The 72,089-nt window shown below is 41.9% G+C and overlaps 1 protein-coding gene across 2 annotated transcripts; it reads right to left on the minus strand.

Moving 5' to 3' along the window:
• Positions 1–2,126: 2,126 nt before the first annotated feature.
• Positions 2,127–51,506, minus strand: LOC140731788 (eosinophil peroxidase-like). Of its 2 annotated transcripts, none has more exons than XM_073053590.1 (15): positions 51,435–51,506; positions 48,699–48,766; positions 44,545–44,638; positions 34,323–34,498; positions 33,082–33,214; positions 32,532–32,661; positions 31,528–31,734; positions 28,862–29,216; positions 26,759–26,919; positions 25,701–25,959; positions 21,777–21,947; positions 16,632–16,869; positions 13,833–14,035; positions 5,616–5,777; positions 2,127–4,898 (listed from the first exon to the last, which is right to left on the minus strand). In XM_073053590.1, the coding sequence occupies exons 2-15, from the start codon at positions 48,763–48,765 to the stop codon at positions 4,804–4,806; spliced, it is 2,451 nt and encodes an 816-aa protein (XP_072909691.1). In that variant the 5' UTR covers position 48,766; positions 51,435–51,506; the 3' UTR covers positions 2,127–4,803. The 2 variants fall into 2 exon arrangements, with proteins under 2 accessions (XP_072909691.1, XP_072909692.1); XM_073053591.1 differs by lacking the exon at positions 51,435–51,506 and adding an exon at positions 51,366–51,417.
• Between the last annotated feature and the right edge of the window lie 20,583 nt (positions 51,507–72,089).

Consider the following 72,089-nt stretch of genomic DNA (forward strand, 5'->3'; position numbering starts at 1 on the left):
TAAGGCAGTCTTGCATTGAGTTCAATGCTGACAGACAACTCCTGCAATGCTGCTGGTACCAAACTGTATTGGGCTCTGCTGTTCCTTTGGTTTCATCAGCAACATGGAGAGGGGGCACTTGCTACATGGGCAACTGCATGCTCTCCATATTGTACTGTCCATGCTTGCATACCAAGACAGCTAGGATGCAATAACCATGGTTCACTTTGACCATCTGAAGCCTTCACCATGCAGGTGTCATCTAAAATTGACCATGAAAGTGAAAATGATTTATCTACAACCAATGGTAGTCCATTGGTAAAATCTGCTAATGGCGTTAATATGCTACCAGGACTCTTCCTAATGGTGGATCAATTAGGCGATTATGCATTCAAGTGAAAGTGGGAAAGTGTCAGTCTCAGAGTCAAGTAGAAGAGGTAGGGTGGTGGTGACTTAAAGAGATGCTTTAGATGTTGTGGCCTTCAAAGCATTTGAGCTTGCAGATTTAGGAGGTAATGTTGTGATTTGTATATTTTATTGTAGGTACACATTATAGCTAGCACACAATGACAGAGGTGGATGTGAGTGTCTAGGTGGAGAGCAGAACGCTGATGAAACAGGCCGCTTTGTCTGGGATGACAGACATTCTTGCTTGTCTTTAGCACAGTTCTGATCTAGACATTTAATGACTTTGACCTTGTTCCTCATCAAACCATTCACGAGGCAGATTATTGCCATGTGTTATGTGATATCTGACCTGTTCCTGCAGCACAGCACACTCAGTGGCCACTTTATTAGGAACCTCCTGTACCTAATAAAGTGGCCATTGAATAGAAGTTCGTTGTTTTCGGCTACTGCAGCCGAAACACCTCGGGCTCGATGTGATGTGCGTTCAAAGATTCTTCTCTGCATACCACTGTTTTTACATGTTATTTGAGTTACTGTAAACCATCCCGTCAACTTGAACCATTCTGACCATTCTTCTGTGACCTCTCATTAACATGGCATTTTCTTCCACAGAATTGCTGCTCACTGGATGTTTTTTTTATATAAAATAGTGTGGAAAAACAAACTCTGGGGACTGTTGAGCATGAAAATCCCAGGAGAACAGTTTCTGAGATACTCAAAACACATTTTCTGACACCAACAATTATTTCATGATCAAAGTCACTTAGATAATATTTCATCCACATTCTGGTGTTTGGTCTGAAGAAGGGTTTTGGCCTAAACCATCAACTGTTCTTTCTTTCCATAGATGCTACCTGGCCTGCTGCGTTCATCCAGAATTTTGTGTGTGTTGCTTTGGATCTTCAGCATCTGCAGATTTTGTTGTGTTTGTAACTGAACCTCTTAACCATGCCTGTATGCTTTTCTGCACTGTTACTGTCACATGATTGGCTCTTTAGATATTTGCATACCAAATAAAGTGGACACTGAGTGTATATAGGATGCTGGTTCATCTAAATTTATGGTCAGTTTATGGCCTTCCCCACCCCCACCACAGCTATGAACAATTTGAAGACAAAAGTATTGAAAATCAGGAGTAATTTCATTCACTCATTCTTGTTGGAGGGTTTTATCCCCTGGAATTTTCCGACTGCAAATGTAAATTGCCTCACATCAGTCCAAGACTGAATTTTGGTTAGGTCTTCCTGTGCCTGAGAACAGAGAGCTTCATTATGTAGTCGTGACTGTAACTGTGGATTAGGGAATATCATCATCCCTGACCTTTATCAATGGAGCAACAACAGGTGGTTTAGTCTAGGACACTGCTCTGAGGAAATTTCAAAGTATTATCCTAAAGTTAAGGCAACTGGCCTCCAGACATCACAGCCAACATTTTTGTGCAAGATATGACTCTATCTGGTGGAAAGCTTCCCCCTCGTTTTATATTTACTGTGACATTATAAAGGTTTCTTACAACCACATCCTGCAACCCACCACAAGTTTAGGATCTGGTTTGTCATGAAACCAACATGATAGGGAACATGTTCAAATCTACAAGGGCATCATATTGTTTTGTATCAGCTTGCCTGTTCACTTCAGACAACTTTTGTATATAAAACACAAATTTTAATAAAGGCATAGACAAAGGAGATTGTAGATGCTGGAATCTGGAGCAAGAAACAAACTGCTGGAGTAAGAAATTAAAATAAAGCAATTATCACTCATTTATTTCTGTATAAATGGAAAGGAAACATAAAATGATCAGTAAACCTGAGCTAATTTTATGTTATTTTAAAGTTCATACAGTCAATATTGTAAATTTCATGCAATTCTGTTTTTGCAACAAATCTGTCCCACTCTTTACCCAGTATTATATTCAAATATTATTCTTTCATCACCCATTTGTAAATACTTTTTACATTTCAATCCCTCTGCCTATTAATATAAGCATATATTTGAATTAACAATTGGTTCCATTCAAGTACCTATGAACAAATAATATTGCAAATCAGAACACAAATAATGACTTTGAATGGTAAAAGGACAGTCAGAGTTAATGAAGGAACTGCTGCTAAGAACCCAACAGACACCTGTAGGAAGTAACATCCATAAAGTGAGAAGGAGCTGTTGTTGAGGGAACCGAAGCACAGAACAGGAATCATCAGTGAGGCATCCAAAAAACATGAGGCAGTTTGGTTGAAAACTCATGTTTGTAACATATTAGGACACTAATCAAACTACAAATCTTGCTTTGTCACTTTCAATAAAGTCTTGATTATTGGTGGGCATGAAGGGAAGGAGTCATTGGCCAAGAGCTATCAGAGGGTGCCAACCAACTTCTCCGAATGCTGGAAGTTCTCTGAAGATCAGGCAGCACCTTATCACTGACTGAAAGTGTTGGCTGTTTCCTTTTCCATAGATCCTGCATGAGCTGCTGAACATTTACAGTTTTTCCTGCCTTTATTTCATATTTCCAGCCAATGCTATTTTCCTCTTGCTTTCCAAAAGCAGCTTTTGTGATAAAGGTTCAGAGACAAGCTATGAACGTAGAAAATTGTCAATAACAAATCTGAACAGTCACCTTACCCAAAGAAGGACATTTGTTGAGAATTTTGGTTTGAGAATATTACGTTCAGAATCAAGTAGAAAAGACATAGTAAGTCACAGTAAGGTAAAATTATGTCTTTGGAATAAAGAAATAGATACAGTAAGAATGGAGAGATTCATTGGGATGATCTAGCCAATTAATTGATTTAATGGTGGTACAATATTCCCTGTTTGAAAGGACATTTGAAAATTATCTCACACTAGAATAGTTAATCATCTGTGAAATTCTTTGAGAATGTTAAAAAAGCATAAACAAGGAGTTCGTAAATAACTTAACTGAAGGTGTGAAATAAGATATCAGATAAAGGTGCACCTTAACATTCTCACTGCTTCACTAAGCAGAGTTGATGAACTGGAAAGTTAACTTGCTAGAGCCAAAAGTCTTACAGGTTTAATTAATTAGAATCAACAGGTCAATGGTCATCCGGTTATATGTGGCAAGATACAACGTGTCTATTCTAGGACATTACCAATAGAATAAAGGTGTCATTAGTAGGTAGAAGTGTTGCTTGTTATTACAAGAGGAATAGATTAAGACAGCAAAATACCCAAGCAAAGGAACTTGGTCATAAAACCACGTGCAGAATAAAGCACTTGTGTGAACTTTCATGAACAACTTATTCCACACTGTTCTGAATCCGATCAGATCGGTACCAATAATTAGAATTCTGCACATTTGGTGGTGGAAAACTGGTAACTGGTTTGTTATTTTCTCATATAACAGGTGTAAGGCCTTTGCTTCTATGTTATTTAAGCTGATCATTCTATATACAATCATATTATGGTGTACGAAGGAAATGAAAACAGAATGCAGAATATAGTGTTACAGAGAAAGTGCAGTGCAGGTAGACACAAAGGGCCATGACAAGGTAAATTGAGATATCAAGAGTTCATCATTCAAGAAGTTCATTCAAAATTCTTATAACAGTAGGATAGAGTCTATATTGAGCCGAGTAATGCATGTTCTCACGGTTTAGTATCTTCCACCCAATGGAAGGGGGAAGAAGATAGAATGTCTAGGGTGGTGATTGTATTAGCTGATTTGCTGAGGCAGTGAGATGTGTGCTAGAAGGGAGACTAGCTTTTGTGATATACTGAGCTGCTTTTACAATTCTCTGCAATTTCTTATAGTTTTGGGTCCAGCAGTTGCCGTACTATGGATAGGTTGCTTTCTATGGTGCATCTGTAAAAAGTGGTGACAATCATTGAGGACACGCCAAAGTTCCTTGGCAATCAATAATCTAACTGTGGCAGATTAATGTGGCCAGAATGGTTTGGACTTGGATTGGAATCCTGATGTCTTGTTTCACTGGAGAACAGAAGGTATCAGACAGAAATGGTATCAATCTTGGAAGTAGGATTTAATTTCCACAAGAACTGCAGCCGCATGAAAACCGAAGATCACAAAGACTCCAGGTCTAGGTCACTCGAAGAATGAAGGAAAGGCATAAGCCTTATTGAGACTGATCACCACCGGAGTCATTTACCATGCAAGTTGTGAATGGTTACAAGTTCCTGAGTGTACCTTTCACTTGTGGTGTAGCTCTAATACCTACGTGAATTTAGTACAATAGTTCCCTCTAAAAACTAACAGAAAATATTATTGTCCACACTAGGAAATAAAGAAATGTTTTAAACCATAGAATTCAAGTCCTCTCTAAAATTATTGACAGATTGTGCTCCCTCTCCAAGCTTGACACATTTATATATTTTTCCTTTGATAATTTTGGTATCTCTAGTTCTCCTTTTCCCGATTCTTTAGTTCCTTCTTCATTTTCCTTTATTTCCCTTTCCTTGTCCTTCATTTCCCTTTCCTTTTCCATTGTTACCCATTCCTCTTCCTTTTCCTTGGAATCCTTTGGATTCTGAAAGATAAAATCACCATATTTATCTGCATGTTCCTTGTATCAATTAGCACTGTTGCTTTTGTCATGCTGAGTTAATGCTAATACATTTACAGAGAAACAAAACAAGGCATCAGGGACTATCTTAACCCAGTGATGGCATTCAGCAACTGGACAGTGGGTTTAGAGGAGTTCACTGAATCAAACTGATTTTACATGTTAGAGCTGAAGTGGGGGTTGATGGGGCGGGCGGTGTAGTTTAATACCTGAGCCACAGCTGCATAAAATCAACATCAAGATAAGGCGGAAAATATTTTTGGTTTGAAAGGGGACATATGCTGCAGTAGAGAAAAGTAGATTATTACTTCCCGAAAAGTCAGCATAAAAGTATTGTTTAGTGAAAAATTAAATCCACTAGATTGTGAATATTGGGAATGTTTTATGAGATTTTTGTATGATAAAATATGATGGAATATCTTTAGATTTCTGAGAAAAATTGTGAGAAAATATCAGTGTCCAAAACTTTGAAATATTTGGGTTGTTTTTCTATTTCACTGGGTGTTAACTCTGGCATTTGTTAGATGTCATTGATTTTAAAACAATGATTACCCATTCTCCCAGATTAGCCCTCAAATGATAATTATGAAAATGAATGCTTATGAGCTATTTTCAGCCTTTTTATGCACAATGCTAATCAATTTAATGAATTTTCCCCTGGAAGTGGATTCTGATACCTACTTGAACAGCGAGGTTGTTTACGATTCCATTGTTTGTTCTTCATGCAGTCTATCGTATCGCTTCCCTCCATAGTGAAACCACTCTGACAAGTATATTTCACTGAAGAATTGCATATAGAGAAAGAGGCCGCAGACACCGTGGGGATTTTGCCACAACTGAGTTCTGTAAGGGACATTAATCAGGCAAATACAAGTGTGGAATTAGTTTAACAATTGAAGAAGATTTGTGGAAGTGACAGCCCCGATGCTGAGGCTACAGAGGCTACTAGGCTACAGACAAGTAAAAGAAAAGGGAAAAACAGACAAATATGAAATGATTCACACTGGTAGAATATGTGGAATAGGAAAATAGCTTAAGTTCTACAGGGTGCTTAGCAGCTTAGCAATTACCACAAGTAAAAAAGATTTCCTCTGTCATGCAAACAAAGGAACTCAGTATCTCTTTTTGATCTTTGAAACTAACAAGACAAACTGCTAGGATATCAATATGCCTGTAATCCATGTTAGCAAGTCTATCTATTTGCATTCTGCAGATAATTCATCTATGGCTCTAGCAGAAGAGGAAAATCTTTATGAAATTAGGTTCATAAGAAATGTGAGAAAGGAGCAGGAGTAAGACAAAGAACTCTTGAGCCTGCTCTGATGTTTAGTAAAACCATAGCTGATCTGATCTTGACTCAACTTTTTTCATGCCTGATCTTTTAATCCAAAGTTCAAAGTAAATTTAATATCAAAGTATGTACATGTCACCACATACAATTCTGAGAAACATTTTTTATGGGGCATACTCAATACATCTATAGAATAACAACCATAACAATTAATGCAAGACCACCAACTTGGGTGTAAAACTAGAGTGCAAAAGACAACAAACTGCAAAAATATAAAAATGAAAGAATAAATAAATAAGCAATAAATATTAAGAACATGATCTGAAGAGTCATGAACCTGAGTCCATGGGTTGTGGATGGGGCAGGTGAAGTTGAGTGAAGTTATCCATTTTAAATCAACAGCCTAATGTTGAGGGCCAGTAACTGTTCCTGAAACTGGTGTTGTAGATCCTGAAGCTCCTGTTCCTTTTTCCTGATAGCAGCAGTAAGAAGAGAGCATATCCTGGGTGGTAGAGGTCCCTGATAATGGAACTTGCTTTCCTGCCACACTATTTCATGTAGATGTGTTCATAAATGGGGAGGGCTTTGCCCCTGATGGACTGGACCATATCTATTACTTTTTGTAGGATTTTCCATTCAAGGGCATTCATGTTTCCACATTAGACTGTGATTCAGCCAGTCAATACACTCTCCATTATACATCTATAGAAGTTTGTCATAAAAACATAGAAAACCTACAGCACAATACAGGCCCTTCGGCCCACAAAGCTGTGACGAACAAGTCCCTAACTTAGAACTAGCTAGGCTTTACCCATAGCCCTCTATTTTTCTAAGCTCCATGTAGCCATCCAGGAGTCTCTGAAAAGACCCTATCGTTTCCGCCTCCACCGCCGCAGCCGGCAGCTCATTCCACGCATTCAGCACTCTCTACGTAAAAAACTTACCCCTGATATCTCCTCTGTACCTGCTTCCAAGCACCTTAAAACCATGCCCTCTCATGCTAGCAATTTCAGCCCCGGGGAAAAGCCTCTGACTATCCACACAATCAGTGCCTCTCATTATCTTGTACCACTCTCTCAGGTCACCTCTTATCCTCAGTCACTCCAAAGACAAAAGGCTGAGTTCACTCAACCTATTCTCATAAGGCATGCTCCCCAATCCGGGCAACATCCTTGTAAATCTCCTCTGCACACTTTCTATGGTTTCCACATCCTTCCTGTAGTGAGGCAGCCAGAACTGAGCACAGTACTCCAAGTGGGGTCTGACCAGGGTCATATATAGCTGCAACATTACCTCTTGGCTCTTAAACTGAATCCCACGATTGACAAAGGCCAATGCACCGTATGCTTTCTTAACCACAGAGACAACCTGCATAGCAGCTTTGAGTATCCTATGGACTCGGACCCCAAGATCCCTCTGATCCTCCACACTGCCAAGAGTCTTACCATTAATGCTATATTCTGCTATCATATTTGACCTACCAAAATGAACCACCTCACATTTATCTGGGTTGAACTCCATCTGCCATTTTTCTCTGCTCAGTTTTGCATTCTATCAATGTCCTGTTGTAACCTCTGATAGCCCTCCACACTATCCACAACACCCCCAACCTTTGTGTCATCAGCAAATTTACTAACCTATCCCTCCACTTCCTCATCCAGGTCATTTATAAAAATCACGAAGAGTAGGGGTCCCAGAACAAATCTCTGAGGCACCCCACTGGTGATGACCTCCATGCAGTATATGACCTGTCTACAACCACTCTTTGCCTTCTGTGGGCAAGCCAGTTCTGGATCCACAAAGCATGTCCCCTTGGATCCCATGGCTCCTTACTTTCTCAATAAGCCTTGCATGGGGTACCTTAGCAAATGCCTTGCTGAAATCCTTATACACTACATCTACGGCTCTACCTTCATCAATGTGTTTAGTCACATCCTCAAAAAATTCAGTCAGGCTCATAAGGCACGACCTGCCTTTCACAAAGCCATGTTGACCATTCCTCATCATATTATGCCTCTCCAAATGTTCATAAATCCTGCCTCTCAGGATCTTCACCATCAATTTACCAACCACTGAAGTAAGACTCACTGGCCTATAGATTCCTGGGCTATCTCCACTCCCTTTCTTGAATAAGGGAACAACATACACAACCCTCCAATTCCCTGGAACCTCTCCCTTCCTCATTGATGATGCAAAGATCATCGCCAGAGGCTCAGCAATCTCCTCCCTCACTTCCCACAGTAGCCTGCGGTATATCCCGTCCAGTCCAGGTGACCTATCCAACTTGATACTTTCCAAAAGCTCCGGCATATCCTCTTCCTTAATATCTACATGCTCAAGCTTTTCAGTCCTCTGCAAGTCATCTCTACAATTGCCAAGATCCTTTTCCATAGTGAATACTGAAGCAAAGTATTCATTAAGTACCTCCACTATTTCCTCTGGTTCCATACACATTTTCCACTGTCACACTTGATACGTCCTATTCTCTCACGTCTTATCCCCTTGCTCTTCACATACTTGTAGAATGCCTTGGGGTTTTCCTTAATCCTGTCCACCAAGGCCTTAATCATGGCCCCTTCTGGCTCTCCTAATTTCACTCTTAAACTCCTTCCTGCTAGCCTTATAATCTTCTAGATTCCTATCATTACCTAGTTTTTTGAACTGTCAAGATTTTTAGATGTCATGCCGAGTCTCCAAAAACTCCTAAAGTCGAGATGCTGCCTTTCTTTCTTCATAATTGCACTTACGTGCTGGTCCCAGGACCTGTTCTCTGAAATAATAACACTTGAGGAATTTAAAGTTGCTGATCCTCTACACCTCTGACCTTCGGATGAGGACTGGCTCACGGACCTCTGGTTTTCTTCTCCTGACATTGATAATCAGCTCCTTGGTTTTGCTGACATTGAGTAGGAGGTTGTTGTCACGGCACTACTCAGCCTTATTTTCAATCTCCCTCCTATATGTTGACCATTTCTGTACTCTAGCCTTAAGTCAACACAGGATTAGATCTGCATCTCAGAAGGTATGTAACATTAGGATGACTTTTTCATCTTCAAAATGGAAAATGGGCAAATACAACCATTTGCAAATATAGCTAACAGTAGCCAGTTGATTGAAAATAACAGGTTTGATCTCTTATTCCAAAGGAAGATTGGCATTACTCTCACATAATTCTGAGAATGCCAAACATAAGGATGATCTTGCATCTGTGATACCATCATTCTTCAATTCTGGATAGAGATTCATCTAAAACAACCTTCAACAAAAATTCACCATCCATTACATGGGACATCACTTCTCCACCAACTTAAAGATGATTTCCTCATTACCTCTACCTACAAAAGAATAATGATAGCAAGAACAAGAGGACATCATCACATCTAGTTTTCCACCCGAATCAGTCACTCTTAACTTGGACATATTTCCCGGTGCTTTATGAGTTTATAGTTAAAGCCCTGGAATTTCCTGATTTCCGTGGAAACATTTTTCCAGGTGAACAGCAATATTTCAAGAAGAAAACACACAACCATATTCAACCAGGAATAGACAATAAATGCTGGTCTTGCTAGAAAATCCATTAAAATGAAATCTTCAGCTTCTAAAGCAGAGCCAACGGAAATTGTCACAACTGACATCTGTACTTGACTTTAAGATGTACCTACATCAGAGTGAGCAGTTGTTTCAGATGTTTTGGACATACTACCCATCAGCAGGGTAATTATTGTGCTGTTGGCCCCACTACATTATCCTTTTAGAATATTGTTCTGCAGTGTTCCACTTTATGAAATGTATTGTGCAATGTAACATTGCTATGTGCTGATTTGTGTGACAGTCATATTTCAATCAGCATGGATCACTGATGCAAAATGTCACAGCTATCGTCTCTGACGTAGGGTCTGTGCATCTTCATAGGCAGGCTGCAGAATGGGTTCAGCAATTATTCTAATGAAAATGCATGCTTCAGCCAATTAATGTTTCATTGTGATGGCATTTAACTCCTTTCATCTGATTGCAGTCTCGTTGAGACTTGACAAAAGCACAGTACAGTCGGTCCTCCTTATCTGCGAGGGATTGGTTCCGGGACCCCCCCCCCCCCCCGTGGATGCTCAAGTCCCTTATATAAAATAGCGTAGTATTTGCATATAACCTACACACATCCTCCCGTATACTTTAAATCATCTGTGCATTGCTTATAATACCTAATACAATGTAAATGCTGTGTAAATAGCTGTTATACTGTAATGTTTAGGGAATATTGACAAGAAAAAAACTGTACATGTTCCTCTTGCTCATAACACAAGCAGCGAACGAACGAGACGTGAGGCGGACAATGATCAAACGACGAGTAAAACTTGTAATACCTGTACAGTAGTTGTTACACTGTATTGTTTAGGGAATAAGGACGCTTTGGAGGAGGCTCAATAATACTGAAGTCAGGAACTGTGGAGTTTGAGGGCTGAGGATCTTCAAGTGTTGATTATCGAGACTTCAGAATTGCAGATGCTTTAGTTAGAAACATTGTTATAGGAAGCTGTCTCGTTTTCCTTGCATCATCAAACACATCTTGCAGTGGTTGTAGGCATGTTGTTATCCCTCGGGTGACACGGAGGCTTCGTTCCATCGAAGGATCGAACAACAAGTGCTTGAAGAGCGCTTCCGGGTTTTCCCGATTTGCGGTTGCTTGAATCCGCGCACGCGGAGCTCGTGAATAAGGAGGGCCGACTGTAATGCCTACATTCCCTGCTTTGAATTACATTCTTATCTATTCCCACTGCTGCCAGGAACATGTCCAGCATGTCCAGAGGGTTCTCAGGTGCTCCTCAAGAATAACATTTATGCCAAGCCAGAGAAGTGCGAGTTCCATAAATAGCAGGTGTCAATGTTGGGCTATATACTCACTCCTTCCAGTGTTCAAATGGACCTATGTTAAGTTCAGGCAGTCACAGAGTGTCCAACCAGTCTATGGTCAAACAGGTATGGCCCTTCATGCGGTTTGCAAACTTTTATTGCCGCTTATCAGTAACTTCATTTACATTGCGGCCACCATAGATGTACAAACCAAGAAGACCTCTGTAGGATTTAATTGGACAAGTGAAGGAACCAAGCAGTCTCAGAGCTAAAGTAATACTTCACCACAGTCCCAGTGCTGCAGCACCCAGACCCAACCTGTTCATTTGTCGTCAAGGTGTCAGCATTGGAGTATTCTCTCCCAGTGCTTTGTGGTGGATAACTGGCTGCACCCCTGTGTCTTTCTTTCCTGTCACTTGAATCCTGCCACATGTAACTATGACGTCGGGAACTGAGGACGTCTAGCTGGCAAGGAGGACCTGTAAGCATCACGACTCTGGCTGGAGGACAGAGCATCCCCTCTTGGAATGGAAAAATCACAAGAGCCTCTCCTACCTTCAGGAAGCTAAAAGACTCAACTCACATCGAGCTCGTTGGACTCTCCACCCGGTTTAATTTCACCCTCATCTATTGTCCTGGCAGCAAGAATACCAAGGCTGAAGCTCTCTCCTGACAGGTTGACGTGCCTGAGCACAATGCCAATCTTGGGCCCATCCTTTCTCACTCATTCATTGCTGATCTGGTGATTTGGGGAATAGAGGCAGAGGTGAGGGCTGCCCAACAGTTGGATCCAGGCCCAGGTGGGGGACCTCCCCACGGGTTGTTCGTCCCTGCTCCAGAGTGTTGGAATGGGAGTCATTGCTCCCATCTGGCTGGATATCCAGGAATTCAACAGACCCTGGAATTTATCAAGAAATGATTTTGGTGGCCATCTATATTCCAGGATATTCATGACTTCATCTCTGCCTGTCCCAGTTGTGCCCAGTACAAGTCATCATGCCAGCAAACTGCAGGTCTTCTAAGTCTGCTGCCTCTGCTTCACCACCTGTGGCCCCATCTCTCCGTGGATTTGATCACTGGTCTGCCCGTCTGATGGAAACACTCCCATTCTGGTGGTTGTGGACCGATTCTCCAAGACAGCTCTCCCTAAACTCTTGTCAGCTTTTGCGACTGCCACCCTCATGGTTCAACACGTGTGCGTGCAGGCTGTGCGGCTTCCCTCAGCACGTAGGGACTGACTGAGCACCACTTTTTGGAAGGCCTTCTGTTCTCATTTGGGTACCACGGCCAGCTTCTCTTCTGGCTTTCACCCTCAATCTAACGGCCTGACGGAATCAGTAGGCTGCTGCCTTGTCTCTTCCAACTCCCCATCCTGAAACTCCTAAGTGGTTTGGGCAGAGATTTTCCAAGATAATCTCCAGCTGTCCTCCAAAGGTATGACCCCTTTGAATGTTAGAAGGGATTCCAGCTACCAATCTGCCCTGACAAAGAGATTGACGTGGGAGTTCCTGCTGCTGAACAGTTGGTCTAATGCTACCAGCATATGTAGAGATAGGCCAAGACTTCTCTGCTGCGCGCTCAAAAACAACATGCCCAGCAGGCTGATCAGCTCTGCCCACAAGTAAGATCTCTCAAGCCAGGATGAAAATCTAGCTGCCATCTAGGGATCTTCCCTTAAAAGTTGAGAGCCACAAGTTGGCCCCAGACTGCGAGAGACAATTCATTGTGGGGAAGGCCATCAACAAGGTCTTCTATAGATTTCATCTACCATCATCAGTGAAGATTCACCCACTGTTTTATGTTTCTCAGCTCAAGCCATTAACTCCCTCCCCCTTGATCCAGTCACCCCCATCATGCCCCGCCTCCCTGCTTAGTAGGTGGTTCCCTGATCTATTCTGTACGTCTTTCCAGGTGCCGGGCAGGGCCCAGTATCTCATGGATTGGCAGGGATATGGCCCTAAGGAACATTCTTGGGTACCAGCCCATGACATCCTAAATAAGTCCCTCATCTGGACTTCCAGCAGGCACAGGTCTCTGGTACCTCAGGAGCTGTGAATAGGGAATGGGGCATCATCACATAGGCAGGCAGGCTGTGGAATGGGCTCAGCAATCATGCTCATGGGTATGCACGTTGCAGCCAGTTAGTATTTCATTGTGATAGTATTTAACTCCCTTCCTCTCACTCTAGTCTTGTCGAGACTTGACCAAAAGCACAGCAACATCTACATTCTTTGCTTCCCTTCATTCTCATTCTGGAAGTGAAGACTACCATTTAAATTGACACTGCAAAGGAGCAGTATTCATTTAGTATTAAGTTACTTCTTCCTAGCCACAGTGTCAGCGGTAGCTTTCAATTTAATTTAGTTAACGACCCTATTGCCTTGGGATTTATTGTTTTACCTTTAACTCTGCACAGTTCTTATTAAAAGTCAATGAACTGTTTGCTTCAGTGTCTCCCTCTGCACTCCAGCTATAACTACACACCTGTGTCACACAAGTTGCAGCAGGCGTATCTAATTTACTCTAATTTTCTTGTTTCTAATTATTTTGTGTCTTGTACTTGGGCAATAAAAGCAGAAAGATAAAGAGGCTCAGAAAGTAAATATGCTCAAATAAAACACCTGAATTGCTAAAGAAGACCAATGTTAATGGTTATCTCTTGATCTCAGCTTTTAACCCTCCCAGCTCTGCAGATTTGGTTAGTTTTATAGCCAAATGTACCGTAACTGTGGTGTTACACGAGAAGAAAAATATCTTACGTGGCCTCTCCTTCCAGTCCTTCAGGTTCACCTTTGGTATTCTGTTGCATTGTACATATCCTTCTGGAAAGCGATTGAATTGAAATGCATTTACAGGGAGCTGCTGAATCCCAGTGTTATCACAGATTATCCTGGATAAGGAGATTTTAGTAAGAGCTTGGCGCTGTTTCCGAGTAAACACTCCTTCATTTTCCCACCAGAACCTACAAATAAATAAGAAACGTTATTGTCAAGCATTCAGATGAACAAAGAAAGTATCCTGATCCACTGAGTCCAAGGAGAACAGCTGCACAGAGAGGTAGGCTGTCTCCTAGGCCACATTTTCAGAGTTATATTGAGGAGGAATATGGGGGTGCATGTGATTTTCTCTTTGCAGAATTAGTATCTCTGTCTGATGATCAAATAGACTTGCCAACCGTGTAACTACATTCCACATCTAGACAAGATTTTTCACTACAGCTACAAATCTACTGAGAATGAGAAAAATGTTCATTTTGTAAATGGAGATGTCCCATTATGCAAAAAAAGGGCAGATCAGATATGGCTAACTACCACCTAATCAACCATGAAAAAAAGAGGAGGAATGCATCATTATCAGTGGTATCATGTAGCATTTACCAGTAACCCAATTGATAATACCCAGGACCATGACTTCAGACCTCAGCTCAGCTTTGGCCCAAATATAGTCAAAAGAACAGAATTCTAAAGTTGATACAAGAGTGACTGCCTTTGATATCAAGGCAATATTTAACTAAGCGTGATATTAATGCATCCTGATAAAACCAAAGACAAGGGGAAACTACTTCAATAGCTAGAGACTTAACTCACACAAAAGAAAATGGTTGTTTTGGGAGGTCAATCATCCCAAACCCAAGACGTCACTGCAGTAGTTCTTCAGGACAGTGACTAAGGTCCAGCTGTTTTCAACTGCTTTATTAGTTACTTCCTGTCATTTAACAGGTCTGGGACGTTTGCTTGGGATTTCATAATGTTCAATTAAATATTTATCTCCTCAGCAAACGAAGCAGCCGATGCCCGAATGTGTTCAAGACCCAGGCACCATTCGGGCATGGGCTGATAACTGGCAAGTAATATTTGTACCACAGAGTTGTCAGGCTTCAACAAGAAATAGTCTAGCTACCTTTCTTTGACATACAATGTATTCAAATAACTGTCCCTTACCAAGAATGTCCCAAAACTCATCACTGAACAGAACCTCAGCTAGATTAGATGCACAAGTATTGGGGCCATAACAGCAGGTCAGAGACTGGGTACCCATGGTAAACCTGTACTCTTTGTTGGTGATTGTTATAAGGCACACACTTACCCAGATGAGTGTAGCGCCAATACCTCTTATGGACACTGACTCTATCTAAGTCAAAGCAACTAATTTTGGCACCCACTAACTAAATGAAGCATTCATTTCCTCCACTAATTGTGAACCCCATCCTCAAAGTTCAATATGATTACTTGCCCAGGATACCCCAACAACCCCAACCCCAACAACAGCTGCCAAACATGTAACCTCTTCCACTTGAAAAAACAAGAGTATTGGGTGCATGGGAACAGCTCTGTCTATCAGTTCTCCTCCAATTGACAAAAATAGAATATAGAACATCACAGCACAGTACAGGCCCTTTGGCCCTTGATGTTGTGCCAACCTTTTAACCTACTCTAAGATCAATCTAACCCTTCCCTCCTATATTTTCCTATCATCCATGTGCCTATCTAAGAGTTTCTTAAATGCCTCTCATATACCTGCTTCTAACAACACCTCTGGCAGGGCATTCCTTGCACTCTGGTAGGCACTACCTCTGTCAACCACCCTACAATTTCCTCCAATTACATTTGCCCCTTGTATTATCATTGCTCTGGGAAAAAGTCTCTGACTGTCAAGTCTGTCTATGCCTCTTATCATCTTGTACACCTCTATCATGTCATCTCACATATTCCTTCACTCCAAAGAGAAAAACTCTAGCTTGTTCAACCAATATTCATGTGACATGCCCTCTCATCCAGGCAGTATCCTGGTAAATCTCCTCTGCACCCTCTCTAAAGCTTCCACATCCTTCTTATAGTGAGGCAAGCAGAATTCAGCACAATATTCCAAGTGTGGTCTAGCCAGGGTTTTATAGAGCTGCAGCATGACCTTGCCACTCTTGAACCCAGTCCTCCGACTAATGAAGGCCAATCTTTTTAATAACCCTATTAACATGTGCAGCAAATGTGAGGGATCTATGGACATGGACCTCAAAATCTCTCTGTTCTTCCGTTCAGCTAAAATGCCTGCCATAAACATCTGGTGGATCTTTCATTGTCACTAAATCCTGAAAAATCCCTATTTAGTGGTGGTGCAAGAGTACCTTCACCAGCGGGAGTGCAGTGATTCAATGTGGTGGCACTTCATCATCTCCTCAATGGCAAAAAATAAATGACAATAAATATCCTTGCTGGCATTTGCCAGAACCCAAACTAGAGTAGGAGAAAAAATCTGTATAGGCTTGGCAATGCTTTTCCCTCCTCCTTAGGTCATAAATGATTATTTTTATTATTTAATAATTTGATTCTTTTTCTGCTGTCCTATCGTTAACCTTTAAGTTATATCTTACCTTCATTACCTCGCTTTAGAGTAAGTCATTGTAACCTCAATAGATTCAATATCACTGAATGAACCCATCAAACTCCAGGCCAGCAGTCAAGAGGTTCGGGATTTCTGAATTCAGATTTCTTGATTATGAAGGTAAAAGCAAGAATGTAATGATGACCAAAGCTTACTATTTTGGTAATATTGCCTATTACCTGTCTCCATCTCGGAGTTTCTGGAACTGCTGTCCTATCAGGCAGGCTAACAAAGGGCCGAGTCTCCCTCCTTTCACAAATGGTTCAGAGATTCCTCCTATCCAGATGTCAATGTTGTCAGGTGTCCCATACAGTTCAATGAATTTTTCAGCAAGTTCTGAATTCCTGAGCACATCAGACAGTTCAGCCTTGTTCTTGGGCTCTGAAAGATTACAGAATTTTCTCCATGCACTGTAACCTATGTAAGTCAGAGAAAGTGGCAGGTGTTAGTCAAATCTGTGGTTTGCCCCGAAGCTAAGAAAATAGAAGTTTGTGCAAAGGTTAATAGATTCTCATTGTTTTAGTTTTGGTTCACTCTAATTTGTGAAAGAGGGGTTGAAAGTGTGGGGGGCATTAACAAGGACAGCTACTTCAGTGTTTATTACACTGGTAACTCAGTGCGGAGTCTTACTTGAACAAAATTTGTGTCATGCAGAATAGATTTCTTCATTCCAATCCACTATTTTAATAGTAGATGAACTTAATGGGTACTTAGCATCAGTCATCACTGTGGAAGACACTAGCAGTGTGCCAGAAGTTTGTGAGTGTCAGTGAGTGCCATTGCTATTGCAAAGGAAAAAGTGCTAGGCAAACTCAAAGGTCTTGAGGTGGATAAGTCACCTGGACCAGATGGACTACACCCCAGAGGCTTGAGAGAGGTTGCTGAAGAGATAATGGATGCATAGGTCATGATCTTTCAAGAATCACTTGATTCTGGCTTAGTCCCGGAGGACTGGAAGATTGCAAGTGTCACTCCACTCTTTAAGAAGTGAAGCAGGCAAAAAAAAAGGAAATTATAGACCAGTTAGCCTCACCTCAGTGGTTGGGAAAGTGTTGGAGTTTATTATTAAGGATGAGGTTTCAAGTTACTCGGAGACTAATTATAAGGTAAGTCAAAGTCAGCATGGTTTCTGTCAAAGGAAATCTTGCCTGACAAATCTGTTCGAGTTCTTCGAGGAAGTAACAAGCAGGGTGGACAAAGGAGAGGCAGTGGATGTCATTTACTTGGATTTTCAGAAAGCATTTGCTAAGGTGCCAGACATGAAACTGCTTAACAAGATAAAATCCTATTGTGTTACAGGAAAGACACTGGTATGGACAGAGGAATGGCTGACAGACTGGAGACAGTGAGTGGGAATAAAGGGGGCCTTTTCTGGTTGGCTGCCAGTGACTAGTGGTGTTCTTCACTGATCAGTATTGGGACCATTACTTTTCACATTGTTTGCCAATGATGGATAATAGAGTTGGTGGCTTTGTAGCAAAGTTTGCGGATGATATGAAGGTAGGTGGAGGGGTAGGTAGTGCTGAGGAAGCAATACAATTGCAGCTGGACTTAAACAAATTGGCAGATGGGCAAAAAAGTGGCAAATGGAATAGTGTTGGGAAATGTACGATAATGCATTTTGGTAAAAGGAACAATAGTGCAGACAATTATCTAAATGGAGAGAAGGTTCAAACATCAGAGGTGCAGAGGGTCTTAGGAGTCCTTTTGCAAGACTCCCAGAAGGTTAATTTACAGGTTGAGTCCATGGTGAAGAAGGCAAATGCAATGCTGGCATTTATTTCAAGGGGATAATACTGAGACTTTGTAAGACACCAGTCAGGCTGCACTTTGGGCCCCATATCTCACAAAGGATGTTTTGTCATTGGAGAGTGTCCAGAAGAGGTTTACAAGGATGATTCCCAGAGTGAAGGGGTTAACATATGAGAAGCCTTTGGCAACTTTGGGCCTGTACTGACTGGAATTTATAAGAATGGGGGTGGGGGATCTCATTGAAACATACTGCAGGTTGAAAGGACTAGATAGGGTAGATGTGGAGAAAATGTTTCCTATGGTGGGGGTATCCAGAACTAGAGGGCAAAGCCTCAAATTTCAGGGACAACATTTTAGAATGGAGGTAAGGAGAAATATTTTTAGCCAGAGAGTAGTGAATCTGTGGAATGTTCTGCCACAGATTGTGGTGGAGGCCAAGTTTGTCAGTGTATTTAAGGCAGAGGTTAATTGTTTCCTGATCGGTCAGGGCATCAAAGGATATGGTGAGAAGGTAGGTGTATTCGGTTGAATGGGATCCAGGATCAGCCATGTTGAGTTAGCTGAATGGCCTAACTCTGCTCCTATGTTTTATTGGTCTTGACCTATTTTCAAAGTCCATGAAGTAATCCAGTCTCATTCACTCCGGAACTGATTATCTGTTATTAGTTAAGTGGGGTGCCGTGCACAATCATAATCAATTGAAAACGGACGTGGAAGCACGGAGAAACATCAGGGAATTCCAGGAAGACCTTCTTCGTTGCTGCTGCTGTGAGGTCGGGGACTCTGTTGAGAGGAACAGGCCTCCAGTCCTCGGGGTCGCATTGCCGATGGCCATTGGCGGGGCCGTCCAATACGCTCGGCAGAGGATGGTGCTCGGAGAAGCTGTGCTGGAGGGGTCAGCTCGGAGGTTTGACGGACTCAGAGTCCTTTCGATGGATTCAGGTCGCTTTCGGTGTGTGCTGTGTCTGCGAGGCTAGTTTCGACAGAGCTTCCATTGTGTGCTGCGTCTGCGAGGCTGAGTCGGGCGGCGCCTTGGAAATCCATAGTGGGGGTACTCCCTACTGCCACCGGCGTGGGATAGCGAGTCTGTCGGGATCCTGGGGACTTGTAGAAACTGTGGTGATTTCTTTTGAACTTACAGTCCTTTAACATCTTGGACTATTTTTTACTGTGCCCATAGTCTGTTTTTTTATCAATTATGCTATTGTTTGCACTGTTGTAACTATGTGGTTTTGTGCAGGTCTTGTAGCTTTAGTTTTTGGTCTTGTTTTTGTCTGGTGGATTTGGAGCTTCTTTCCGGGGAATGCGCTAAGACGGTAGCGCGATATTAATACGCAGCAGCCTCTCCGGACTCTGGATTGGGGATTGCCAAACGTTATGTGGATTTTCTGGTGTAATCTGTTTTGTCATATGCTTTTGTGATATCACTCTGGGGGAACATTGTCTCATTTTTTAACTGCATTGCATTTGTGGTTTCTAAGTGACAGCAAACTGAATCTGAATCTGAATTTACATAAATGCAGGTTAATTCTTTCACAGGATATCCTGCGAAATTTGTGTTGCAATTTCTCTCCAGCAAAATTGTCAATCACATGTGATAATTTAAGCTATTGCAGAATATACACAGTAATTAAATATTCCATTATCTGAAGAAATAAAGAAAGTTAAAGTTATCTTGCTTGGATAATTATGGAGAGTCCCACACTACTCAGAGAACACTGCAGTAATATATAATTAAAAATGACACCATGATGCAGGGTTCACTGTACTAATTACAATATGTTCCATAATTATTCTTTAGCCATATTAATAGTCATTGCAGTAAGAATACAATAGACAGCAATTTTCTAACCACAGTGTTAGAATATGTACACTTGCTTCTGGCTCCAAGCCCAATTTTTGGTATGTGTTTGCGCGATCAAGGCAATATGTATGGCTAGTTTGAAGTTCTGATGAAATATTGAAGATAACAGGCTTTGGATGTTAGGCTAAGCAGATGTTCTTTCTCCAAGACATCCAATGGCAATATTCAAAGTTCCCTCAGGTGTCTTGAACAGTGGATATTTCTCACCCCATATTATTTAGAAGCATTTAACTTCGCTGTTTGTAGGAACTTACTGTGTGCAAATCCCCTGTATTAAACTAATGACAGTACTTCACAGTATCACCACCATTTAACCAGTGAATATTTCATATGAAGTATATCTCATTAAACATTCAGCAGTGAATATACTCAATGGATATTTCACAGTAAACACTTTAGTTTAAATTACAGCTCTAACGTCAAACAAACTAATACAGTTTCCCAAAATCTCCTTGGCAAGTGAATCTTTCCAACTAAATCTAGTTGTTAACTATTTAGTAGTAAATATTCCCATACAGTGCACTCTGCTAACAATTCCTTTCAGATGGCACTTTGGCAATTCAAAATGAACCAATGCAGTATGATTTATGTATATTCTAAGGAAGCAGATATGACACCAAGAAATGTAAGTTTGGTCTTGTTTCCAGTAATTGAACGATGATCCTAAGGGCCACTTCTCTATTTCATATCTATTGTCAGCCTTCTGCTACACATTAATGGACACCAACCCATTCAAATCAGTCTCTCTGCAATATTTCCTTTAATACACCCAGGGGAGCAACCATTCTCCCTGAGTGAGGTGAATATTTTCCTGTTTGTTTCTTGTTAAAGTGAAATTAAAGCAGAAGATTCTGGAAACACTTGGCAGATCAGAAAGAAAAACTAAATTCACAGAGAACATAAGAACTATAAGAAATAGGAGCAGGAGTAGGCCATCTGGCTGTTGAGCCTGCTCTGTTATTCAATAAGATCATTGCAGATCTGGCCATAAACTCATCTCTTATCTGCCTTTTCCCCATAGCCCATAATTCCCCTACTATGCAAAAATCTAACCAACCTTGTCTTCAATATATTTACTGAGGTAACCTCAACTGCTTCATTGGGCAGAGAATTCCACAGATTCACCACTCTCTGGGAAAAGCAGTTCCTCCTCATCTCCCTCCTAAATCTACTCCCCCGAATCTTAAGGCTATTCCCCTAGTTCTAGTCTCACATACCAGTGGAAACAACTTTACTGCTTCTATCCTATCTATCCCTTTCATAATTTTATATGTTTCAATAAGATCTCCTTTCTTATTGAGGAGAACCAGGTAAAGAAATAGGTGAAAATTTGCTTCCAAACACATCTTTTGTCCCTCACCAATTTATCAACCATGTGGCTTAGAAACTGTGAAGTTACCCTATTAGAGAGATGTACTTTCTCCCTTCTACTCTTTTTCACCCTCTTTATACCTTAAACGAACTTGTATATTGTTCACCAACCCAGTTCTGATAAAAGGTCTTCAATCTAAAGCATTAAGCATTTCTCTTTCCATAGATGTTGCCTGATTTATTTATGTGTATTCAGAATATTCCCTTTTTTATTTCAGATTTCTAGCATCAGCCAATTTCTTGATTTGGAAATATTAGATAATAAAACTGTTGAATTAACTGGCATTTCAAAAATGGCTTTCAGAGTTATACTCTACTCTTCCTTACTTTCTCCTACCTGTTATTCCATGATCACGGGAACGTTGCATATTCAGAGACCCCAGGTCCAGCCCTAAATGATTAACCATCTCAAAGAGCATCTCCCGCAGTTCATCTGTCATCATCATGTCTTGCTTTTGCAATTTTGAAGGATTGCCTATCAGTCCTCGAACAATTGGATCAGCACCACCTACCAAAACACAAAGCAAAACACACATTGGAAATCATCTTCCTGGCACTTTATCCAACTCTCCAAAGTGCAGTTATGTTAGAGAGAACAAATTGTTGAACATTTCCTAAATATACAGCATACAAGTAGAGTAACAATCTTGTTTATCACCCCCTCTTAAGAAAAAAGACATGTTGATCAAGAATCTTTACTGCTGAGAAGGTCATGGGCAACCAAGCATTGGACCACTATCATCTTTCAGTTAGTCCTAATGAAGGGTCTCAGCCTGAAACGTCGACAGTTCTTCTTCCTATAGATACTGCCTGGCCTGCTGCGTTCCACCAGCATTTTGTGTGTGTTACTTGAATTTCCAGCATCTGCAGATTTCCTCGTGTGGATCACTATCATCTGCAGTTTCCCATCTCAACGTTCAAAGTTCAAATTTCAAAGTGCATTTATACTGTATATGTATACTGTACCTTGAGGTTTGACTTCTTTCAGGCAGCCACAAAACAAAGAAACAGATTAGGACCCATTTTTTAAAAAACACACGCAGCGAAGATCATCAAACACCCAATGTGTGAAAAAAAGAACAAATCATGCACACAGTTAAAAAAAAGTGAAGTAACACATAGAAGATTAACCGCAGAGTCCCCGAAGGTGAGTTCACTGCCATGGAGCTAGTTCACCACTAAGGCAAGTCCCAAGCCAGTTCAGCACTTGCTGTTTTGTATGGCTTGTCCTGGAGGGGCAGACGCGAGTCTGTCTGGGATCCGGGGTTGGATCAATCTTCATATGTCATCTCGTCCACAACCTTTCCAACATGGGTGGCCCTGAGTTGGCATCACCTGATGGAGTACTTGAAGGACGCAAGTCAACATGTTGATCCAGGTCATGGAGGAGTTCAGCAATGAAGCACTTTGATGAAATTGTGCAAATATGTGGAAGATGAACTGCAGAGTCCCCAAGAGGGAGTCCACAGCTGCGGAGCCTGTTCAGCATTGGGGTGAGTGAAGCCCATCCAGGAGACCGATGACTGCCAGGCAATAACTGAGCCCCAACCCGGTGGCATGGCTTGACAGTAGTAGCAAGAAGAGAAGGAGACCAGTCAGCAACAGGCAGACGGCACCAAGCACGTGTTCATTTCCACTCTCATCCTTGACAATTTTAACCTTGCTCAACTCTTTAATCAGTGCAGAGAAATGGAGCCGACCATGGGTTCAACATAGCATACACCCCCCGCGATGGCTGTACTCTCAGGGGTCTAGTTCATCAAATCCCCAGGAGATTGCAAAATGTCTGATCAGTTAGTCAGCTCAAAAGTACATCCTTAGAAGGAAAATTACAGACTGTACTCAATTGCAGTTGTATATCTAGCAGAGGAGTTTCTTATAGCTTTGTGAGCTTACTGCATTGGTTGCTAGCACCAACTTGCAGCCTCATTCACAGTCACATACCATGCTTACTTGGATATATATTCCAAGATGTACAAATTTGCTAAATAAATGTGATTCCTAAATAACAATGCCTTGCTTTTGCCTCAGGGTAGCTATGAACTTGTTCAATGGTGCAGTAAATTTGATGATGCATGATACAGTTCCATTTCTTATGCTTTTATGAAAACCAGAAGTCAGAGAGCAGACTGTGTTTCAATGCATTTTGTCCGTGAACTACAACTGTCCGTTAGCGGGTTGCACGTAATCAAAAGCTGCAGTGAACCCGAGGAAAGGGGCTGAGATTTCATTCATTCTAACATTATCAAAAGCAAGAGGACAAGAAATGAGATATGATGCTTTCGTCCAATTAATCCAGGTTAAGAAGCGACCTTTCACATGGATTAGCAATTAATGAGTGGATTTATGATATCTGATACTTAACTTGCACCAGCAAAGCAGAATAACGCCAAGCTCATGCATGGAAACCAACCCAATCCTGTTATAGTAGCTAGCGTTTGCTAAGCTCCATGAAATGTTTGAGCTCAGAAACCTAATCAGGCTGCACAACTCAGAAGTGTAAATACAGCCATGGCATAAGTGGAACTTGCGCAGAGTCGGTAATAGTATCTGAAACTCAAGTAAGTAAGAGTGGCGTAAAATACAAGAGATCACACAAGGTTTCCTTTTGCAATAATAGCTTGGTCTGATCTTATCGGTAAAATCAGAGACTGGGATTTCTATTAACATGATACACCTGGAAATAGGTTCTAAAATGGCTTCATCAGGCAAGGTTAAGTTGGGTATCGCAAATCCTTCATCAACTATCCTTCCCCAACCCACGCAGAATCCTGTTATTCCCTGGTATCCAATTTTCCTTCTCAATATCCATGCCTTCCTTTACAAAAAAATTGCAGCAGCAATGGGAACCCCAAGGGAAGCTCATTCAAATTTAGAGCATTTTTCTCATAGTATCTCAAGCTCAGTTCCTGAGCATTTAAATGATTGAAAATGACTCTCAAGCAAGATAGCACTTGTGTAGCTGTTCACCTCTCAGTCTTTTTCCTTCCTGTAGGCTCTGGATTGACTTTGCACATCAATTTTTGGCACTGATTCTGATTTTCAGAGATGGCAAGCGAGCTGAAATATTACATGCTGACTGCTAAGGTTTGAGGTGTAGGGGGGACATGAGTTGGCCAGATTAGGATCATGCAAGATTTTGGGAGAGAAAAGATAATTATCAATTCAAAGGTGGAGTCATGTGTCATAAGATACAGCAGAGAAGCAGGCCCTTTGGCCCAATGTGCCCATGCAGCCTATCAAGTATCTGCCTATTGTAAACTAATTCCATTTACTAGGTGGAGTTTGGGTATGGAGTTTATGAAATGTCTAACTGCCTAAAAATTGTTGTCTTTTCCTGGAAACAAACTCAACTCCATGTGACAGAAGCAGTGAATCTACCAATGTGCTTCATTGTCAGAGGGCAACTATTGGGCTAAATCCACTAAAGTTATGAAATCCCAAACTAAATTCAATAGCATCATTAAAACGAGGGTGTAGGAATGTATTTAATTAAATGGATAATTGTATCAAACCAATTTTTATTGACATGAGTTACAGTGTTGATGATGATCCCTCCAACCCTGGAATGATGGAGGATTACAGACCAGTTTCCTCAGAGTGCCTCGTTACTCATATGAGCTGAATTATTTGTAAAAAGAAAGCAGCAGGAGCTCGAATTCCCTGATGATGGATTCTAGAGAATTCTTATTCCCAAGGTGTTCTGTTGGGTAGATAGGAGGCAGGGATGGTCCTGACAGGGAGGAGATGGTCCTGGCCACCCACGACCTTTTACTTCTTTCAGCTCTTTGGATGTTGGTTTTGAACATCTGAGTATTAAGGAAATTCCAAGGAGGCATTTAAAGAAACCAACGATCTCAGGTCGCTGTGCCCTTCTGTGAGAATAGTACTTGGGGAGTATCCAAGTCTGAAGCTTACAAATCCAGTGAGCATTCCTCTGCCAGACCCAGCAGCAGACATTTCTGGAGTAGACCTGAGTCAGGTCACCTTCGGTCTTTGTTTCTGCATGACCTTGAGTCTTCCTCTCCCCAAGATCAAGGGAAGATGAACAAGGAGTAATGCCCACCCCTTGCTGTCTGCAGGGTCAAGCAGGACTGTCTTAAAATGGCCGTACAATATTTAGCTCTACTTTGTACTTGATTTAATCGCAGCCATAATCCAGTTACAACCAACATGAGCCCAGCAATGAACTCCAACCCGAATCTCAGGATCTGAGCAATGATTCAGGCCGAGCCCAGTAGTATTAGAGTGTGCTTCCTACCTTGCCTTATCATTCTCCAGGGTACGAAGAAAGCTTGGTGGAGAGGCAGAGTTGGGAACTGTGGGTGATCCTGGAAGTTTTCATCAAAACGAAACAGAAACGGCTGAACAGTAAGATGCCCAAAGCGGAAACATGCTGATGAGATAACATTGGCGATACTGGGATTGACAGACTCATCATAGCCTTTGTATTCTGGGAGAAATCTTGCTATCGCTTCTGGTCCAATTAGCCGGGGAATATAGTCTCGGTAGGTAATAATCTGCAATAAAAAACCATCATTCACTGCACTTTCATTAAAAAACAGCAAATTTAATGAAAATCATTACACTCTCTCTTTTGAAAAATATCTTCCCTTTTCACTTCACATCCAATGTAATACTTCCCTGCTGGCATGGTCCACAATGGCATTAATCTTTGAGTAAAAACATTTTACCCACTGACTCTGCGTATTCTTTATTTCTGAGATAACCATGGGGAATAAAGAACACTTGTCTGGAATAATTCTGGTGATTACTTACCCCTTTTTTGTCTGTCACCTTTGGAAAAGCACCTTTGTCTAAGTTACCTTTTGATAAAATAGACTTAACTTTATCCTGTGACACCCTTTATAGTCCTTTCTGCATCATTTTTTTTCTGTGATCAGGTGACTATAATTCACATTAATCAGTACCTGATGTACAGTCGAGAGACACTGATGGGTAAGAGGTCAAGACCAAGAAATGACAAGACCAGTCCTCAGTGACTGTGTAAAATTTACTTTAATATGTTATAACCTTGCCGATTCCTACTGTTCTAGATATATAGGAGGTTATATATATATTGATGATTATTTGATTATCTGAGACTGTCAAGGTTTAAACATAGAGTAGGATTGGAAACACATGTCAGCCAGATATAGGAATGATGACAGTGCTCCACCTGAAAGATTGCACTTTTGTTCCCAAAAATATGATATGATTGCTAAGCTTGGGAACTTCAATTTTATTTGTTGTGCTGAGATTTAAATTTTATTCTGTCAGTAATACAGCCAGTATTTTACTATGACATTTTTTCTGTACCTGCTGAAAAGCTCCCAAGATTTTTCTTGTTTCATGATATATCCTATCACCATTCCAATGTGGGTTTATAGTCTTCAGCTCTCTTGCGACTCGATTGTGCTCCCGTAGAAATATTGTGTGGAAAGACAACAGTCCCAGTTGTTCATTCACACGTACATCACCTGGGATGGACATGGGAAGGTAATCAAGTGTTATTAGTGTGGTTTGATTGGGTCTGAATTGACTGCAAAACACAATGGTTATCCTCAATATGATTACAACATGATGTTTTTTACCTATTTAAAAGGATACATTGTTATTTCTCCATTGAAATGAATGAAGGAATAGGGATTGATGAGGTTGTATGACAGCTGTCATAGATTTAATAGCCCAAATGGCCACCTATGTTCTAAGGAAATGTGGGAATGGAAAGAAGAACTATTCACAAGGTTTGTACTCTAGGTGGACGAATTGCGGAGGATAATATGCTGGATCCGGAGGCTGGTGGGGTGGTAGGTGAGGATGAGGGGAACATGGTCCCTGTTGTGGTGACGGGAGGATGGGGTGAGGGCCGAAGTGCAGGAAATGGAGGAGCTGCGGGTGAGGGCATCATTGATGAAACTCAGGTTGGAGGAGCAACACTTCATATACCGTCTGGGTAGTCTCCAGCCCCTTGGTATGAACATCGAATTCTCCAGCTTCCGGTAATTCCCTCCCTCTTCCTTCCCCCATCCCACTTTCACTCTGCCTCCTCTTCCAGCTGCCTATCACCTCTCTCATGATTCTGCCTTCTTCTACTACCCATAGTGCTTTCCCCTTACATTCCTCCTTCACCTCTCCGGCCTATCCCCTCCCTGCTTCCCCTCCCCCACCCCTTGATCTTTCCTCTGATTGGTTTTTCACCCTCCCCCCACCTTTATAGGGCCCCTACCCCCTCCTTCTTCAGTCCTGACGAAAGGTCTCGGCCCGAAATGCTGACTGCTCATTTCAACGGATGCTGCCCGACCTGCTGAGTTCATTCAGCTTTTGTACGTGTTGAGAGATCAGAGGGGTTGGAAGGGATAGATTATCTGTTTCACATTCGCATCAAATGTCAGTGATTCTGTTCACAGATGCCTGGTCTCTACGCAAGGGGTAAAAACACAAGGGGACAGAAGGAAGTGCAGAGTTTTGAAGAAGATAATTATGAGTCAAGGAGGCCAGAACACTTTAAAGGACATTGAAGAGTTTGCAAGGACTGAGCGAATAAGTGTTGCTTTAGTTTAGAAGGATATTGATGACGACAGCTTTCAAGGAGCAGTGGAAGGGGGGGGAAAAAAAGGCCTTTAAACATACCTAATTTTTGCATTGGGGAGATTGAGGATCAAAGGTTTAGGACGTAGGTTTGAAAGACATGAGTATAGAGTGAGAGGGAGAAGAAATACACTTCGAGAATAAACTGGGTTCTAGTTTGGAAACTATACCAAGATTAGTCCAGTGTGTCTGGAAAAGGAGGGAATGTAGGAGTTTATACTTGGTTTTGGAGCACAGAAAAAGTAGTCATGTAATATGATGGACGTTCTAAGAGTTAGCCTGGCAACTAAAAGTAAACATGAGAAACTATTAGATACTGAGGAATTTAGGAGACTATGGCCAAGAAATTGGCTCAACATGTTTTGCTGCCGTTAACAATATGCCAGGTAGTATGGTGTTATGGACTCACAGCAAGTTCCAGGAATGATGTACTCCCAGTCTTTTACTTTAGCACCTGTTTTAAGCTCGTCACCCTACCGCTGAAACAATTTCACCTAGCACATTTCTATCTAAGTTCCTTGTTTCAGGGCACAAACAAAAGAAAATCTGTGGATGCTGGAAATCTGAACAACACTGGCAAAATACTGGAGGAACTCAGCAGGCCAGGCAGCATTTATGAAAAAAGTACAGCAGATGTTTCAGGCTGAAACCTTTCGGTACTCCTGCTGAAGGGTTTCAGCCAGAAACATCACCTGTACTTTTTTCCATAGATGCTGCCTAGCCTACTGAGTTCCTCCAGCATCTTGTGTGTGTTCCTTGCTTCAGGAAGGAGCTTTATTAGTAAAAAGAAAAGTGATTTGTGCAGAAGTGTTCCACATAGCTGATACTCACCAGCAACAAAACATGGAATAGTTTCAGAGTCGGTGTCACAGCCTTCTCCAATGCTACCACAGGAGCCATTTAAAGCGGTGGTAAATGGCAGATATTCTCGTCCATTGTCAGTGAATTCCTGGTTCACAGCCAACAGACCTAGCTCATTGGTTTGGTTTCTGAGGCTGTTGGCCAGACAGTCAGTACTGCCGTACAGTTCACTCATGTCAAGGAAACTAGTAATGGAGTTAATCTGCTGACGAATGTTTGGATCTTTAGGTTTTGTGCCTTGATGACCACTATCACAAGCAGGAGCTGATCGGAAGAAGGGCATGCATTCTCTGTCACTTCCTCTTCTGGTGTCATTAGGAGGTATCTGTAAGTGTGGATTCACAGCTCTTTTAGGAATGATTAAACTCAAATGCCTCGACTAAATCTAATGCGAGGAAGGCTTTCCGGTTTAATGCTTAAAAGAATAAAGTCTTTATCTAGGTAGACTTAACACTATTTAGGATTAGAATAAACAGAATAATAATCAGTTGGAAAAATCTTTGTCAAGAGTTAGTGAACAACAAGAAAAAAAATTAGCAATTATATTTTTATGGGCACCAAACTTGCGAAAGACATCAAGATAGCAATGCTTATTGTATGCTGGAGTTGCACTTCCTGCCATGTTCGAAAAGGACCTTTGCTACTATGAAGAATACAGTGTGATCAATTTTTAGCTTCCCATTGAAGTCGTGGATATATATAATTCCTCCTTCATTTTGACGTGTCTAAAACTGAGGACTATCACCTAATTGCAGAATGGGATTACCTCCACCAAAAGGGCAGCAAAAGTCGGCTGTCCACCTACTTATCAAAAGCAGCTTGGGATGGGCAATTAATGCTGGCTTTATCTGTAGTGGCCACATCCAAAAAATTTCAAAATATAAATAATTCAATATGGGGTGCCATAAAATAGGTGTTGGAACTTCTCCAGATTCAAATCATGGGTTCTTAGCTTGTTTTAGCTTCATTTTAGCTCATGCTAATTTATCTTTGGAAATCAAAACGAACAGCAGCCAGTCAAGAGGCATTAAAAGACACTAGCAATTAAGTCATAAACTTGTTTCCACCATTTGCCCTCCCTCCTCAATTAACTTGCCACCTGTGCTACAACAATTGAGAGTAACCAATTAACCCACTGATCAGCACTGGTACGTGGGATGAAGACCAAGGGAAACTCTATATGGTCACAGGATTGAGTGTAAACTGCTCAAAGGTCAGGATTGAACCTGACTTTTGATAGTAGTGAGGCAGCAACACTAACCCCTGCACCATTGTGCTGCCCCACCACTTTTATTGGCTGAAGAAGCATGTTCCTTTGAAAGTTTGATTGACAAACCTGATTGTGTACTTTGTGCACTTCCTTAAAGTTAGATCAAGTCCTTTAACTGTATAGTAAGCAGTTGCAATTACGTGAATGGCTGACTTTATTCAAGCAAATTTTTCAGAGGGAATAAGGTCTCGTGGTCACTGTGGATCCTGAACACATCTTGGATACTGAAAGTTTGTTTTCTCAAATGCTGAGGGAATTGATTCTACCATATACAGCAGAACATCGGAACCTCAAGCTCCCACATCAAACTAATGTTCCACCAACACCTTCTCAAAGTGTGAAAACAAACATTGATGAATTTCTTGCTCAAAGTACCCTGACAAGTTTCTAAGTTAGCACTCTCTTCCTTATTCAGAAGAGCGAATTTTCAGACTAATCACCCTCATGCCTGGAGGAACAAATCCTCAATAAGCCTTTAAATAATGTTGTGGGGCTTTTCTATACATAGCATTTAGATACAGTTCTGTGCAAATTCTTAGGCATATATACCCTCGTGTAGCGATGTACTACATACAGAGCTAGGGACGACATGCAATCGGTAAGTCGTTTCGAGACTAGTTTATTCAAACTTCGCGGCGCTGGCATTTAATCACTAGCGCCCGCCCTCTTCGGGCGGAAATGACGTCAGAGGTGCATTACCAAAGTCTCTCCCCACGTGCTGGCTATTTGTGAGCCGGTTCGCCTGCGCAGAAAGTGGGTCGCCACACTCGTATATATGCCTAAGTAAATCTGGAGGGAGCAAAGGGTGTTGGAAATTGCAAGGGTAAAGCATAGCAGGAGAGGTGTGGGAAAGGTGGCAGAGAAGGGGTGGAGGGGTGGAATGGATGCAGACACACCCAGACCTGAGACACCAGGGACGATGATTTGATTCCAAGCAATGACTACAGAGTGTCTCTCCGTGCTTCCCACTTTTTTGTGGCAGCAGTACAGTGCAATACATAAAATTACTACAATACTGTGCAAAAGTCTTAGGCACCGTAACTCGCTCGCGCGCCTTCTCTCTCTCTATATCTCTAATGCCTTCCCTTAGACAACATTGGTGGCATGGAGAGGGGAGACTTGCAGCTTGGGCAACTGCCAGTCTTCCATAAAAAAAAAACCCTGCCCAGGCTTGCGCCCTGGAAACTTTCCAAGGCGCAAATCCATGGTCTATCAAGACTAACACCTGCACTACTATATAGAGTGTGTGTGCGTGCGTGCCAAAGACTTTTGCTCAATATATATATTGTTGGTTTAGGATTTCATTTGTACTGTTCTGGCTTAGCATCAAACATAACTTTAGAATAATATGGAATGCAGATCTCACCTTAATTGGAAAACAGGGATTTCCTTGAATGCAAGTGCTTTCACAGTCAATACCACCTTCGAACGTTTCGATACTGCCGGCCAGAGGGCTTAAACTCATATCGTGATCGAGCCACTGACCCCACTGCATAAACAAGTTACTTAGCTCTGTATCCGAGGTTACCTCCATATTGGGAATTCTCAAGATTGTGTTAGATACCTGTCGAACCTGAAGCAGATATGAAATTTATTCATTACGTGAAACCATGCCAAGCCTTGGAGTGATAGCATTACAATGCACACAGCAGGCAGTTCAACCCGCCATGTCAATGCTGAATATAAAGTAACAATCTGTATAATTAAATTTACCAGCTCTTTCCCAGAGCATATGTCTTGGCAATTCATGTGTCTTCTCTGAAGCTTCTTCAATATTCGGAGAGTAGTTTTCTCTACAATCATCTCAAGCAGTGTGTTCCAGATTACAGCCACTCTCTTTGTGAAAACAACCTCCCTCAGATGCCCCCAAATTCTGACTCCGTCCCTTAAATATATGACCTCTGCCCTAGGGAAGAAATTCATACTATCCACCTTCTCCATCTCATTATTATGTATTCTAAACCCTTTTATATTACACAAAATCTTACTGATCAGTCTTCTTTTATGATTTTATCCTACTTGTTCACACTTAAACATGAAGTACATTGAAGTGACCCATTAGGAGACTGAAAATTTTTAGTACCTCTCCATCTTGTAAATTCCATCAAAAAGTACTACTTCAGATATGTACTAAATGATTGCCAATATATGAAGTAGTAATTTTGTATTACATATGAGCTATTTTGATACTGGGTTGGCCCAGTGCAAAGATAACCCATAATGGTAAACAATGGAAACAGAAACGTGAGTTTCACCCTCTTTGACTAGTTGAATTATCCTCATACACCTATCCATAGAATGACAGGCATCACTGATGTTCTCAATACCAAGTGAGTCTGATATGTCGCTGCTAACTCTGCGAATAGTTACCAAAGGCACAGGAAATCCAGAATGTAATGTGTCTGGAGTCCAGCCCAGTGGAAGTGAAATCCCATCCTCATAGCGAGCGGGAAGCCAGCGGGCGAGTGCTGTGTTGGAGGCTCCCCAGCGAGGCACCTTCCTGGAAATGAAGAAAGCTGAAGGTGATTTCTTCTCTCTCAATGCGTCTGACCAAAAAGCAATGCTTTCACATGGTAGTTCCATCATCCTATACTCACAGTCTGAAGGAACTTTTGAATATTGAGCACAAAAACTAAAATAGGTTTCAACTTATTAGAACTTATAACTTTCAGATGTAAGCAAACTGGGCTCATGTTTACTTTGGGTTTGGTTTTACTGCTCATCTGACTTGTCTTTACTTTGACTTCAATGAACGGGAGGTCCAACTAGTTGTAAAATAGGAGCCTGGAATATAACCAGCTGGCTTTCTTCTGAGGACGCGGTTGAGCTCACAATGAATCAGTGCATCAGTATAGAGTTACAATTGTTTAATCAATGAGATTTAAAATCTGACATGGGACAGGCAGCCATTTTGTCTCACCTGTTGTTGCATACAGAGGTGAAGGTCCTGAATCGATTTGACCAGCAGTCATTAGCACAGACAGGTCTCAGGAGTACAGATTCACACCCTGTGCTTCGTGCAACATTATCCATGTCACTTTGTGTTAGCATATCTGTAACATATATCAGCCACAGTTACCGAAAGATTCAGGTGCCTACAGTCCTGTTAAATACCTCATTTTCATCCAACAGAAACATTAACTCTTGGTTCTCTCTGCACAAATTATCCCTGGTCTGTTAAACATTTACAGCACTTTCTGTTTTTCCTTTCACCACTCACCTTAGTTTGCAGCGGTCAATTAACCTACCAGCCAGCACATTTTGAGAGGACCAAGAGGAAACCAATGTGGCCCGAGAGAAACATGAAAGCTCCACACGGAACAGCAACTGACGTCAGAAACTGAATCTGGGCTGCTGTAGCTGTAAGAGACCTGCACTTCCTACTGCATGGCACTTGACTATTGATAGTAATAATATGTCATTAAGCTATCTAAGGTCGGAGTAACGGAGTTAATGTTTCAGCTCAAACATTAACTCTGTTTCTCTCCCCGCAGATGCGTCCTGACCTGCTGAGAATATCATGTCAACAGCACATGATAGAAATTTTAAAAATTAGTTTATATTAACCATGTCTCTTGGTCCTGGTGATGAAGTAGGATAGTTGCTCTCCATACTGCCCTGCTGTAGGTCTGGCTGCTGCATTGCCTTCCTTTGAATGACACTAGCTGTAGTGGTAGTTAATAGCGTTGTTCCTATGCCATTCTGGATCAATCCAAGCTCTGTTTAGCCACTCATATTAAATACCTAAAATCAGGTCTTAAACAGGCAGATGGAATGGAAATTTGGTGATAACAAAACCTTTCATTTTGAAGGACAGCAAGAACTATCTCACTGCCTGATGCACAGCTCTGAAAGCAGGCAGAGACATCAAACTATCAGCAAAGTGTTTAAGTAGCCGATCTGAGTTCAATGCGGGAAACATTGGTTTGCAACGTTCAATCACCAGCACTGCCCAGGCACGTTGGCCCATTCCCCTCACCAACACCACCACCCGGCCTCTGCCTGTGCTTTCACTTTCCACTAGAACTTTGATAAATGGGACTTTTCTTCAGATGACTCTGGACTTCCGGACTTTATCACCAACAAAAAAAAATCCGAGAAAAGGCTCACTGACTTTGAAACAAGGAAGGTGGGTTAATGAAGCATCATTCTTCAACTAACCTGATACATTGAGAGCACAGTTATGAGTTTTGCGGACATCCTGTTGGATCATTTGCAGTGTAGTTTCCATGTACTCTGCTGCTTTCACTGCAATCCTAGTCTTCTCCAAAGGTTGCTTGAAGAAGCGTAATAGGTCACCTGGAGTCAAGCGTCTTCGGCGCATTTGCTCTCTTTGCCTGGAAGTACAAAGGCCAGAATATTTGGAAGTTACGGATCCGGTCAGGAATTTAATTTGAGGAAGTCGACCCAAGAATCAGGGAAATCATATCACAATAAACAGGGATTCATATCTTAGACACTCAACAATAGATGTAGCAGGGAGCAACATGAACACTAGTACAGAGCTGGTTAGAAGGAATATTATTTGCCAATAATTGGCTTTTAATTAGAAAGTTACAAACTCACTGCAGAATTGTTAGGCAATGACCATATCCACGCACACTAATTATATATCTTTGAAATGTTATATAGTGCCACCACCAAGTTCAACACCATCAACATCCTAGTGGTTATCACCGACAGTAAATGCAACTGAAAGAACTACATAAATATTGTCTGTTGAGGGAATTTTCAGAGGCTAGGTATCCTAGAGTAAGTAATTAACCTTCTGACACTCCAAGGCCTTTCCACCATCTCTAAATCACAAGAACTTGATGGTATATTCTCTTCTTGCCAGAACTGGTGCAGATCCAACTATACTCAAGAAGTGTGACATCTTCCAGGGCACCTGATCAGCACCAGTCTGAAGTTGCATTTCCCTCAGCAATGGTGGACAGTGATAGCGAATGCACTGCAGTTACTCATCCAGGCTGCTTCAACATCACCTCCCAAAACCCACAACCTCTACCACCATGAAGGACAAGAGACAACAAGTGAACAGTAACACCACCACCTTCAGTTTCCCATCAAAGTCACACACTGACCTAACCTGCGAATATATTACCATGAGGTCTAAATCCTGGAACTCACTCGCTCTTACAGCGTTGTGGAAATGGCTATACCAGAAGGACTGTAGCAGTTCAGGAAGGTGATGCTCAACCACCTTTCCAAGAACAGTTAGATTGCACGGTAAGCTATGTTCATATCTGCAAAGTGAACAAAATAAAATGCATGTGCAGAAGGGGCAGTTGAACATGCTCTTGTTGAAAGTTTGATCTCTGCTGTTTCACAAGGAAGGTTCCTTCGGAATATCATTGACTTCAGGAGGAAGAAGCTGAAGGTCCGTGAACCAGTTCTCATTCTGGGTCTGGAGGTGGAGAGGGTCAGTCATTTTAAATTCCTTGGTGTTATCATTTCATAGGATCTGTCCTGGGACCAGCACTCAAGTGCCATTACAAAGAAGACACAGTAGTGCCTCTATGTTCTTAGAAGTTGTGGACATTCAGCATGTCATCTAACACTTTGACAAACTCCTATAGATACACGGTGGAGAGTATCCTGGCAGAGTGCATCATGGCCTAGTATGGCCTAAGAACAGAAAGGCCTGCAAAAACTCATGGATAAGCCCAATCGATCACAGGGAAAACCTTCCCCACCACCGAGCACATCTTTAAAGAACGCTGAAATAGGAAAGCAGCTTCCATCACCAAGGCCATGTTCTCTTCTTGCTGTTGTCACTGGGAAGGATACACAGGAGCCTTAGGTCATGCACCACCAGGTTCAGGAACAGTTATTGCTGTTCACCCATCAGCTCTGAACCAGAGTGGATAACTTCACTCACCCACAAAACTGAATTGATTTCACAACCTATGGACTCAACAACTTACGTTCTCAGTATTATTTAATTTACTATTATTTGTTCTTTGGTATTTGCACAGTTTACTTTCTTTTGCATATTGGTTGTTTGTTAGCCTCTGTGTGTAATTTTTTTTATTGATTTTATGATAATTTCGAGGCATGTACTTCAAGAACAATACGAAAACACAGCAAGAATCGGTGTGACAAATTGAATACATAAATTAATAGCTAAAATACTTCCCAAGACTTCTGTAATGCATGTGCTGGGCTCACGCTCTGTGAAGGGCCCTATGAACCAGAGAAACCGGTTAGAATGTTTACATAGGGCTTTTGACAACATTCCACCCAGTCTCTTGCTGAGTGTCTGGGAGCACGCTAGTACAAAGAGCAGACTCCCAATGGCATGCGACCGGGAAGATCGAATAACTCGACAATTATTGGATAAAGTACAACTTAGCCATAGTAAGCACTGCTGAGATTCGAATTCAGGATCTCCTGTTTACTAGACAGTCACTTTAACCAACTAAGCCATGGTGCCAGCTTAAGACACTTTAAGAAATGGTTCCTTAAGGTTGTTATATGCAGCCAGGGATGCTAGTGACCATAAGCTCCCACAACCTATTAAATGCTCCCAATGGCGTGCATCTCAAATAGCCTCTGACAACCAAGTCCAGCTCCTGGCCTTCACATGTATGTAGCTACTAAGCCCGGTAGGCAAGGGCAGGTCACCAACACCCTAGAACAGTCACTTTGGATAGATGGGGTTCGTTTGGGCAGTTGGCAGCTTATCTAGAAGGAAAACTCTGATCTCAAACCTCCTCTACCTTACAGCTCTATCCACTCATGGGGAAGACTTTGGGAATAAATTCCAAGGAAACATTTGGATCCTAGTCCTTAAAGTAGTCCTACGTAGAGTTTAATGCTGACTGTCAGCTCCTGCAATGCCACTGCTACCAAATTGTATCAGTCTCTACCATTCTTTTGGATTCATCAGCTGCATGGAGAGGGGGAGCCTGCTACATGGGCAACAGTTTGTACGCCTGTGGTGAACTACATATACCTGTCTGGACTGCTCCTGTGGCTCCTCCCACAGACCCCTGCTGACTGCTCCTGTGGCTCCTCCCACAGACCCCTGCTGACTGCTCCTGTGGCTCCTCCCACAGACCCCTGCTGACTGCTCCTGTGGCTCCTCCCACAGACCCCTGCTGACTGCTCCCACAGACCCCTGTATAAAGGCGATTGAGGCCTCAGCCCGGCCTCATTCTCCAGGATGTAGTGTTGTTCATTCTTCCAGTCAATAAAAGCCGATATCTCGCTTCTTACGTCTCAGAGTGAGTTATTGATGGTGCATCAACGCCATATCACTGCTCTGGCTTGTGAATCACATAGACAGTTTGGGTGCAACATTCATACTGAACCTCGATCAATAGAGGGCCTCAAGGCATGTTTATGTTTATACTAAACTTTCTTCAAACTTTGTTGAACTTTGACAAGAAATAGAAGTAATCAACATGCAGAGAGCAGTCAGTGAAGTATGTGCTGTTGTGAACGAGGTACAATGTGCTACTGGTAGTATTGGCATTATTTTATGGAAGGCGTACCTTTGACTATTGCAGGAACAGAAGGAGATTCCTTCTGCAGGGTGGCACAGTGGAAGTTCCAAGTAGTGCTGCAGATAAGCAATTTCAATAATCCAGTTTCGATACTGACAGCTGCTGCTGGCTGGGTGGTATTTGCATACTCTCCCTTTGATCTCATGAGTCTTGCAAATGCTCCAGATTCATCCCACATCCCAAAGTACTTGCTGTGTTAGTTAGCTACTAAATTATCTCCTGTGTTGGTGGCTGGTGGAGGAATTAGCTTGGAGTTAATGAATATATATGATATGATGCAGGGAGATGTGAGGGAATGGGATTGATGTAACTGCCCTGAGACCTGGCGTATACTTGAAGATCTGAATGACCCCTTTAATCATGATATTGTGGGTTCCTTAAAGGAGGGAACATAAAGACACAATGCAGGATAAGACACCCTTTTGGAAAAACTTGCCTGGAGTTCCTGTGTTGCTCTAATTCTGAAAGGGACATCCCATTTGAAATGGTTTCTACAACAACAGCAGGAGAGCTCATTTTTATAAGTTGAGAAGAACTCTGCAGAGAGTCAATCTCCTTAAGGCAGCCGGGCCAGACAACATTCCAGGCTGAGTACTCAGGGAATGTGCACACCGGCTCACAGACATCTTCAACACTTCACTCATCCAGGCTGTTGTCCCCACTTGCCTCTAGACAGCCACCAACTTCCCTATATCAAATAACTCTACACCTTCAGAACTAAATGACCGCTGCCTGTGGAACTGAGGCCTGGCATCATGAGGGCTTTGAAAGGCCAGTATGGTGCATGTCAAAAACTTCAATCCTACAACATTGGACACTCACCAATATGCTTATTGACAGGACCACTCCACAACAGATGCCATAGCATCTACCATGAACCTGGCACCGCTAGAAAACAAGGACACTTATGTCACTTAAGTCAGAATGCTGTTCCTGGTTTTCTGTTTGGGATTCAACATTACTGGCCCACAGACCTTGGGGAACAAACTCGTACACCACAGTGGTTTAAGTATACCACTGTGTAACTGAGTGTTGGACTTTCTAACCAACAGACCTCATAGTCAGGATGCTTAGCCTCTCCTCCCTCTCCATCATCCTCAAAAATGGATGAGGGTTGCATGCTGAGCACTCTGTGCTCACACACGACTGCATGGCCAAATACTTGAGTCATCATGTTGTCAGGTTTGCTGATGACCCCACAGTGCTGCAGCTCATCACCAACAGCAATGAGATGGCCTACAGAGAGGAGGTGGAAGAGCTCGAGGCCTGGTGTCAAGCAAATAACCTCTTTCTCAATGTCAGAAAGGCAAAGGAGATGGTTAACAACTTAAGGAGAACTGGCACTGCTCACACCCCTCATTACATTGCTAGTACAGCAGTGGAAACTACAAGCAGTTCCAAACTTTGAGGAGTGCACATCTTGCACAACCTCCCATGGTCGCAGAACACATTCCACACAATCAGGAAAATTTAACCAATGCCTCTATTTTCTGAAGAGGCTGAAAAAGCTGGACTATGCATATCTATTTTCATCTCATCCTACAGATGTGCAGTAGAGAGCATCTTGACAAGCTGCATCACTGCTTGGTATGGAAAATGCACTGTGGCAGAGTGGATAGCTCTACAACAGGTAGTCAAGACTGCCCAATGTATCACCATCAAGGACATATACGACAGGTGATAGGTTTGTGACCTAAGGTAGAAGGAGTCAATTTTAGAAAACCTAGCAACATTTATTTTTCAACATAGTCCCCTCCTACATTTACACACTTAGTCCAGCGGTCGTGGAGCATATGGATCTTGGACCTTCAGAAAGTGTCCACAGCAGGGGTGATTGATAAGTTTGTGGCCTAAGGTAGAAAATGAGTTATATAGCTCTTGTTACGTGCACATGCAGGTCAAATCTTTGAGTGATTGTGCAGAAAGTTTGAAGTTAATAATTCCTCTCCTTCTACTTCAGGCCACAAACTTATTAATCACCTCTGCTATGGACACTTCCTGGAAGTCCAAGATCCGTATGCTCCACGATCGCTGGACTAAGTGTAAATGTAGGAGGAGACTATGTTGAAAAATAAATGTGCTAGGTTTTCTAAAATTGACTCCTTCTACCTTAGGCCACGAACTTATCAATCACCTCATATACAGAAAGGCGCTGAACAAGACCAGTTACATCATGAAGGATCCCTCCCACCCTGCTCATGGACTGTTTGTCTCACTCCCATCAGGAAGGAAGCTATGTAACACCCACCCAGGGACACCAGACTCAAAAACAAGCTGATCAACACTAACCCTCCCCTCCACACCACCCACCACTATGTTATCATTTCATGTCAGTCACCTTATGCACAAACACTCCTGTGCTTAGTGTCATTTTATGGACATACAATCAATCTATGTGCTTAAGCTATCATGGCACCCATGCTGAGCTTGTCAGTTTTATCAACTTTGCCTCCACTTTTTTGATCTCTCCTTCTCCATCTCTGAAGACAAACTATCAACTGACATCTTTTATAAACCTACTGATTCCCACACTTATCTCGACTATACCTCTTCCCATCCTACCTTGGATGTGGCTTTCCATTCCAGGACATCAGAGATGTCCTCCTTTAAAGAATGGGGTTTCCCTCTCTCCACTGTTAATACTGCCTTCACTTGCATCTCCTACATTTCCCATACATCTACACTAACCACATCTTCCCACCACCTTAACAATGATAGAGTTCCTCTTGTCCTTACCTACCACGCCATCAGCTTCCACATTCAGCAAATTATCCTCCACAACTTCCACTATCTCCAAAGGGATCCTACCACTAAACATATCTTTACTTCCCCCCCTCCTCTTTCCACAGGGCTAGTTTCCCTTGTCCAGTTGTCCCACCCCACTAATATCCCTGCAAGTGGCCTAACTACCAACCTGCCCATACACCTCCTCCCTCACCTCCATTCAGGGCCCCAGGCAGTCCCTCCAGGTGAGGCAACACTTTACCTGTGAATCTATCTGCTGGTGCCATCCATTTGTTCGGTGCTCCCGATGTGGCCTCCTCTACATTCGTGATGCCTGTTGTAAATTGGAGGGCCGCTTCACTGAGCACCATCCATTACAAGAGAGACTTCCCAGTGGCCAAACATTTTAATTCCCATTCACATTCCAATGTGTCAATCCACAGCCTCCTCTTATACCAAGATGAGGTCACCCTCAGGGTGGAGGAGCAACACCTTCTATTCTGTCCTGAAGAAACATAGACTATCTATTCATTTCCATAGATTCTGCCTGAGCTACTGAGTTCCTCCACTATTTTGTGTGTGTTGCTTTGGATTTCCAATATAAACTATCTTATGTATTTATATTGTTTTTTTTATTATTGTGTTCTTTATCTTACTGTGTTTTTTCGGCTGCATTGGATCTGGAGTAACAATTATTTCATTCTCCTTTACATTTATGTACTGGAAATTACATTAAACAATCTTGAATCTTGAGCGAACACTTAGAAACATAGAAACATAAAAAACCTAAAGCACAATACAGGCCCTTTGGCCCAAAAAGTTGTGCTGAACGTGTCCCTCCCTTAGAAATTACTAGGCTTACCCATAGCCCTCTATTTTTCTAAGCTCCATGTACCTATCCAAAAGTCTCTTAAAAGACCCTATCGTATCCGCCTCCACCATTGTTGCCGGCAGCCCATTCCACACACTCACCACTCTCTACATAAAAAACTTACTCCTGAGATCCCCTCTGTACCTACTCCCCAGAACCTTAAACCTGTGTCCTCTTGTGGCAACCATTTCATCCCTTGGAAAAAGCCTCTGACTATCCACACGATCAATGCCTCTCATCATCTTATACACCTCTATCAGGTCACCTCTCATCCTCTGTTACTCCAAGGAGAAAAGGCTGAGTTCACTCAACCTGTTTTCATAAGGTATTAACATTGTGCTTGCAAAATCAGTTTATGTTACATCAGCTCTGCTGCTGCTGGATGCAATGGACACGAAAATTGCCTAATCCTCTCCAATTTGGCTCAGCAGAGTGGTGTTACAAAATGTCATTACATATATTTACAGAGCAGAGATGATACAGAGGGTCGACGGAGTGAATATAATGGGGCAGAAACTTACTGTTTTCTATTCGTGCAGTGGAATGTGGATTGAGAAACTGGTGTGGTCAACATACCTGATTTAGAGTCATTCTAAATGCCTGACTTAGAATGAAGATAAGGAAGAATTTCTTTAGCCAGAGAGCGGCAAATCTGTGAAGTTCATTGCCACAGGCAACTATGGAGGCCAAGCCTTTATTTATATTTAAGCAGAGATTGATAGATTCTTGATTGGGCTTGAAGAGATACAGGGAGAAGGCAGGAGATTGGGGCTGAGGGGGCAAATGGATCAGCCATAATGAAATAGCAGAGCAGACTAGATGGGCCAACTGGCCTAATTCTGCTCATATATCTTATAGTCTTATGGATATTCTGTTGCGACCCAAAATACTCACCATCTCATAGGAATAAATAATGAGTAATAGTACATTATTACTTTGGTTTCTATTGATCGTCCCTAAATTTGGGATGCTGAGTGTAATTACATTTTCTTCACTGTAAGATTAGCAAACACTCCTGGAAGCCAGCAATTCAGATGGTATCAGATCACATAAAGCAAGGAAGCCAATGAAGATCATAGTTTCTGCAGATCATCCACTTATTATTGTTAATACAAGGTGTAGAACTTTAACATGTAACCACACCAAATATTCACATGAACAGAACCAAAACAGGAACAATCCTCACTTTGAATATATCAAAGCTTAGTTTATATTAATTCATTCCTGAGCCCTATATTGTTACAAGATGCTCTCAAACATGCCAGTTTCTGAGATTTAAACAGCTCCAACTTTCTGGACCACAGATAACTGGCGCAGCCTCTTTAACCATATAACCATATAACAATTACAGCACGGAAACAGGTCGAAATGACAATAAAAGTGACTTGACTTGATCATATTTCCAGGTATCAATCCATGCTCTAAGTTCATCCACCTTTCTTACAATGCTCCTAGCATTAAAATAAATGCATTTAAGAAATTCTCCACCTCTTCCTCTCTGTTTATCTCTAACAGTACAAAGAACTTTACTGTCTTCTTTTCCTTCCTTCTCCCATACATCTGTTCCTACACTCTGGTTCCCCTCCCCCCTTGTATCTAGTTTAAATCCACTGGAGCCTCTCTAGCAAACCTACCTGCAAGAATATTTGTCCCCCTCCAGTTCAGATGTAAACTGTCCTGCCGGAACAGGTCCCACCTTCCCTGGAAAACTGCCCAATTATCTATAAATCTGAAGCCCTCCCTCGTGCACCATGTCTTCAGCCACATGTTGATCTACACTATCTTACTATTTCTAAACCCACTTGCATGTGGCACTGGTAGCAATCCTGAGATTGCTATCCTGGAGGTCCTGTCCTTTAACTTGGCACCTAGCTCCCTAAACTCACCTTTCAGGACCTCCTCTCTCTTCCTACCCACGTCATTGGTCCCTATATGGACCACGATATCCGGCTGCTCACCCTCCCTCTTGAGAATACTGAGTACTCGATCCGAGATATCGCGAACCCTGGCACCAGGGAGGCAACAGACCATCCGGGATTCTCAATCTCTTCCACAGAATGTCCTATCTGTCCCCCTAACTATCGAATCCCCTATCACTACTGCTCTCCTCTTTTCCCTCCTTCCCTTTGGAGCTGAGGGTCCAGTCTCGGTGCCAGAGATGCAACCACTGCAACTAGTCCCTGGTAGGTTGTCCCCACCAACAGTATCCAAAATGGTATACTTATTGTTGATGGGAACGGCCACAGGGGTGCTCTGCTCTTCCTGTCTATTCCCCTTCCCTCTCCTGACAATCACCCAGCTACCTGTCTCCTGACTCCTAGGGATGACTATCTCCTTGAAATTCCTGTTTATTTCTGCCTCTGCCTCCCGAATGATCTGAAGTTCATCCAGCTCCAGCTTCAGTTCCCTAACATAGTTTGTCAGGAGCTGTAGCTGGATGCACCTTTTGCAGGTGTAGCCATCAGGGACAACAATGCTCGCCCTGACTTCCCACATACTGCAAACGGAGCACTCAACTACCCTAGCTGCTACCTCCATTACCTACTCCTAAACTAATTAGATTAATTAAAGGAGGTTACCCAGCCTTACCTCACCTGGAGTGAAGCTCGTACTCAGCCTCTGCTCGCTTTTTTAATTCCCCCGCTGATCTCAGAGGCCAACTTTCACGCGCTTGCGCAGTCGTGCCCCGTTCAAACTTCGTCTCTGCCTGTTCTCGCCGAAGCCTGATTGAGCAAAAGCCATCCCACTCTGCCTCAGTCCACTCCGACAATGGCCGCTACGATGATGGCCGCTGTATATGGCGGTCTTTCTTGTTAAACCTTTGGCGCACTACATCATGCGCCTGCGTAATCTAGCCTCTTTGCCGCGATCAGTTAAAAAAAACAGCTTCTCTCCGAACTTCTTTCACCTCTTCCCTCTCCCCTCTTGCTGCAACTTAAATAACCGTTGAAAACTTCCTCTCCTTTCTAAACCTTTGGCGTCCTATGTCATGCTTTTAAACCTTTGGCATCCTACGTTAAGGGCTTAGGACGTTCCCATTAATTGATAATCATGTTTTGGGTACCGAGAATTGAGTATTTAAGGAAAACCTGAACATGGGCTCAGTGCTCAGTCATAAGCCTACTAGTGATATCATCTGGTATTTGTTTTGTGAGTAGATCCAGTTTGATTTTAAGTCTCGAACCTTGCTTCGGATACCCCAGAACTTGGGTCCAAACCATTCTTGGCAAGGACTCTCATTACATATATAGAAAGCTAGTCAGGTACTGTCACCCACCGGTTTCTGGTCTTCGTAAATGCATTGTCCACCATTTTAATGGCTTTTGTTAGAGCTCCTTGCAAGAATGGTCCGCCTTGGCATTCTGTATTATCTGCAATACAAAAGACAACAGCTCTGAGCTGCACAACCTCACAAAGGCTAAGTGGCCAATAGGCTTCAATAGTAACATACTGAGATGAGTAATGCATGTGGAATGAAGTTACATAGCTGGACATTAAGAGATGCAAGGAATTAATTGAATAAATTGAGTAAAGAAGGATGAACTGTTTTTAAGCCTCTAAATCTTCTTTATCACCTTCTTGTGTGATACTAGAAAACGAGACAGCACAATTGAGGTGCAAGTGTCATCTCCCAGGGATACAGAAGTATATTGGGCATCTCAACCCAGCAAGAAAAAGTTAAAGCGAGATTTCACTGCATCTGTCACTGATAGTCTCAGCTTCATGAACTTTCTCAAAATTTGATGCAACCTCAGATCCAGTAACTATTAGAAAATGTACAGCTATACATAAGAGACATGCAGTTTGATGATATTTCAGCACATGTATTTTACATCCCTCATCCTTTCCCCTTGCTTCTTTGTAATATTTAAGCCATGAACACACTTAAGGGGACTTTCAAGAGGACCACAACCTTATCACTGGGTTTGGAGACTTGCATGCCTCAATAATGCAAAGAGCTACGTTGGCTGGAGCCAGGTTGTTATGCTTTGGCTCATGGTAGGGTCACCCATGCCAAACAGGTCAAAGGGTAGATGCCAGACTATGTGTGGTTCACTGCTCCTCCAGGTTCAGGGGTTCAGCTCAATGTTAACACTCCTAACTGTTACAGAAACAGCAATGAATCCTCCTACATCTGAGTATGATAGTATTCCCAATTCTCCACCCGGAACTTGCATGATTGACAGTAGTGAAAACTGAGAACTGGCATGACAAAGGAAGTCCTAAACACCACCAGAGATGGAGAACCTTCATTATCATCTTCAAGTTGGTAAAACTAAAATTAATGTATTAGGGCCTCAAAGATTTATAATGTACACTATTAATTGCTAACACTATGATAATGAGTGAGGGAGCTAGTTGTGAGGAAGATTGTGTGCCTTTGAAGAGATAGAGACAGGTTAAGCAAATAGGAAGGAAAAGTTAGCAAATGGAGTGTAATGTGGAGAAATGTGAAATTATCCATTAAAACCATATTACATAGGAGCAGAATTAGGCCATTCAGCCCATCAGGTCTGCTCTGCCATTCCATCACAGCTGATTTGGTAGAAAGAAAAGTAAAGCAGAATTTTGATTGAATAGAGAGAGCTTAAAATATTGCAGTACTGGTGGACTTAGATGCCCTTGTATATCAAACACCAAGTTAACATGCACATACAAGTAGTTAGAAAGGTGAATGAAATTTTGCTCTATACTGCAAAGAAGATGGAATATAAAGTAAGAAATCTCGCCACATAACACAGGTGGGTACAGATGCACATGATCTACTGTACGAGGGGTGATTGATAAGTTTGTAGCCTAAGGTAGAAGGGGTCAATTTTAGAAAACCTAGCACATTTATTTTAACATAGTCCCCTCCTACATTTACACACAGTTCAACGGTCGTGGAGCATACAGATCCCTTCTTTGTAGAAGTCGGACCTCCAGAAAGTGGGCCACAGCAGGAGTGATTGATAAGTTTGTGGCCTCAGGTAGAAGGAGGTGAGTTATACAGCTCTTGTTACATGCACGTGCAGTTCAACTCTTTGAGTGATTATGCAGAAAGTTTGAAGTTACTAACTTTTGTGGTATTTCTATTTCCGATAATTGAAAATTGCAAGTAAGCACCGTCTGAGAAAATGGACAACATCGGCCTTCGTGCAGTCATCCGCTACCTCAATCTCAAGGGCTTATCACCCAAGGAGGTCCATGAGGACATGATGGCAACACTAGGGGAAGGTGAAAAATAAATGTGCTAGGTTTTCTAAAATTGACTCCTTCTACCTTAGGCCATGAACTTATCAATCACCCCTCATATTTACAAATTCTGTCTCTTAAAATAAGAAGGGGTATTTATGCATTGCAGATTGTTGATAAGTGGATAATTGAGGAGATATGGCTGAACCTACAGGGCAAGAATATGTGGGCTTTGAACAAAATGAGAAATGATCTTGTTGAACCAAATAACATTTGGATAAGGATTGATTGGTTAGATGAGGGAGATAATTACTTTCTTAGGAGAATATAGATCTATGGAATAGTGTTTCACAATAAGAGCCCAGGGAATTGATGCAAAGAAGAAAGAGTTTCTTATCCAAGAGCTGTGGTTCCCTGAAAATCTTTACCCTGAGGAGACTGAATTGCCAAATATGCTGTCTGCCAAAGTAGTGAGACCCTGGTCCACTATGATGTCAGGATGTTATGGAAACATGGAATGAAGTGGAATGGTAACTATCATTGAATCATAATCATATTAAGGGTCACATTGCCCATTCTTGCTCATTTTCATATGTCTTTAACCCTGAATGAGTGCCTAGCAAACTTCCAAGTGGAACTTGTGTGTTCTACTCTGCTGTAGTTATGTTATTTACCACAGCAGTGTCCAACGGAAAATTTCAAATAAGTAAGTATTTATACCAAGAGCATGAACTCTGTCTCAGCTCATTTCCACATACTGCCTACAGTATTCTCTTTCAATTAGAGATCAGTTATGAAGGATAGTGTTCCAAGTGTATACTAATTCCTGGACGTTAAATGCTTGTCAATGTAGAAACTCCAGTATTACTTCATCTTGGCAGACCTAGAAAAAGCATCTAGTCAATGCTAATTTAAGAAAAAAGCTAAAAATGGTCACTTGTTGGTGGTGGGAGTGTTGCAGTAAGCACAACCTCCCATGATAACTCTTTAACAATAAAATGATGGCTTTGCTGAATATGTCTTTTCTAATAATGCTCAAAACTTGACAGTACACAATCTCATAGAAAACTGTGCTTGTTGCTTAACTCTTACAGTTAAAAAGATAATTATCATTTACATAGCTCTTCTGTCTATTTTGCTGAACTCTCCTAAGACCAGGCATAACAATGGAAAGAATAGCTATAAGACGATTCAGCAGTTGATGAGAACTACTTCTATTACTGTTTATACATGATCATATCAAGAAACACACACAGAATGCATGAAGAACTCAGCAGGTCAGGCAGCATGAATGGAAATGAATGAACAGTTGATATCTCAAGCTGAGACCCTTCTTCAGGACTGGCAAAGGAAGGGGGAAGATACCAGAATAAAATAGGTGGGGGGTGGGAAGGAGGAGAGCTAGAAGGTGATAAGTGAAGCCAGGTGGGTAGGAAAGGTAAAGGGCTGGAGATGAAGGAATCTGATGGGAGAGGAGTGTGGACCATAGGAGAAAGGGAAGGAGGAGGGGCACCAGGGGGAAGGTGAGAATTGGTAAGAGGCCAGAGTGGGGAACTGAAGAAGAGCGGAGGGAATGGGGGAGAATTTTTTTTGCCATCTTACTAATGTAGAGGAAGCTATATCGGGAGCACTGGACAAATAGGCAGCCCTGGCAGATTCACAGCAGAAGTGTTGCCTCAGCTGAAAGGACTGTTTTCCACCCTGAATGGAGGTAATGGAGAAAGTGAAAGGGTGGGTGTAGCACTTTGACAACTTGCAGGGACAAGTGCCAGAAGTGAGATTAGTGGGGTGGGGGGAACAAATGTAAAAGGGATTCATGGAGGGAGCAATCCCTACAGAAAGCAGAGAGTGGTGGGAGGTAAAGATGTGTTTGGTGGTAGGATCCCTCTGGAGATAGCAGAAGTTGTAGAGAGTGATGTGTTGAATGTGAAGTTTCTTGGGGTGATAGGTAAGGTCAAGAGAATCTCTATCACTATTGAGGCAGTGGAAAGAGGGGGTGAGTGCATATGTCCAAAGTCCATCTTCAAAGGGATCGTATCACCAAACACATCTTTACCTCCCTCCAGAACCGGTTCATGTTTCGGATGATGGTTTTTGTCGTAAAACTGATAAGATAGTGATTTTTTTCCCCATGTACGTATTTGGTCTCCAGGTCTAGTAAATAAAGCCTGCTATCTCAATCTTTGCTTATTTTTGGAATATTGTAGAAGGTAAATGAGTTGTTAGACAAATATATTACAGGAGTTTCTCTCTTACCTGCTTGAGATCCATGAAGCAAGACAAGTCCAAGGAGGAGAACACCCAGGGACCACAGTGATGCCATTCTGAAAGAAAGACATTTGGTGCATCAATCAGAGATGAGCCTTTGAAATTTGAGATAAGATAACGGGAGCAGTCTTCAAAAGCTAAATAGTACAGCAAAGATATCTAGCTAAACTTACGTTCACATAGACTATACAGAGATGCATAGAGCCAGACATTGACATTTACACACCCAGCCACATAATCCATGGCAGTATTTGGGTGGACTGCTGGCACTTCTGCCCTACACCTTCAGAGATTATGATTCATTCTTGGCTTTGTGCTGCCAGTGTGGAATTTGCATATTCTCTCCGGTGCAAAGTACACTGGGTGTTTCCTATATTCCAAGGCCTTAATTTATTGTCATAGTACATATTCCGGCATTTCAACTGGAGTCAGAAGATTGTACATTCAAGTCCTACTCTAAAGGCCTATGTACAAGCATCTGGGTTGATATTCTGGTGCAGGACTAATGGAGTACTGCATTCTTCCAGATGCTGTCTCCGGATGATTGTTTAATGCAGATAAGATTTGATCTCTCCTGGCATATTTCTGAGATTTGGTGGCAAAGCAAGGTAGTGATATCCCTACATAAACACAAGACTAAATTTCTATATCACAATGATCTGAAATAGTCAGATGCTAACTTACATACAGTGGCATGCAAAAGTTTGGGCACCCTGGTCAAAATTTCTGTTACTGTGAATAGTTAAGTGAGTAGAAGATGAACTGACCTCCAAAAGTTATAAAGTCAAAGATGAAACATTATTTTCAATATTTTAAGAAAGATTAGTGTATTATTTTTGTTTTGTACAATTTTAGAGTGGGGAAAAAAGGAAAGGAGCGCTATGCAGAAGTTTGGGCACCCCAAAAGATTTGAGTTCTCAGATAACTTTTACCAAGGTCTCAGACATTAATTAGCTTGTTAAGGCTATGACTTGTTCAAAATCATCATTAGGAAAGGCCAAATAATGCAAATGTCAAAGCATTATAAATACACTGACTCCTCAAACCTTGTCCCAACAATCAGCAGCCATGGGCTCCTCTAAGGAGCTTTTTAGCACTCTGAAAATTAAAATAAATGATACCCACAAAGCAGGAAAAGGCTGTAAGAAGATAGAAAAGTGTTTTCAGGTAGCAAATTCCTCAGTTCATAATGTAATTAAGAAATGGCAGTTAACAAGAACGATTGAGGTCTGGAAGACTAAGAAAACTTTCTGAGAGAACTGCTCGTAGGATGGCTAGAAAGGCAAATCAAACCCCCCATTTGACTGCAAGAGACCTTCAGGAAGATTTAGCAGACTCTGGAGCGGTGGTGCACTGTTCTACTGTGCAGCGACACCTGCACAAATATGACCTTCATGGAAAAGTCATCAGAAGAAAACCTTTCCTGCATCCTCACCACAAAATTCAGCATCAGAAGTTTGCAAAGGAACATCTAAACAAGCCTGATGCATTTTGGAAACAAGTCCTCTGGACTGATGAAGTTAAAATAGAACTTTTTGGCTGCAATAGGCGAAGGTATGTTTGGAGAGAAAAGGGTGCAGATTTTCATGAAAAGAACACCTCTCCAACTGTTAAGCATGGGGGTGGATCGATCATGCTTTGGGCTTGTGTTGCAGCCAGTGGTATGGGGAACATTTCACTGGTAGAAGGAAAAATGAATTCAATTAAATTCCTGCAAATTCTGGAAGCAAACATCACACTGTCTGTAAAAAAGCTGAAGATGAAAAGAGGATGGCTTCTACAACAGGAGAATGATCCTAAACATACCTCAAAATCCACAACAGATTACCTCAAGAGGCACAAGCTGAAGGTTTTGCCATGGCCCTCACAGTCCCCCGACCTAAACATCATCGAAAATCTGTGGAATAGACCTCAAAAGAGCAGTGCATGCAAGACGGCCCAAGAATCTCACAGAACTAGAAGCCTTTTGCAAGGAAGAATGGGCAAAAATCCCTCAAACAAGAATTGAAAGACTTTTAGCTGGCTACAGAAAGCGTTTACAAGCTGTGATACTTGCCAAAGAGAGTGGTACTAAGTACTGACCATGCAAGGTGCCCAAACTTTTGCTTTGGGCCCTTTTCCTTTTTTGTTATTTTGAAACTGTAAAAGATGGAAATAAAAAAGTAATCTTGCTTAAAATATTAAAGAAATGTGTCATCTTTAACTTTATGCCTTTTGGAAATCAGGTCATCTTTTACTCACTTAGCTATTCACAGTAACAGAAATTTTGCCCAGGGGTGCCCAAATTTCTACATGCCACTGTAGGTGTTGAAAGAGTGATAACAGGAAGATCAAATTCAACATGAACTGGATGTATAATCAAAAGTCTGGAAAAAACTGGCTGAAGGAGACCATCTGCACTTAATGTTTTATAAATTACTTACAAATATTTAGTCAGGATAAATTTCTTGTAAAACAATGTTGCCTTAAATAAAGAAATTTAAGGGAAAATAAGTGGGGGAGGTAATTAAATTATTGGAAACAGCACAAACTTAACAACTGAATTTTTCCTAAAGTATAACAGAAAGACATTTGAAACTGTAATTGGAAGAACAGAGCAAAATGTGGAAAAAGAAAGTCCATTGAAGTGAGGCAAATGGAAGAAAGATCTCTCACCAAAAGTAGTAACTTCTGAACATTTGAGCTTCCCAACCAAGAGCCACCGAGAGATTGTATGCCACTCACCTTAAGATTCTCAGTTCCTTCTGAAAGAAGTCATCAGAGGCATCTGCTTAAGAAGCATTCAAGTGTGATTTAAATAGTTATGTAATACATCCTGTTCCAGTAAATTTTCAAAACTTTTAATTGGACTCTTGATTATGAGGAATGAGGATGTTCATAACTGAGTAAGTATAATATTAAGAAATAATTATTCTGGATAAATTAAACTGTGATCACAAGGTTTGTCATGTCGTGACAATAATCCCAGTGCCTGAATTTGAGAGTTTTGTTTCCACCCTGATTTGGTACCAAGGTAACTTGAAAACAGTGAGACCTGGATGAGGGAATGAAAATTTTCCAGTTGGTCTGCTGAATTCTGTTGAGAACCATTTCACCCCACAAATTGAGTTTCTTCTGTGTTTCATCATATTTGTGTCAAGAAATGTGTCCCCAGATCACCAGTTTACGCTTTTGTCAGTAGAAGGTTATACATTCAAGCCTCCCAAGATTGATTGCTGCCTGTATATAGAAACTTCCATAACCTTATAATGGCAGAACAATTTAGTATGCAATGAAGTGTTTTTTCATTTTGTGATAATCGTTGCTTACATTTCTTGCTTCTGTTGAAGTTTCCTTTATTTTGCCATCAGCCTGACGACTCGTTTAATGAGGCAAGCCTCAATACTGCACAGGGGGAGAAACATGGCATTATTTAAAGTTTAAAGTTAATTCTGGTATTGGGACAATGTTTATCAGCCAGCCCATTGGAAAAGATTGAGAGTACATCTCAACAAAAACATTTCATGTAAAACTATTCTGTCATCTTTTGGTTAGGAAGGTGATGCACCATCAATAACTCTGAGACGTGGGTTAAGGTAGGCTTTTATTGGCTGGAAGAAAGCACAAGCAGCAAGTGACCATCACACAACATCCTGGAGACTGAGGGGGGGAGCAGTGTCTCCAATCGCCTTTATACCGGGGTCTGTGGGAGGAGCCACAGGAGCAGTCAGCAGGGGGTCTGTGGGAGGAGCCACAGGAGCAGTCAGCGGGGGGTCTGTGGGAGGAGCCACAGGAGCAGTCATCAGGGTCTGTGGGAGGAGCCACAGGAGCAGTCATCAGGGTCTGTGGGAGGAGCAACAGGAGCAGTCAGCAGGGGGTCTGTGGGAGGAGCCACAGGAGCAGTCAGCAGGGTCTGTGGGAGGAGCCACAGGAGCAGTCAGCAGGGGTCTGTGGGAGGAGCCACAGGAACAGTCAGCAGGGGGTCTGTGGGAGGAGCCACAGGAGCAGTCAGCAGGGGGTCTGTGGGAGGAGCCACAGGAGCAGTCAGCAGGGGTTTGTGGGAGGAGCCACAGGAGCAGTCAGCAGGGGTCTGTGGGAGGAGCCACAGGAGCAGTCAGCAGGGGGTCTGTGGGAGGAGCCACAGGAGCAGTCAGCAGGGGGTCTGTGGGAGGAGCCACAGGAGCAGTCAGCAGGGGGGGCATGTCCAGACAGGTATATGTAGTTCACCACAGAAGGCTGCTATTTAAAGTACATAAAGTTGATTTTTTTTTTTTTTTTGGATAGCTGTATAATTTTGCTGCAGTGCAAGAGTAAATTCTCCCATGCTATGTTATTGCTGAGGTTGAACTGGTTAACTATTCTTATGTACATACAGTAGTTGTTGGAGTGAAGCAAAAGCAGACTGCCTTAAAACTTAATTTAGTGAAGACTGCTGACTTTACCTGGTCTGACTGCAATTCTGGTGTCAAACTTTGAAGTGATGTTGCAAGTTCTGTAGAGACAACAACCAGTGAAGGACCACAAATGATGGAAGTGTCACTGAAACAGTGAGTTCATACAGTGCAGCATTACATTATTCAACAAGTCCTCCTGATTATATATAACCAGAAAATGCTGAAAACATACAACAGGTCAGGCAGCATAGTTCTGGAAAACACTTCTTTTTTTTTGTGGTCAATGTCATTTGTGACATTCTGTAGTTTCTGTTCGAAGCATGCAGTTTGTGAAATTGAATCCACAGAGTCAACCAACCTAACACGTTCATATTCAGAGCATCTATACTATCTGCCACCAAACCAACCTTGTCTACTGCCATTTGGGGATCTGACTCACACTATTGCAGCTTGTGAACTGGATTTTAGAGAGAGTAAACAACATGACATTATGATAATGACTTAATTATTTTACTTGTGACCTCTCAACTCCAGCTACTTCATTGGCATCAATCAGATGTTACCTTCCATTGAAAGGATAGAGATGTGGTGGGTAACAATAAATGGAATACCCTTGGATTCAGCAATCACTCTGAATCCATATGACCTTGTGACATCCATTCAGACATGTGGTAAAGGAAACCCAACTTCCACACATTGCATTCTCTCAGTCAAGGAATAATGGCTTCTCCATGTTGAGCACCAGCTGAATGGACATAGAACAGACCTCGACTGAAGGTCAATCAGAGTCCATCAACACCAATGGCTTTGAATGCCACTTTGATCACATTTGACATGAGAAGCACAGCCCCTTGACCGAGCTTCAAGCAGGTGTTCAGAGAACCAATGCAAGGGAAATGGTTACTTCACCCTCAATTTACCCATTGCAGATGCACCTGTCTACAGGAGAGACAGTTGCCACATTTATTTGATGCTAAATCCCATCTGTGTAGCAGAGAACCTCAACCACATTGTGTGCCACCATTACCTTGCCATGTGGTGTAAATACAGACAAAGCCAGTAGGCCATCCGTAAAACCAGGCGTCCATCAGCATGAGGAGAGCCAAACACGAGCAAACCTAACAAAGACGGAGGCAGATGGTACCCATTGGATGGTGTTTTATAAAACTCCTCCACATTGAATCTATCCTCAACATGTCATTGACTCCATCCTACAGCTAGCCACCTGGTTCACTGCCACTGCAAAACAGCAAGAAGTCATAAAAGAGAGAAGAGCTTGTTTGGTAATTCAGTGCCCCAGGGGTGGTATTGGCACTATTAAGAGAAGAAGGGAGGCTGCCTTGTTGATGAAGTAACAACAGCGCTTAGAGAGGGTATTATTAGGGGAACGTATAGTGAGGCAGAACTTGCTAGAAACAGGAAGGGAAAGATCACTTTGGGACTGTGTTATAACACAACACTCCCCCCCCCCCCCCCACTAACCCTATTCGACCCCACAAACAGTCAACAGAAACTGGGAGAAGCACAAGTCTAGGGAGATAGTAGATATCTGTAAGAATAATAGGGTAGTTTTGGTGGGAGATTTTAACTTCTCTAATATTGACTGGGTCACCCATAGTGCATAGGGCTTAGAAGGGGTATTGTTAAATGTAGTCAAGACAACTTTCTTAATATGAAGGCAATGCAAAACTTGAAACCCTCTTGGGGAATGAAGTAGAGCAAATGACTGAAATGTCAGTGGGGGTGTACATTGGGACCAGTGACTACCATCCTAGTTTTAAAATAGTTAATGAGAAAGATGGGATTTGTTTTAAATTTGGGGCAGGACTAATGTTTGAGGCATTAGGCGGGAACTCACAAAGATCGGTTAGTGAGACTGTTAGCTGGTAAAGGAACATCTGGCAAGTGGGAAGCTTTCAAATGCAATGTCAAGATTTTGGAGCAGTGTGTTTCTGTCTGGGTGAAGGGAAAACCTTGCAAATTTTGGGGAACTTGGTTGACAGGAGATATTGAAGTTCTGTTCAAGAAAGAGAAGGCATACATCAAGTTTAAGCAGTTGGGATCAAGCAATTCATTCTTCCTTTAAGTGTTCATTTAAAGGAAATTTGGAGGGCCAAAAGAGGGCAAGAGATGGATATGGTAGCAAGATGAAGGATAATCAGAAAAAAGATTTTACAGGTACTATATATTAAGAATAAAAAGGTGGCTATGGAGAGAATAGGTGAAGAGAGACCTTCATGAAGTTGTATATAATCTTGAAGGACATAGATCAGTTGAATGCAATCTTTCTTTTCTAGTGAAAGGGAATAATAGATATGCCAGAGGGCACAAGTTTAAGGTGAAATGGGAAAAATTTTAAAAAAAGACCTGAGTGACAACCCTTTCAATCAGAGTGGTGTGGAAATGGAAAGATCTTCCAGAGGAAGTGGTTGAAGCAAGCACAACAGCAACATTTAAAAGATATTTGGACGGGTACACGGATAGGAAAGGTTTGAGGAGATATAGCCCAAATGCAGGAAATTGCAACTAGTTTAGATGGCACCTTAGTGAAGGAGTTATTTCACTCATAGAGACATGGAGTATTGTGACATAGAAAGAGCCCATTCAGTCCATCTAGTCCACACTGACCTAATCCGTCTAGTCCATCCTATCCTGTCATGCTACCTGGAAATGAACAAAGTCCCAAAGCTCACCAGTTTAAACATTTCCTGCCTCTCACTCCAAATCTCAGCTCCTGCTAACTGGAGATTAACTCTACCCTTATATGTATGGCTCGTTTTGACCATGGTCTGACAACGATTGTATATATGCACATTTGATAACAATTTTCGATTCATTCATTGCAGCATACAAGAGGCTGGGCCTTGCACATAACTGGCAATAAAGATTCACATCAAGCTCCTGGAAGATAGGTATCATATCCTATATTTTGGGAGCCACCTCACAAAAAATAAATGTCAAAGGTGAAACTCACAGCCTTATGCTTTACACAAAAAATAGTATTCAAATATTAAGATCTTAAACTTGAGACAAATCTCCTGGGTTAACAAGCATCATTAATCCCTGCCATCCCATTTGCTTCTGAGACTCAGAGCACCTTTAGATCGCTGAAGTTACTGGAGAAGTTACTGAAAGTCACCTTTGCAGTCTTCACAAAACCCTCTACATCCACTCACATGGTAAGTAAACTAAAATTGGCTACATCTACAAGGTCAATGTCTCAGCATTGTGCACTAATTACACTCAAAATTTCAGATGGGCAGACCACATTAACTTGAGTAGCACCCTGATTGAGATTTCTAATGCTATGCTAAAAGAGCGTAATTTCAGCAGTTGTCTGCAGAAGCAGTGTTTCCTGCTGGTAGAATGTTTTGGCTTCAGCTAAAATAAGAAGCCCGCAGTTCAACTTAGGAACGTTGAGTCAGCCAATCCAGATCTTGGGGAAGAGTTTTATGAAGGACAGGAGTCTGATTTGAAGGCTTTTGGCAGGAGCAGCAGAATGGGACAAGAAGGAAAGATGCCACAGAATGCCATTGAAAGGAGAGTCCCTTTTGAACAGTGCTTTGTGCAGATGAATGACTCCAAGGAGGAAGGGCCAGTACTCCTAAGAGACAGCCAGTTTGTTTGAGTTGGACATCAAGGGAAGTTTGGAAAGTTCTATGTGCTTTTACACAGACCATGGGTACAGTGTGTGAGTAAAAGATGACTCTAGTACACTTGGTTTAACTATAATGGGCCCTTTTATTGTTTTTTTTTCATTTCTTTTTTCTATTAACTGTTTGATAAAGCTGAAATTGTAAATATTTTTCTTTTATAATTTTATGCAGTGTATGATCTATTATTTCTGGCTAACCAACAATTAACCATATAACCACATAACAATTACAGCACGGAAACAGGCCATCTCGGCCCTTCTAGTCCGTGCCGAATGCTTCTCTCACCTAGTCCCACCAACCTGCACTCAGCCCATAACCGTCCATTCCTTTCCTGTCCATATACCTATCCAATTTTTTTTTAAATGACAATATTGAACCTGCCTCTACCACTTCTACTGGAAGCTCGTTTCACACAGCTACCACTCTCTGAGTAAAGAAGTTCCCCCTCGTGTTACCCCTAAACTTTTGCCACCTAACTCTCAACTCATGTTCTCTTGTTTGAATCTCCCCTACTCTCAATGGAAAAAGCCTATCCACGTCAACTTGATCTATCCCCCTCATTATTTTAAATACCTCTATCAAGTCCCCCCTCAATCTTCTACACGCCAAAGAATAAAGACCTAACTTGTTCAACCTTTCTCTGAAACTTTGGTGCTGAAACCCAGGTAACAATTGGGCAGCATTTGCACAGTATTAGCTAAAATTGAGGTTTCTTTAATCGGAACATTACAACATTCCTGTTTGGTTGAACCCCAAATCATACAGACCCTGGACATACGTTGTTTATGAAAGGTGGCCTTCTCACCACTGAGTCTCATGACTGTTAGCAGAGCTAGCTAACAAGCCAAGTCTGTGTTTGAGCCCAGTGAGAGGGTTACACTTTGTGGTGAACTACATATACCAGAGTGGTTTGCTCCCAACAGACCCCTGCTGACTGCCCCTGTGGCTCCTCCCACAAACCCCTGTATAAAGGCGAATGAGGCCTGAGGCCGGCCCTCATTCTCCAGGATGTTGTGTTGTTCATTCTTCCAGTCAATAAAAGCCGATAACTCACTTCTTACGTCTCAGAGTGAGTTATTGATGGTGCATCACACTTGTATGGCCATCCGAACCCTTGCAACCTTAATTCTATTTGTTACACTTACACAGAAACCCAGAGCAAACTGCAGAAACGCGCTGCCTCCTGAATTAATCACTTGCCTATACCATCAAATACCTTCTATTTCTCCTGAGCCAGGTTATTTGGCCACATTAGCCTCTTCAGCCACCTTGAAACCTACAGAACTGGAGCAGAGACAAGTCAGCTTTAATTTTCTGGGATTACCAAAGAAGGAGGTGTGGTATAGTTAGAGGAAACATCCAACATCTTAAAACTAGACTATCATGAGGCAGTGTGAAATATCAATGACAGCAAAACTATATTATAACAAAAATTGTAATCTCATTTTCAAAGTTTCAGTCTACAGTGGGGTGAGGGGAAATACAGATGGCATGTCAGCAAAAATCTGAAAAGTTGTTCACCATCAATGAGTCACTATTTGGATTCTTGGCATCAGATGCAATGTAGAGTGAGTGAGGTTATCCCAGAACTATTTGACCAATTATATGTTCTGGACATAATCACAAGGAGACAAGACATAATCAAGGAGTGTTCAGAGAGCAACACTTGAGTCACTTCAATATCGCCAGTGGGTAATATAGAGAATGTGGCGGAACAGAAAACATGACAAATGGAAGTTAATACAAAGGAGCATGACATAATGCAAATTGTAGGGAGGAGGATTAAAATGAACCTGACAGCAATGTGCTGAACAGAGGTGTGAGGTTCTTGTGTAGAAAATTTTATTGGTGGTAGGCATTTTGAGTGCATGTAGCACATGGGACCTTGGCTTCATCAATAGAGGTACAGAGTACAAAAGTAAATTTAGACCATAACTTCTTTAAGGCAGGCCAGACATTAAGTGTTGTGAGCAAATGATTTATCAAAGGGCTTCCTAAGGTTAACATCTATGTGATCTCTACCATCTTAAAGGGAAGGGGCAAGGGCACGGGAAACGTTCCTGAAAATATAATTTCTTCGTTGAATCTGCGTCACAGTCTGCTACTCCCTGCTGAGCGGCTTTACTTAAGTACCTTTACTGCTCACAAAGGGAGACTCAAGACACTGCAGATGCTGAAAATCTGAAACAATACACTCAAAATGCTGGAGGAATTTAACAGGTCATGTAGCATTCATGAAGAGAAATGAAGAGTGGCATTTTGAACCTCTTCATCATGACTCAACTTGACATCCATCTGGGAAGAATCCTTTTGATAGGAGTCCTCTGTACATAGTTGGTCAGGACGTAAAGAGACAAGGTCCTTGCATTCTTCTCCACACTCTCTTAGCAAATATAGCTTTATATATATAGCTTTATAAAATATAGCTTTTTCCTCCTACATGGCTAATGCAAGGCCAGTGTGAATTGAGAATACTATTTTCCTTCTAAAAGAAGAATCTGACTGGGAGGGTCCAACTAATTGCTAGCCAGGGAAGGTCTTGTTGGTGAGTTTTGATGATGTGGCATCCTGCCAGATGATTTGGATGTTTTAACTGGGGAACCACACCACATTATCCTCCGAGACCCTGCCCGGCAGAATCTGCAGGATGTTCTGTGCTGATGCTGCCTAATGGACATGGTCAAAGGTGTTTGCCTGGAAAAGGTTCCCTGCAAAGGAAAGATAGTGTGGCGATGACCAACTGATTGTGTGCCAACAAGGTCAGACTCATCCCCTGTAACACTAGGGACAGGTACAACCCCAGCATGAACTGACATTGATGCCTACTTATTTTGGTTCCAAGCACTGTCCAGTGCAGCTACACACTAAGTTCATAATCAGGATGAGGGCCATGCTGTCTATATTTTCTCTCCCATTATTTGGGGTCTGCTGCATCATGGCTAGGTGGACTCATTCCAGCTAGGAACCCCATATGAGCCAGAAAGTGACTTAGATGACTTCCAAGGTGAGGGATGGGCACCATCTTTGCCAAGTATAGCAGCTTTGATCACATCAAGCTGATAACCAAGTTGTTCCTAGTTGTTGATACAGAGTACCATTTCCATAGTCCCAAATTTTGTCTGACTTTTTCTATCTGCTCTATTCAACTCTCAATACCTTCCTTGGACTCTCTAAACCAAATCCCCAGCACTTTCACATAGTCAGGCCTGACAGTGAAGGGAACAGAAATCAGAAGAAAATTGGAGAATTAATTCATAAATCAGAGGTGCCAAGGGACTTGGGAGTCCTTGTGCAGGTTTCCCTAAAGAATACCTTGCTGGTTGAGTCGATGGTTAGGAGGAAAATGCAATGTCAGCATTTATTTGAGAGGACTAGAATATAAAAGCAAAGCTGTAATGCTGAGGTTTTATAAGATATTGGTCAGACCACACTTGGAATATTCTGAGTGGTTTTGAGCCACTTATCTAAGAAAAGATGTGTTGACATTGGACCGGACACAGAGGAGGTTCACGAGAATGATCCTGGGAATGAAAGGTTTAATGTATGAGGAGCATATAATAGCTCTAGGTCTGTACTCGATAGCATTTAGAAGATTGAGGGGGATCTCATTGAAACCTGAGGGGGATCTCATTGAAACCTATCAACTATTGAAGGGCCTAAATACAGTAGAGTAGACACTGAGAGGATGTTTCCTACAGAGGGGAAGTCTAGGATCAGAGGACACAGCCTCAGAGTACAAGGACATCCTTTTGGAACAGAAAAGAGGATGAATTTTTTTAGCTGGAGAGTGGTGATTCCATGAAATTCATTTACAAAGATAGCTGTGGAGGCCAAGTCATTGGGTATATTTAAATCTAAGGATGATAGGTTATTGATTAGCAAGGGCATCAAAGGTTATGGGGAGATTGCAGGAGAATTGATCAAACGTAATGGAATGGCAGAGCAGACTCAATGTGTCGGAAGGCCTAGTTCTGCTCTTAAGTGCTATGGTCTTATGGACAGTGTGCAATTGGGGCAGTTATTGAAGACTATGGCCTTGCTCTTCTTTTAGTTATCCCTGGCCCTGATGCCAACTTAAACTAGTTGTGGATGCTAATAAATCTGCCAAATTATTGTGGATCCAAGCAGAAAATGACATTGTCTTCCAAGTAAAGGAACATTTTGATCTCCACTGCCTGACAACTTTACTCTTTTTTATGCTCATCCTTCCTGAAGAATTGAGCAAACAGTTTTATGCAACACAAATAGGATGTGTGAATGTCTGACTCCAGACGAAGTGGGAGCTATCTTTCCTCTCATTGATGTATAAACTAGGTAATTCTTCAGTCAAATAATATAGATCCTAAGGTATTGAGGGACATACAGGAGGAAATTACAGAGAAACTGGTCTTTCAGTGCTTTTTGGATCACGTGGTCATGTAAGAGTACCGAAATGTAAAAAATTCTACTCTTTAAGCAAGAATTAAGAATGAGGTCAGCAATTTGTGATAGGAAAACTTCTAGAAACATTGACCTGGAAGTCACCAAAGGGTAAGTCAATTCAGGATGTCAGCACATTTTTAAGGGCAATTAACTTTTAAGTCACATCTTGAGGTGGAAGAGTTGAAAATGTTCTAATGAGTGTGATGTACTGGATTTCTGTGAGGATTTTAGGAAGATGCCACCTAATAGGCTTAAGTTCAAGTTCAGGTTGCCTTTTTTTTGTCATTTTGACCATAACTGCTGGTACAGTACACAGAAAAAACGAGACAATGTTTTTCAGGAACATGGTGCTACATGAATAATATAAAAACTACACTGAACTACGTAAAACAACACAAAAACGACACTAGACTACAGACCTACCCAGGACTGCATAAAGTGCACAAAACAGTACAGGCATTACAATGAATAGTAAACAAGATAATGGACACAGCAGAGGGCAGTAGGTTGGTAGTCCGATGGCTTGAGGGAAAATCTGTTATGATATCAGAATGATCAAAACTATAACATAAAAGGGCACATGGATTTCATAGATATCAAATTAGCTTAACATACAGTGTAGTGAGTAGTTTTTTTTGAAGAATGTCTCTTTTTATTTTCCTCCACTCAGAGGTCAAAGTTGGAGCCATTGCTTTTTTTATGATCTGTGTTTATAACTAGCTCTTGAGGGTGCTGGCCAGAATTCCTAAACTTCACAGTCTTATAAACTGCAATAAGGCTATTAAAAGGTTGCAGCAGGATATAAACAGGCTGCTGGGATGGACAGACATTATAAATGAAGTTTGATGAGAAATGTGAAGAGACAGGTAACTTAATCCATGTATACGTTAAGTATAAAGCTTTCCCAGGACCAATCCCTTTCTAAATTCATGGTTAAATAATCTGCCAATATTAACTTGAATAAAGTGTTGGTATCAACAGAAATAATTGTTAAATTTGTTTTTTCCTTTCCTGTCTGCTCTGAAGACTGTCCATCACTTCTTGATGTCCATACCAACAGTGTTTTATGACTTCTATTTTACACCTATCATGGGAGTTCAGCTTCTGGTAATCACAGACTTAAATATAGACAAGATCTGCTATGTTACTTAAAAGCAATGCAACAGTTAATTAGATTTTTTTTACTTCATTGGCACAATGCATTTTGGCCCTTGCACAACATAGATCTGTAGTGTTTAAATAAACTGAATATGAAAGCATATGTGATCGCTGGAGTCAGCAATGTTTCTTTTAAATTCAAGGATGTGACCTTTCAAGTTTGAGAGACCTGACAAAGTTAAGATCAAAATACATTCTGTCATGGGTGAAAACAAAAATTTTGTATATTTTCAAATGGCTAGAAAAAATGTGAGTCAAATAATAAAGTTGCAACAAAATATTTGAAAACTTCAACATGCATAACATGCCGAAGTTTAGCTATCAGATCCACAGAGGTTACAGAGCTCAAGGCAAGAACTCGATTGACTTATAGTCATTTTCCTTAAAGGTCTTAAATCACAAGGTAATAAGACAAGGGAGTAAAATTAGACCATTCAGTCCATTGAGTCTTTTTCTACCATTCCAACATGCCTGATTTATTATCCTTCTCAACTCCATTCTCTTGCCTTCCTCCCTTAACCTTTGACTAATCATGAACTGATCAACTTCCATGTTTAAATATACTCAATGACCTACCTGCTATGTTTTGAAACTCCAGAAACTAATGGAAAGAAAAACACGGGTGCCAGGGATGGACATGCCTACTTTGTTTTACTTTAGTAAAGTGCTCACTTATAACTTTGTGGCGATGTACACCGTTCACATGAATATAACCTATAACCTTAACAACAAGAATGCTTAATCAAACAATTTTCCTACGGTATATTTAGAATATCATTCAAATATTACTGAAATATTCAATACAGAACACTTCTCACAGCTTAGCTATAAACTCCAACTCAATATAGAATGCATCTCAACTCAAATATGTAACGTATTGCTCCCTAGTCAGCATATATATCATCTTATTGACACAGAATATATATATATGTATTGCAACTACAATGCAGACATCCATTCACAGAATAACATATTTTAAATTGTCCCATTCAGACCTAAAGATTAAATTGCTATGGAAGATTTCTTACTCTTGTGGGATAACGTCTTTCCTGATGGGGGTGGGTGTCACTCTGCTTGGCAGGTGAGACTTGTGACTGTGAAACGATCTCAGGTTCTGGGTCCTCCTCCATGGTGGTTGTAGGAGTCGACTCTGGGACTGCAGGAAGTGGTTCTGAAAGCTCTGGATACCTTTCTTCTGGACCTGCTGTCATCCTGAACAGTGCATGGCAAGCTGCTCGATATGCTGATCTATCGCAGGCCTCAATTTTAACCATGGCCTGGACAGCCAGCCTAATCCTCCTCCAACACTTTAGCTCTCAGCTTGGATGGTACAATAACTCTCAACGCCCATCAAGGACAAGTTCCTACCGGCACTGGCAAAAATAGGGTAACTGGAATTTATGCTGCACATTCCAGCCATTAAGTGTTGCCATGTAGACTTGAGGCAGTGTGGGGTCTTTTCTGGTTTCCCTTTGGATCATCTCTGCCGTAATAGGGAGATTTTCAATTTGTGATAGGGGGAATACGTCAAGAGGAGGGTCACCGGTTGTAAATTTTTCAGGCATTTCCTTTTCCAAGGATACACAGCATCTCCATCAGTATCTCCAGGATGAGTTGTCCTCTTAAATTTAATCTTGTAATTGTGAACCTCCAAAAAACAGAGCTTATCACTGCATTCATGCCACTGCTGTTAGTGGAACACCTCCTGTAGCTTGAAAATGGGCAGTAGTGGTTGATGATCAATAATGAGGGTAAACTCTCACATACGAGCACTGTTTGAAAAGTTTTACACCCTAAACCGGACTCATGGTCTCTCTGTCAATCGGTGCATAACTTTCTCTGCGGAGGTAAGGGAACATATTGCAAAGGCTATGGGGGGGGGGGGGGGGGGTTCAATTCCATTCCACATAACATGTGACCTGACTGCACCTATACCATAAGGTAAAGTGTTACAGGCCAGTTGTGGACCATAATGTGTGAGTACAGTGTCTGATGTCACATTTTTTTTTACTTTTTGGAAAGCCATCTCACACTGCTTTGTCCATTGCCATTTCGTTCCGATCTATAGTAATGAGTTCAAGGGGTAATGCACAGTACCAGGTTTGGCAGGAACCTGTTATAGTAATTGATAGATCCTAAAAAGGATTATAAAACATCCTTTAGTCTTGGGGAGTCCACCACTGCTTGAATTTTCTCAGCATGCTAGTGTAAATCTTGAGTGGCAATGCTGTGACAACAAGAGCTGCTTGGTTTACAGAATTCGCATTTGCATCGTGCTCTGAGCCCATAATCTTCTAATCCTTTGAACACTGCTGTCAGATGTTGGAGATGTTCCTTGTCATCCTCACCAGTAACAAAGATGTCACCCGGGCAGCACATGGTCAATCGCTTTCTGCCAGAGTGCAGGTACAGATGCTACTCCAAAAATAAGCCTATTATCATAATGAAGCCCTTTGTGAGTGTTTATGGTGACACCACACCTCTGGCCCTCTGGTTTTTACCACATACAAACCCAATGTGGCTTGTTGGTTGTTGAATTTCACTGACATCCACAAACATAAGGCTGTGGATGAACCCAGAGTTTTGTAGTCTGCTGTGGACTAGGTCTGTGACATTCGGTGATCCAGATCTATACAAGAAGTCCAGGTATGACCTGTAGAAGGCTACTTTAAGAGTGATAAAACAATTCCAACTGAAGTTAGAGACAGAATTGGATGCATGTCAGCTCTGGCAAGGTTTGAAGGCCATTATTTCCTACAAGGCGAAGCCTAACATCATGAATAGCTGTAAAAATTCACTCCCAGATGAGCAAAGTGCCTTTTCTGCGTGCTGTGAAAGATAGAATAATACTACACTTGTGCAACTCGCTGCAGTGTCTAATCATAACATAATCACTGTCTCTGAGGCTGACGTCAGAGCATCTTTCAAGAGGGTGAACCCTCACAAGGCATCAAGCCCTGATGATGTTCCTGGTAGAGCACTAGAAATCTGTGCCGACTAACTGGTGGGAGTATTCAAGAACATCTTCACTCTCTCACTGCTGCAGTCAGCCTGCTTCAAAAGGGTGACCATCATACCAAAGCCCAAGAATGTAGGGTGAGCTCCCTCAATGACAGTCACCCAGTTAGACTCACACCTACTGTGAAGAAGAGCTTTGAGGGGTTAGTCATGGCCAGAATCAACTCCTGCCTAAGCAAGGACCCAGAACCATTGCAATTTGCCTGTTGCCGCAATAGGATTCAATCTTACTGGCTCTCCACTTGGCCTTGGATCAGCCAGACAATAGCAATACCTACGTCAAGCTGCTGTTCATTGATTATAGCTCTGCGTTCAACATGCTCATACCTCAGTAATAATCATCAAGCTGAAAAGCTGGGCCTCTGTAACACCCTCTGCAATTGGATCCTTGGACTTCCTTGTCAGGAGACTGCTGTCAGTGCAGATCAGACAGACAGACAGACAGACATACTTTATTGATCCCGAGGAAAATTGGGTTTCGTTACAGTCACACCAACCAAGAATAGTGTAGAATATAGCGATATAAAACCATAAATAATTGAATAATAATAAGTAAATTATGCCAAGTGGAAATAAGTCCAGGACCAGCCTATTGGTTCAGGGTCTCTGACCCTCCCAGGGAGGAGTTGTAAAGTTTGATGGCCGCAGGCAGGAATGACTTCCTATGACACTCAGTGTTGCATCTCGGTGGAATGAGTCTCTGGCTGAATGTACTCCTGTGCCTAACCAGTACATTATGGAGTGGATAGGAGACATTGTCCAAGATGGCATGCAACTTGGACAACATCCTCTTTTCAGACACCACCGTCAGAGAGTCCAGTTCCACCCCCACGAATTCACTGGCCTTACGAATGAGTTTGTTGATTCTGTTGGTGTCTGCTACCCTCAGCCTGCTCCCCAGCACACAACAGCAAACATGATAGCACTGGCCACCACAGACTCGTAGAACATCCTCAGCATCGTCCAGCAGATGTTAAAGGACCTCAGTCTCCTCAGGAAGTAGAGACGGCCCCGACCCTTCTTGTAGACAGCCTCAGTGTTCTTTGACCAGTCCAGTTTATTGTCAATTTGTATCCCCAGGTATTTGTAATCCTCCACTATATCCACACTGACCCCTTGGATGGAAACAGGGGACACCGGTGCCTTAGCCCTCCTCAGGTCCACCACCAGCTCCTTAGTCTTTTTCACATTAAGCTGCAGATGATTCTGCTCGCACCATGTGACAAAGTTTCCCACCGTAGCCCTGTACTCAGCCTCATCTCCCTTGCTGATGCATCCAACTATGGCAGAGTCATCAGAAAACTTCTAAAGATGGCAGAAGATGGCTGAAGACGGAAGATCAGAAATAACATTTGCTTCTCGCTGACAATCATCGCTGGCGCACCTCAAGGATGCATGCTTAGCTCGCTGCTCTACTTTCTCTACACCCATGACAGTGTGGTTAGGAATATACTATATATTTCTTACTGTAATTTATAGTTTTTATTATGTATTTCAATGTACTGCTGCTGTAAAACAACATGTTTCATGACATATGCCAGTGATATTAAACTAGATTCTGATTCTGATTCAAAGAATGATTCAAATACTCATTCAAATATGAGAAATTCCTAGGAACCACAGATATTTGTTTTATTTCATCACAGAATGGAGGAGACAATATTGAGAAATAAAGTAAAAATCGTATTGAATTACATTCTTAATCAAAATGGACTGGACCCAATGTACCCTGAATGTCTTGATGAAATGGTTGAGGTATTTGTGAGTATTAGTTCTGCTGATTCTCAAGGTGAAGTTAAGGATCCAGTTATCAGGCTGGAGAGTGAGTTTGAAAACAAGACCAAAGAGAAAGAAGTGGGTTACAGACAGTGTTTCTGAAGATACCAGCTGGCGGACTATGTGATTGTGAGATAAAAAGTAACTGTTAGGATATGCCAGAGCAAAAGGCTTGAATCAGGCGATCAACAGGAGTCACTAGCAAACTCCCTAGTTGGAGGATATCATGCGGGCAATGGCAATAGCAGGGGTGAATGTTTTCAACAAGCTTGATGCCAAAATCTGATACTGGAATATGAAAATTGATAATGAGTTTTTACTACTAATATCATAGTAGAATTCAAATAAAAAGCTGCGGATGCTGCAAATCTGAAATAAAATCAGAAAATGTTGGAAGTGCAACAGGGCAACCAGCATCTATGAAGGGAGTAAAGAGTTAACATTTTGTTCAAAGGCCCCTTTCCTCCTGCTTCCCTTTCTGCAGATGCTAACTGACTTTCTCAGCATTTGTTACATTTTCCCTCTCTGTTTCATGCAACACACCCTTTAGGCTCTGAAGACAAACTTACCCTAAAGGTAAACAGGACATATTTCACTGTGAAGTGCTTGTGACTCAGAAGAGTCAAAAGAATTATTGGCATGGCATGTGACAGTGGTAGAGTGGGTGACAATGCTGACACAAAATGGTGGAGAGACCCAGGAAGACTCACTTCAGCTTACATTCTGTGACATGTTCTCCCTCCCTCCCTCCTGCCATCTGGGAAAAAGGCACCAAAGCATTCGGGCTCTCACGACCAGACTATGTAACAGTTTCTTCCCCCAAGCCATCAGACTCCTCAATACCCAGAGCCTGGGCTGACACCAACTTACTGCCTTCTCCTGTGCCTATTGTCTTGTTTGTTATTTATTATAATGCCTGCATTGCTTTGTGTACTTTATGCAGTCCTGGGTAGGTCTGTAGTCTAGTTTTTTTTTTCTGTGTTGTTTTTACATAGTTCAGTGTAGTTTCTGTATTGTTTCATGTAGCACCATGGTCCTGAAAAACGTTGTCTCATTTTTACTGTGTACTGTACCAGCAGTTAGTCAAGTCAAGTCAAGTTAAGTCACTCTTATTGTCATTTTGACCATAACTGCTGGTACAGTACACAGTAAAAATGAGACAACGTTTTTCAGGCAGGGTGTTACATAACACAGTACAAAAACTAGACTGAACTACGTAAAAAAAACAACACAGAGAAAGCTATACTAGACTACAGACCTACACTGGACTGCATGAAGTGCACAAAAACAGTGCAGGCATTACAATAAATAATAAACAGGACAATAGGGCAAGGTGTCAGTCCAGGCTCTGGGTATTGAGGAGTCTGATAGCTTGGGGGGAAGAAACCGTTACATGGTCTGGTCGTGAGAGTCTGAATGCTTCTGAGCCTTTTCCCAGACGGCAGGAGAGAGAAGAGTTTGTATGAGGTGTGCATGGGGTCCTTCATAATGCTGTTTGCTTTGCGGATGCAGCATGTAGTGTAAATGTCCGTAATGGCGGGAAGAGAGTCCCCGATGATCTTCTTAAATGGTGAAAATGACAATAAAAAGTGACTTGACTTGACTTAACTTAGAAAGGAAAAAGAATTCCAATTCTTTGGAGTGGTATACGTTGTTGAGCAAAAGTAACGAAAGTACAAGAAAGAATCAAGCATCTTTCCAGGGCTAACCAATATTTCCTAATATCAGATGATAAAAGTCATGCAGTCCTTCAACAGGAAAACAGGCCTTCCAGCCATCAAGTTCTGACCACCAAGTATCTTTTTACTCTCAGCCTGTTTTTATTCTCTCCACTTTTCCATCACACACTTACATGTGAATGGAAAAAGTAGTCAATTAGTTACTAGCCTGACTAGGTGAGGGAGGAAGCAAAAACACCCAGAGGGATCCCGGCAGTACTTATAAACTTGATCACATGAAATGAGATTCAGCAATTATACTCAGGTTGTTTATTTCAAGAGAAACTTGTCATTAAGTAATACAAAATCCTGTTATTATTTGGGAAGATTATTAAATTCCTCCAGCCTTTTAATAAAGAAATAGTAAGATAATGGAACTTGTATTTAAAAGCACTTCCAAATGACAAAAAAACTGCACTAAATGAGATCACAGCATATGTAGATTTATGAACCACTCCTAACCCTCTGGTAGGTGATTCACTGTGGATGTGTGGGCGGGGGAAAGGCGGGAATATCATTGGTTTCTAGAGCAAGTCAACAACACAGAACCGACTGGAGCCTAACAAAATGCTGGGGATGAATTACCATTAACGCGCGAAAATCTGTGGATGCGGGAAATCCAAAGCAACAGACACAAAATGCCGGAGGAACTCAGCAGGCCAGGTAGCATCTATGGAAAAGGGTAATCAGTCAACATTTCAGGCCTAGACCATTCAGCAGTACAGGGTACTGGAAAAAAGGATGAGAAGTCAGAGCAAGAAGGAGGGGCAGAAGAACAAGGTGGTATGAGATAGGTGAAACTGGGAGAGGGGGAGTGGTGAATAAAGAACTAGGAAGTTGATTGGTGAAAGAGATAAAGAGCTGGAAAAGGAGGGATCTGATAAGAGAAGGTAGAAGACCATGGAAGAAAGGGAAGGGGGAGGAGCACCAGAGGGATGTAATGGGTAGGTAAGGGGATAGGGTGAGAGAGAGAAACAAGAATGAGAATAGTAGGGGAGGGGGAAATTACCAGAAGTTCAAGAAATCAATGCTCATGCCATCAGTTTGGAGGCTACCCAGATGGTATATAAGGTATTGTTCTTCCAATCTGCGTGTGGCCTCATTGTTGTAGTAAAGGAGGCCATGGACTGACATGTTGGAATGGGAATGGAAAGTAGAATTGAAGGGTGTGGCCACTAGGAGATCTTGTTTTTTTCCGGCAGACAGAAAGTAGGTGTTGGGCGAAGTGTTCTCTGAATCTACATCGGGTTTCATCTATATTCTGAAGGCCACACAGGCAGCACCAGATAGAGTAGATGACCCCAGCAGATTCATAGAAACATAGAAAACCTACAGCACAATACAGGCCCTTCGGCCCACAAAGTTCTGCCGAACATGTCCCTACCTTAGAAATTACTAGGTTTACCCATAGCCCTCTATTCTTCTAAGCTCCATGTACCTATCCAAAATTCTCTTAAAAAGACCCTATCATATCCACCTCCACCACTGTTGTCGGCAGCCCATTCCATGCACTCACCACTCTCTGCGTAAAAAACTTACCCCTGATATATCCTCTGCACCTACTTCCAAGCACCTTAAACCTGTATCCTCTTGCGGCAGCCAGTTCAGTCCTGGGAAAATGCCTCTGACTATCCACACGATTAATGCCTCTCATCATCTTATACACCTCTATCAGGTCACCTCTCATCCTCCATCGCTGTTCCCAATTTAAGCTTTCAAATTCCTGCCTGATAGACTCATAATTCCTCTTACTCCAATTAAATGCTTTTCTAACTTTTGTGTTCCTGTCTCTCTCCAATGCTATTGTAAAGGAGATAGAATTATGATCACTATCTCCAAAATACTCTCCCACTGAGAGATCTGACACTGGACCAGGTTCATTTCCCAATACCAAATCAAGTACAGCATCTCCTCTTGTAGGCTTATCTACATATTGTGTCAAGAAACCTTCCTGAACGCACCTAACAAACTCCACCCAATCTAAATCCCTTGTTCTAGGGAGATATCTATCAATATTTGGGAAATTAAAATTAAAATCTACCACCACAACAATTCTGTTATTATTACACCTTTCCAGGATCTGTTTCCCTGTCTGCTCCTCGATACTATTGGGTGGTTCATAGGTAAGGTGTCGCCTCACCTGAGAGGGCTGTTTGAGGCCCTGAATGGTAGTTAGGGAGAGGGTATAGGGGCAGGTGTGGCACTTATTCTGTTTGTAAGGATAAGTACCAGGAGAGAGATCAGTGGGGAGGGATGAATGGAGAAGGGAGTCACGTAGGGAGCGATCCCTGTGAAAAGCAGTTTGTAGAGGTGAGGGAAAGATGCACTGGATACTGGGATCCCATTAGAGATGCCTTCTCCAGCCCTTTATCTCTTTCACCAATCAACTTTCCAGCTCTTTACTTCATCCCTTTGCCTCTCCCGGTTTCACCTCTCACCTCCCACCTTTTACTTCTCCCTCCTCTTCCCCCACCTTCTTGCTCTGACCTCATCTTTTTTTCCAGTCCAGATGAAGAGTCTTGGCCCGAAAGGTCAACTGTTTACTCTTTTCCATAGATGCTGCCTGGCCTGCTGAGTTCCTCCAGCATCTTAAGTGTATTGCATCAAATAGCATTGATGTTTTAGAATATTGATTTCAATATGAAATACAAATCAGGACAAGAAGTAGTGGCAACAAATGCACCGTGATGTCTGCCACCACAGAAAACATGAGTTGAGAGATTTAGGTGTAAGATAGAATATCTTAGACCTAAACCTTTAGCACATTAACAGTATTACGCTGTACTGAAATCCCCCAGTTTTTGTCTTCCTTGGCACAGATAAGATGGTGGAATGACACGGAATAAGGTCAGTGAGGAGTTAACTTGAAAGTCAGTAAGTACTTTTAGGGTACAACAAATGAAACAAGTATAAAATCAATAGTATATTAGCCAATCAGACATGAAACTCCACTGGAGGACTGTGATCTAATAGTTAAATCCTGAATTATCCTTTACAAAAATGAGCAGGTTACTACAGAAAGATCATGAAGGGCACATGTGCAAGGAGATACAAGCTAAGAGCTAGACCGGTAGTGAACTGGTTGGACATGTACAACAGTAAAGAAAGAATAGTGTTCATATTTGTAGAATACAGAAACACACAACAGAAAGATGATTATGGCAGAGATGTCATTAAGGCCACCAACTGGTTTGTTCACTCACAACCATGAATAGACAGCAAGATGACAAATCACTTCTCAGATTTCCCATTGGGCAG

The sequence above is a fragment of the Hemitrygon akajei genome, chromosome 8 (genome assembly GCF_048418815.1).
Source record: "Hemitrygon akajei chromosome 8, sHemAka1.3, whole genome shotgun sequence".
NCBI classification, from domain to species: Eukaryota; Metazoa; Chordata; class Chondrichthyes; order Myliobatiformes; family Dasyatidae; genus Hemitrygon; species Hemitrygon akajei.

Bases quoted from the DNA above. Each gene is read 5' to 3' on its own strand.
- LOC140731788 (XM_073053590.1), bottom strand. From the start codon at position 48,765: ATGGCATCACTGTGGTCCCTGGGTGTTCTCCTCCTTGGACTTGTCTTG. The intron at 25,960-26,758 runs GTACAGAAAAAA...TTTTTATTGCAG, and splicing joins TCTTGGGAGCTTTTCAGCAG to ATTATTACCTACCGAGACTA. The intron at 14,036-16,631 runs GTAATAGGCAAT...ATTTATTTGTAG, and splicing joins AAACTCCGAGATGGAGACAG to GTTCTGGTGGGAAAATGAAG.